General features: G+C 40.4%; 1 long non-coding RNA gene across 1 annotated transcript; it reads right to left on the reverse strand.

The window, feature by feature from the left end:
* Positions 1–679: 679 nt before the first annotated feature.
* Positions 680–19,667, reverse strand: LOC142200481 (uncharacterized). The gene is made up of 3 exons (XR_012715458.1): positions 19,642–19,667; positions 19,510–19,570; positions 680–746 (listed from the first exon to the last, which is right to left on the reverse strand). It is a non-coding gene; the product is annotated as an uncharacterized LOC142200481 (long non-coding RNA).
* Between the last annotated feature and the right edge of the window lie 52,422 nt (positions 19,668–72,089).

Here is a 72,089-nt window from a genome sequence, read left to right on the forward strand (position 1 = left end):
GTACATGAAAACAGGTCACAACTGGTGAATCTGAAATGTAAGTAGAAGCAGCCAAACATAAATTTAGAAAAAGAACCTAGAACCGTCTATCAAATTATAATTCCGAAATAAATACAAATATACAATTAAAAAAATAAATAATAAGAAAAAAAAATCATTGTGTAATTAAAGAACATATAACAACCAGGATAACTCTATATTTTCGTAAATTGTTGAAATGCTTAACTCTTTCGTCTCCGTCATGTTCTAAATAAATGGAAAATTGGTGGTAACTAAGGTCATTGATTTTCCACATTCTTTCCGTTTGTTATCAGAACAGGTTGAGGTTATATGTATAGCCTCTAAACTGTAACAGCAGAGCCAAATCAGCAAAGAAAATAATTATCCAATTACCACTTCAAAGCCTGTCAGAAAGGTATGGACTTTGATTAATTTAGCTGAAGTGTTCAGCAGCTACAGAAAAGGCGTGTTCCGAGCAATAAAAGGTTTAGCAGTATTGCTGATCTCACAAAATGTCAGTTGCTTTGACTTGTCAAGCACATCAAAACTACCTTTGAAGCCCAAAATACCAACTGCCAGGAAATGCATGTTAGAAATTTTTGTTGTAGTGTATGAAAGAGATTGTTGTGCACAGTGTGATGCGTAAAGTGTTATTGTTACCTTTTTGTCTAAATCAAAGTCTTCTTTCGATGTGAGGACGCTGGATTGCTTATCCACGTATGGAACAATTTTATTACGAGGAACTCCTGTCAAAGCATAAAAATAATAAAAATAGCATCATAAGCTGGCCTAGAAAGAAGCACATGAAAGCTAACAGTTATTATATTAAAATCTGATAGCAAGAGCGCACAAAGTGCTAAGCGGCATAAAGAACGGATGGTTTGTGTCTATTTTTGCAGCATTTACATATATTATTGTATTTTTTGGTTGACTATTCAAATTCTACATCAAATTTAACATCAACTTATTACTTTACAATTAAAAACATAGTTATAAATAATTCTGTACGTACATGATATACATAGTTTCAAAATAGGTTACAGCTGAAAGTGCATAATGATAATGTCATACACAAAAGTTTAGTAAGAACAAAGCAATCCCATATCTAGCTACAAGTAAAAATGTGCAACGTCCAGAGACATCAAGACTTCCTTATAGTTAAGAGCTATGAATCTGTAGCAAATACAGTAGATGGCCGTAAGGAAGCAATTTTTTGAGAAACAAAATATCATATAAACTGATGAAAGTCCAAAAAGTAAATCCTGTATACTTTGTCTTTTAGTAGGATCAACAAATAAAGCTGCCAAAACTACACTCAGATTTCTCAATTTTCATGATCACAAAATCACAGGACTCCCAATGGTTGTACTGTACCAAACTTGGATTGCCAGTAGGACTCTTTGGTCAGCCACCACTAACATCAGCCCAGTAATTAGGAGTAAAACACAGGAGGGCTAAGGCTCGATTTACACTAGCATTGGAGTCTCCGTAGAAAAGTCCTACAAGGAGGAATTTTCTCTCTGCCAGTTTCAGTATAAATGACTCGGAAACCCAACAAACCCTCATGGTCCACAGGTTTCCACATGTAACCGCTTTTTAAGTGGACAGGGTCTAAGTTTTTTGGGTTCCAATGTGGACCCGAAGTATGGAAACACGAATGCTAGTGTGAATCTAGAGTAACATGAACATTTAATAATACCCTTCGGCTGACTTCACACATCTGCACGTTGTTGTCTGTATTATGACCACAATAACTGGATCTCCAAGACTTTACTAAAAATGAATTAAAACCCCTTAATGACCTTAAGGATGGGATAGTGAGTAAAGTAGCAGTTTTTGCTGAAGATACAAAACTCTTTTTTTGTAGATTGTGAGCCCCACATAGAGCTCACAATGTACATTTTTCCCTATTAGTATGGATTTGGAATATGGGATGGAAATCCATGCAAACACAGGGAGAACATACAAACTCCTTGCAGATGGATTTGAAGACAAGGACTCCAGCGCTGCAAGGCTGCAGTGCTAAACACTGAGCCACCATGTGGCCCCAGAAGATACAAAACTTTGTAGAATTCTTTTTTTTTTTTTTCAATTTTTGAAAATCTCATCATGCCAATTATACCTGTGAAAACGCAATGCAAAATGCTGCAGAAAAAAAAAAAATCCCAATGCAATTATGTAATTCCAATGCTTGTTGGCGTTGTCTGGACGGGGTTGGCTCCCTCTCACATATATGGTGGTCCTGCCCTAAATTGACTCCCTTCTGGTCCGAGGTCAAATCAGTGCTACGAGTGTTCAATGGCTCACCCTTCACACTCACTGCTGCTCATATTACGCTTGGACTATCAAGCCTCTATGAGGCCCTCTAGGAAGAATCTGATAAATCATTTGCTTTCTGCTGCTAAACTTCTAATACCACTTAAGGTGGATGGAATGGCTACAGACTGAACCCCCCTCATGTGCAGAATGGTTTATGAAGGTAAATGAGATACTCAGATTTGAGGAACTCACAAGTTGGTGTTCCCTTACCAGAGATAAATTTCTAAAGACCTGGTCCCCTTGGTTAGACTTACAAAAACACTCACCTCACTAGTAGAGTCACCCCTTTGCCTTATTCAGCAAATACAATGTCCTTGAGCCTACATTGATACTGTATACATGCACACACACCCTCCTCCCCTCCCCCCCGTATTACCGCCACCCCCCCTACCCCCTATTCTGTTTTTGTTCATATGTATAAAAATTGAAAAATATCCAAGATGGGATGTGTTACACGCCCTCATCCCTGCAGTTATTTTCTGACTTCCTTTATTCCTATATTGTCACTGTATTCTGTAACTGCCTTGTTATAAAAAAAAATGAACTGATAAAAAATAAAGAAAAAAACAATGCATTTCAGGTACGTTTTTTTCTGCAGTTTTTTTTTTTTTTTTTTTTACACGCTTCACTACGTGTTGGCTTAGCCTAAGGTTGGAACCCCACATTGTCTATGAATTTCATTTAACATAGTGATTGAATCATGGATCCTTGGATGACACCGCGACCTCCATCTTCATTTTCTTGGGGTATATATAATAGGGACAGAAAGTCCACAGGGGAGAACTTTGCAAAACTGCAATGAAAAACGCTGCAGAAAAAGACTTGCTGCTTTTCTGTCACGTTTTTTTCCATAGAGTTTTTCTGCTGTGCTTTGCTATGTGGAGCCTTAGCCTAAATCTGTTTTTGTCAATTAAGTATTATTTGAGGAATAATTAGTCTAAATGAGTCTGTACATGAAAACAGGTCACAAGTGATGAATCAGGAATGACTGGCAATGACATACCGTATGGTTTGTACTTTATAAAAGTACATTCTAAAGTATTTCTATGGAATCACTTTCTGAATAATGCAATCACTTAACAAGTGTACAAAGTAAGGAAAGTATCCATAATCCTTGATAAATAACTCCAGACTTGGAGGAAATCTTTATGAGCTTGTATTCCTGATTACAATTTTATTCCCCTTATTACATTAAGCAGATTTATGTAGGATTCTTAAATATAATAACTGATTAAACATGCCCTAGAACACTCTGTAGGTATGTCAGAAAAATAAACTCAATATTAACAGCTTTAATAATGCATGCAGAACACTAGAAAAAGGCTTGTCAAAACATCTTACTGTCACAAGAAAACATATATTTAGGGACTCCTTTCTTTTGCATGTGGTGTAGGATTTCATTTGTTATGTGAGGAAATGTGATTTGCATGAGGTCTACAAAGAAGAGCTGATAGCTTTCCATATTCTAGAGTTGTTCCTTTTATGCCATGGGGACCCTAGGTCGATAGAGGGTCACTTTCCACAGCCCAATGAAGCCTAGAATAAGAAACATGGAATTCATGATATAATCTAAGTAGACTGTCCGGATTGTGGATCTATGACGCTCAGCACCAACGTTCTTTCCACTATGCACACTCACATTGGCCAAACCATACTTATGTCCAGACAGTGGTGCAACTTTTGACATTGGCACCACCCTCCTAAGACCCCATCCGACCAACTCCCACCCACAGTACACACAGAGTTATGCCCTATAGTGGCTCCTGTACACAGTATCATGCCCCATAGTGGTCCCTGCACACAGTATGATGCACCATAGTGGCCCCTGAACACAGTATAATGCCCCATAGTGGTCCCTGCACACAGTATTATTTCTTATAGTGGCCCCTGCACATAGTATGATGCCCCATAGTGGCCCCTGCACACAGTATTATACCCCATAGTGGACCACCCATGAACAATTATTTTAATCTTTTCAGACACTAGAGGATAATGATTGGAGACCCAGGGAGGATACAAACATAAAAAACACTGTTACTTACCTCTCCTTGGCTCCAGAGCACTCCCCGCTATTGTCATCCGTCTTCAATGATGGACCAGACATCACGTAAGCCAGGCTTGCATCACGACGCATAAGGATGCAAAGCCCACCCACGTTACGTCAAGGATGTCACACAAGTAGGCTTAAAGCCTCCTGGAGTGTAGTTAGAGTGAGTAAGAGTAAGTAAGAGTCTTTTTTATGTTCCCTCACCTGTCCTAGCCCTCCGATCATTATAGTCGGGGGACTGAAAAGACCTTCCTAGTATAATGATAGAGTCTGTGGGATCACGGTCCTGCGGCCTCACTTACCGATCCCAGCTCCTGCTCACAGCCGCCTCTGCAGAAGGAAAAGCATGAGCAGCCATGAGCAGGAGCTAGGATTGGTAAGTAGATTCACCCACAGCGGTAGTGGCTGCCGCCAGGCCCCCTAGTGTCCCGGGTTCTGTGGCAGCTGCTGCTGCTGCTACCCTGGTAGTTTTGCCCCTGTGTCCAGACTGGGGAGTACATAATAGCATCAAGCCTCACTCCTTGTGAAGTGTCTTAGAAGCATTGCACAAGTATCTAGTAAATGGAACTGTTTAGTCAATTACAAGTAAAAAAATTTTGAAATGGTGGTGAAATTGGCCTAAAATATCCAGAGCTGGCCATACACATGAGATAGTTTAAGAGCATATGTTTATTTCACTGGAAAGAGGCAACTAAGATGTCAGTCAGTCACTTATTTCCCACAGAAACAAAATATCAGGCATGCAAAATTCTTCCCATACAGTCTCATATTGGAACGGTCCAGTAGAATCCCATCCGCCTTGCAGGTACTGTAAAACACTTAGGGCCCACACTGCAGAAATGCAGCATTTATTTTGTTACCGATTTTTTTTTTTTTTTTTTTTTTTTTGAGCCAAAGCCAGAGAATGGGAAACATATAGGAAGTACTGTACGTATACTTTTCCCTTCTGCTCAATCCACTCCTGGCTTTGGCTAAAAAAAAAAAAAAAAAAAAGCAACATTTTCAATGAAAAAAGCTTCTTTTCTGCAATATGGGGTCTCAGCCTTAGAAGAATGTTCCACATTATTAAGCAGGCCACAGGTTTCAGCTAATATGGGAAAGAAAAAGGATTTCTCTGCTGCCAAAAAACGTCAAATAGTTCAATGCCTTAGACAAGGTATGAAGACATTAGATATTTCGCAAAAACTTAAATGTGGTCATCATACTGTGAAGAGATGTGTGGCTGATTCAGAGCACAGATGGTTCCGTACAGATAAAGCCATAATGAGGAAGGATTCTTCCAGACAAATTCATCAGATTTAGAGACCAGTTACTAAGATACCATTCTAAAGCAGCAAGCAGGTACTTCAAGCTGACGGTGCCTCTGGAGTCCCATAAACTTCAAAGTGTAGGATCCCCCAGAGGCTTGCAGTTGTGTATTGACCTACTATTTGGCCACCCCTAAACACAAGCATAAATGGTTGCAGTGGGCCCAGCCATACTTGAAGACTAATTTTGAATCAATCTTGTTTACTGATGTGTACCGCCCAACTATCGATGATCCAGATGGATGGAGTAGTGAATGGTTAGAGGATGGCCATCATGTCCCAATAAGGTGGTGAAGGAGACATGTTTTGAGCTGGAATCATGGGGAGAGAGCTAGTCGGCCCTTTTAGGGTTCCTGGAGGTTTTAAATTGACTCCTGCAAAATATATAGAGCTTCTGACTGACCACTTTCTTCCAGGGTACAAAAACAAGAACTTTGCCTTCTGTAGCAAAATCATCTTCATGTATGACATTGCACCATCTGCATTATTTCTAGAGATATCACTGATTGAAAACACAGTTAGGATTGGGACATTGATATAATATATTATGCAGCGCATATTAATATCTCTATCACCAAAAACATATATGTCACCAAAAAAGTTTCTATGTTTTATATTGCCATAGAAATAACTGTTTGAAGTGACCCTCCCCTTATTTTCTCTGCATTTTATACAGTTACTCAATGAGAGACAGGAAACAGCTCATAATACAGAGGATAGAGAAAAAATAAAGAGATACAGGATTTCACAGAAAGGAGCCAAAATGTGTTTATAAAGTATATAACGAAATGTATTGATGATACAAATCCTAAATTTCTAAATATAAATATTACTACTTTATTAACATTAAGAACAGGGAGAAACATTTCCTGAAAGACAGACAAACTTAGATGTAAGCTAATTTTTAAAAATAAAACATATATAATAGAAACTAACAGCAAAAATACATATTTGATGGCTGCATTATTTCTAATTAACTATTCTTGCAAATACCCTGTGCAGGCAAGAAACAGAAGGGTAGGAGTCAGGATTTAGTACAAGCTGTACATTCAGTAAAGTGCTAACATCTGGTCTACATCTCATACCTGTACATGCTTGTTTTGTATTTTATCATGGGAGTTTCCAATTTGTGTCATGTTGATTTAATGCTGTCTTTGACACACCTTGTACTGTTAGGACACTGCTAGTCTCAATCACTATTCAATAGCAACTTTTTTCACGATAGTTGAATTGTAGGTTTATAATATCCGGTATTTCTAATACTACAGTTTCTGTATTTTTGAGCACGGCAACATTTATTGTACAGAGCTTAGTCGTTACTTGTTTAGTTTTCATGCAATTTTAAGACAACAATCTGAATTAAGGGATCCTTTAGTAATGTTCATAATTCAATATATTGCTATATCTTTTATAAAAATGAATCAATATTTTCTTTAAGTAAATATTAGTGTTAAAGTATTATTGTATTTTGTGAAATTTATCTTTGCACTAGTGAAGTAAGTCCAACAAGCCCACAGTAATACATTGTGTAAAAATAGTTAACATAACAGACTACTGGACATTGTAGCATAGTAACATAGCTGATAAGGTTGGAAAGAAAACAGAGTACAAGTGCAAACTATAAACTAGAGATTTAAGACCCTTGCAAGATTTGTTTTGTGAATATTCTTAATGTTTCACAATGGTTTCAGTTATTAGAAATACTATGTCTAAACTGTGTGGTCTCTTTTGATCCCAGAGTATAATAAGGGAGGTGTGAAAAAATAATAAACAGTCATACCGACCTTCCCTCACTTATACTGGCTCTCCCAGTGCTCTTCCCCCAGCGTATTGGGTATAGTCAAAATCCCTGGAGCAGCACTGAGGCCTGTGATTGGGCTCCAGCAGTCACGTGGGTCGCGTCTAGTGATGGGCTAACTGTATCGACCCAAACATTCCAAATTGTTCAATTTTTAAAAATCATACAAATGGCAATTAATCTTGAATAACATGACCGCCTCCACATGATTTGTCAGGAAATACAGAACAAACACATGTGTGTTACTCAGACTCTGACATTCTAGCACTGCCTGAAATGAACTAACAGAAAGCTCCCCATCGAAAATTGTAACTTTGGCCACCTGGAGACTGCTGATACTGCTGATCTATGTTGGACCCAAATGTCAGACCACCACAGCTTACATGTTGATACAAACAATCCATTGGGGTTTTGGCTCCCATACTTTTGTATCATACTGCCATTCATTACCAGTATCCAAAGTGCAAAGCATGAGCAGTAAAGCAGTGGGTATTGACCTCAGCTTCACTATGCACAATGCACATGCATCAAAGTACCTCAGCGGACATCAGGTGTCTTTAAATTTGGATTTGTAACAAGGAGCAGATGTGTGGATCTACTGGAAGGGTACAGGGATTGTTGGCAGATGACCAAGGACCATACAGACAATGGTATGTGGTATCAGAAGGTACAGGCAGAGGGATAGTCTGTAATAGGCCAAATTTCAGTGACAAGCAGCAGACAAACAAGATCGCAGACAAGCAGCCTGGTTCAGGGTGGGCAGGTCAGGTTCAGAAATTCAGGACAGGTGGAGGTCATACAGTAGGCAGTAGAATAGAATCAGCATCAGAACTGTGGTCAATAAATTATATTATAAAGTTAGTAAAGTACAGAATCAGGAGCAGCAGATTCAAGATTCAGATTGCTTGGGTATGGTTCAGATAGCTGAGTAGACTAATTTAGGCAGAAGTAGTCAGGAGTGCTCACAAGTGAACTTGTTTCCTTATGGGATGAACCAGTTGCCATACAGAAGGGAATACACAGGAGAAGGGAGCAGAGTCGGACTGGGATGTCTAGGGCCTGCCAGTGGAATTGTTTCTAGGAGCCCACCACCAGGACCCTTGCAGATAAGCTGTACCGACATAGTGCAGCTACAGGTAATAACAATGCCATACTGCTCACCTGCCATAGGATGTGCGCCACTGCACTACTTAAACCCACTTCTACACTATGTATGGCAAGCAAGCAACATGGCTTCTGGAATTTTCAACATTAACATGTTCCATACATCAATAGTACCCTCATTGCACCTTTTTATAGTGTCCCACACACAGTATAATATGCTCCATGGTGTCCCTAAACACAGTATAATATGCTGTATGTTGGCTCCCATACAGTATATACTCCATGTCATAGCATATGCTCCATGGTGTCTCACACAGTATAATATGCTCCATGGTGTTCCCCCCCACACACAGTATAATATGCTCCACTGTGGCCACACATCTTATAATATGCTCCACATAGGTCACACACAGTATAGTATGCTCCACAGTGGCCCCCCACACAGTATAATATGCTCCACAATGGCCACAACACAATATAATATGCTCCATAGTGGCCCCCACACAGTATAATATGCTTCTCGTGGACCCAACTCAGTATAATATGCTCCACAGATGCCCCACACAATATAATATGCTCCACAGTGGCCCCCCACTAACTGTAATGTGCTTCACAGTGGCTCCCACATAGTATAATCTGCCTCTGCACATAATATGCTCCACAGTGTCCCCATACAGTACCATATGTTTCACAGTGGTTCACGCCTATTATAATGTGCCCCACAGTGGCAACACACAATATAATATACTCTACAGTGGCCCCACATGGTATAATATGCTCTCCACAGTAGCCTCAAACAGTATAAAATGATCCCAATGGAAATTTGATGAATATTGCTGAGTTTCTAATTAGTTTTAGTGGGATCGTCTCAGACTCCAAAGTATAATGATTGGAGGCCCAGTGGAGATGATGGAAAAGCCATTATACACACCTTAACTCACCTCTCCTGGGCATCCTTACACCACCTTGCTGTTTTCAGCATTCTCTTCGGTCCTCTTCTACCTGCGACTGAGGTCATCACTGCGGTTCTTATTTCATCACACGAGCATGCCCCAATTGCAGTTCCCAGCACTGACGTCTGGGGCGTGTGACTTCAGTCACAGGCTCTAGGAGCCCCAAAGAAGATGCTGGGAGTCGTCAAAGTTCCTGGAGAGGTGAGTATAAGTACTTTTTATATTTAATCACCTCCCCTGGGCCAGCTACTATTAGAAAGGAGCTCCTTTAATTAACAATTTGTGTATCGGTCAGGAAACCAGGCTTTTCTCAATCGCTATCACGGTTCTGTGGGGTCACCTCCAGCGGGCCCTTTACTAACCAGGGGTGTGACCGCAATCGTTACGCAGCCTGTTACCAGACCTCCACTGCCTATTTAAAAAATCAGTGTGGGTCCAGTAGAGGTTTCTAAAGGCAAGGGGCCTACCAGGGAAATCACGTGTTCCCTAGTGAGCCAGTCCGACCCTGGCATAGAGTTTCTGAAACTACATGGTGTGAACTGAAGGTAAGTCAGTGGCTGCATTAGTTAGGACAGTGAGCATAATAATGTGAAGGAGCATGAAAGGAGCAAAGGTAATTTGTTTGTAATTCCTTCTGGAATGTGTTGTAAGCTGGCGGGTGCAGGCCATGGGTGTTGCAGGATTTTTAACTGTATAGGTGGTGAGGGGGGTATGCTACAGAGGTTTGGTACCATAAACTGGCCATGTCTTTCTCTTTTTGCATATGTTTGGTACCATAAACCCCGTCTGCTTACAGGCAGGCTGGCAGTCCCAACGGTCCCAAACAGCCTGATAGGTTCCCTTTATCACTTGTGTTTCCTACCCCAGTCCTAGTCAATTTTTCTGTTTGACCTTTTAATATTTCTGGTGCATCTTAGGAGGCTCTGTAAACCAAAACTGAAATGTGTGCCAGCCAGGGGCTAGTGTAGATTTCAGCTATAACTTACACTTATTTTTCACAAATTATAGTAAATCTAATGAGACTAGGGCTCAAAAAGGAACAGTATGTATGCAAAAATACGGAAATCGCTCTACCTTAGACGTTATTCAGATGGTACCATATGACGCAGGGTGCACGGAACATCCGACCATTAGGATGGAATCCAATTGAAAAAAACGATGATAAAAATCCAGCACGCCCATAGCATGCTATGACTAAGAGACCTGGATGTGAGTCTCGAAACGCGTAGGCTGTTATTTTATTCTGGATCCATGCTCTAAGGAGCTTTTGCTGTTTTTAACCACTATGAAGTAAAAGTTATATTTTATTTTCAACTATTGGGCGTGCTGGATTTTTATCATCGTTTTTCTCAAAAAGGAACATCTATGGAAGAAAATGCAGCAGAGCCATTTCGACACCACTTTCCTCACTTTTCTGCCATACATGTAAGGCATAGTAAATCCCTCCAGTATCTCCTGACAGACCCCCCCCCCCTACCTTCCCGCTTTGGGGCGTGCTGAAAGAGACCATGCATATGATTTGTGATTCAAATCTACATGTCAACAGTTCCGTTGAGAAGAACAGGGCTTTAAAGGAAAATTGGGACTGTTGGCAAGAATGCAATAGTTATCTATGGGGACGTGTTCTGCATAAATAGGCTGAATATTTGCATTCTGTACACATCACCTTTTTTATCAGTGTAGAAGCTGCCAGTGACATATTCATCTTAGTGTAATTTGAGGGGGTGCAGTCGCAATGGGGCCCAGGAGCCTTAAAGGGCCCATGAGTGCTGGCTCAGTATTGAGATTGCAGCTTCCATCTGGCCCATAAGAAAGGAGACCCACAGATTACCTGAACCACTATAGGACTGATTAAACACCTTAGCACCTGTAACCATCACTATCAAGAATTCGCTGTAGGGATGAGGTAGAGGGCACCACACAAAAGATTGCACCAGGGCCCACAAGACTTTAGTTACGCCACTGGCTGTATCCTAACAAAGTTTGACCGAGCCACATAGAAAGGGATTATTAACAGAAATATACCTATAGGGGTGCAGAGGTAGAAGTTCTTCAGGCCCTGGTGCTTGGGAAAATCCAGAGGACCCTCTGTCACATAAGAAGTTATCAGTATTATAAATGACACTTGTTTGGCCCTGTTACTGGTGGTAAACTGGGCTCTAAAAGATTTACATTATGCATTGTGTTGGCAAGAAAGACATCCCCTTTAAAAGTACTCATGCACTCGTCTTGAAAGCCTTTTCTATATAAGGCAGTATTCTACTAGGGTACAACCTCTATAAGCAGGGGAACAGGCAAGCAAAGTACTACTAGAAAGTTGTTCAGTAACAGGATGTGAAGCTCCTCATACTTACTATATTAACTTCATATTTTACAGTATAAAGTTGAGTAATCTGCTGTACTATTCTGCACCAAAATTTGTACTTTTTTTTTAATTTTATATAATTTGATTCTTTAATTCACTCACATGCCATATGTAACATATACCATAGGTACAAAATCAAACTAATGCTCATACAATGAATATAAAATAATACTCACACGTTAACTTTATATCCTAAACATTTGGACATGAGTCCAAAAATAGGATCTGTAGCTAATAGACCACTATAATTGATTTATCAAAGCCCATATAGTGGAAAGTATTGACAACAAAAATTATATATATATATATATATATATATATATATATATATATATATATATATATATATATAATTTTTTTTTTTTTGGCATATCAGCATGTCCATGAGGATTTAAATAAGCTCTGGCAAATTTATTTACTGTATGTACATAACTAGAGGCTGTGTGTAGCTGTATGTCTGCCTAAAGTAAAGCCTGGATTGTCAAGTGTTCCAATAATGGTTAAAAACCTACTTAACATTAGAAATTATTTATTGCTTTTTTACACTACTTGCACAGAATATAGTATCAAGCAAATAATATTTTACATTGAAATTTATTAAACCTGTAAAATTTAAAAAGAAAATTCCAAAAAAGGAAGAACCTTACAAGATCTAAAAATAAAAAAAAAATCCTAAATTATTTTTTTTGGGAAATGAAAATGCATACATACAAATAAAGTTAATTTTGTTTAAAATTCATATTCTATTTTTTGTATGAGAAGGAACACTGGTGTTTTTTATTCTGTAATTTAAATGTTAAGCTGCCAGATGTGTGTCTCATGCTTCAAGAGTTGAAGCTTTGCATTATTTAGCATATTAAGATTCACAGAATTTAAAAAAGGGTTCCTTTATTGCCTGGAGGTTCTAATTAAGTAAACCTCAGCCTGATCCATGTAAAGCTTGCAATATGAAAGTATTCTCTTTTTCTCCTTCAGTCAGGCAGAGTGATATAATAAAGTGATACAATAAATATGAAAAATCCATAGATGATATAATTTTTCTTTTGCTTCAGGAATTAAACCTATCAGTTATTCTTAGAATATTTTAATAGCGAACAGCAATCAGAAAAGCAGAAAAGTCTATGGATTTCTTTTTTTAATTGTCGCAATCTTCATCAAATGATTCATGTTATGCATTTTTCCCATGAACAAAAGAATAGAAAACATGATCTGTGAAACCGACATTGGCGCGGTTGCAATACTTGGTTAAAATGATTTGAAAAGCACCAAATTGCCTTTCCATCAAAAAACGAGTCTTTGAAAAAGTTTGTATGGCAAGAGTCATATGAAAAACAAGTGACTTTCCGTATACTGCAATAATAAATCATACCAAGAATACAGGGCAGTACTTTAGCCTTTTCTGAAAATGTCAAAGGTGTCAAGTTTGGCCAGTCACACTTTAATAAGCAAAGACTCAGCTCAAGCATTCAAGCCAGTGTATATATATATTCATTTACAGTACAACCAGATGGTAAAACATACTGTTACTTTATATAATGAACGTGCTTATATATATATATATATATATATATATATATATATATATATATAGCAGTCAACTAGCTTAGCTCCATTTATTGGTGTTTGATACATTAATTAATATTACCTGAGTTTCAGGGAATTAATATATATTATTATATATATTATATTATATATTAACTAATGACATATTTATGGCTTACCTTCTTAAAGTCCAGGCCTCCAAGGAGATACCCTACTTACAAATGACCTATGTAAGCAGGGTCGGTTTAAGACAAACTGTGGCCTTGGGCAAAATTAAAAGTGAGGCCCCAAATGCTGATTTACCATCAATGCCATCATATTTCCAGTGGAGACAAAAAAAGAAAAGAACAGCACCGAGCTGTATATTGCGACGTAAGGTAAGGTAAGTATCTGATTATTCAGAATGAAAGCTTCTCACATAATGAGGTTGTGATAAACACAACTACCAAAAGAGCCTATAAACCACTTTTTAGGGGGGGGGGGGTCCTCCCTAGGTGTTGGAGCTGCAGGACCTGTACCACCTGAGGTGTCGATATAATGCCAATATGACCAGAGCAAATGATCACCGCGCTTCACCTTATATTGATAAACTTTCTTTATTGAAGTCCAAAAATAAACCACTAGTGGTGATTATTTCCTCTGGTCCTATTGGCATCAGATTTCCAGTGGAATCCCCTTTAATAACGCCCCCATTCTGCCTTCAAAAAAGTAACAACCACCCCCTCTTATGCCCACGCACAATTCAAATAACCACCCAGGTACTGCCTAAAAGATTTTCACACCCCATATCAGTTATTATAGCACCTACTTATAAATAATAGTCCCTGCTTATAAACAGTGCCCCATATCAGTAATAGTTCCCCTTATCAGTAATAGCCCCCCTCATAAATAATAGTTCACCTTATAAAATAATAGTTCACATTATCAATATTAGCCCTCTTAACAATAATACCTACTTATAAATAATAGTAGCCCCTTTAACATTATCCTCCTCATAAAGTTTCCCTCTTATTTAAATAAAAGAGACCACATTACAATAGTCACCCATAAAATGTCCCCCTTTTTATAGGCCTACTATAAATACTACTTCCCTTATAAATAATAGCCCACCTTATATATAATAATTTCCTCTTATAGTGGCCCCCTTATAAATAGTTTCTCTCTTATACATAATAGCCCTCTTATAACAATCCATCTTATAAAAATAGTTCCTCTCCTATAATAGCCCATATATATATATATATATATATATATATATATATATATATATATATATATATATATATATATACACTCACCGGCCACTTTATTAGGTACACCATGCTAGTAACGGGTTGGACCCCCTTTTGCCTTCAGAACTGCCTCAATTCTTCGTGGCATAGATTCAACAAGGTGCTGGAAGCATTCCTCAGAGATTTTGGTCCATATTGACATGATGGCATCACACAGTTGCCGCAGATTTGTCGGCTGCACATCCATGATGCGAATCTCCCGTTCCACCACATCCCAAAGATGCTCTATTGGATTGAGATCTGGTGACTGTGGAGGCCATTGGAGTACAGTGAACTCATTGTCATGTTCAAGAAACCAGTCTGAGATGATTCCAGCTTTATGACATGGCGCATTATCCTGCTGAAAGTAGCCATCAGATGTTGGGTACATTGTGGTCATAAAGGGATGGACATGGTCAGCAACAATACTCAGGTAGGCTTTGGCGTTGCAACGATGCTCAATTGGTACCAAGGGGCCCAAAGAGTGCCAAGAAAATATTCCCCACACCATGACACCACCACCAGCCTGAACCGTTGATACAAGGCAGGATGGATCCATGCTTTCATGTTGTTGACGCCAAATTCTGACCCTACCATCCGAATGTCGCAGCAGAAATCCAGACTCATCAGACCAGGCAACGTTTTTCCAATCTTCAATTGTCCAATTTCGATGAGCTTGTGCAAATTGTAGCCTCAGTTTCCTGTTCTTAGCTGAAAGGAGTGGCACCCGGTGTGGTCTTCTGCTGCTGTAGCCCATCTGCCTCAAAGTTCGACGTACTGTGCGTTCAGAGATGCTCTTCTGGCTACCTTGGTTGTAACGGGTGGCTATTTGAGTCACTGTTGCCTTTCTATCAGCTCGAACCAGTCTGGCCATTCTCCTCTGACCTCTGGCATCAACAACGCATTTCCGCCCACAGAACTGCCGCTCACTGGATGTTTTTTCTTTTTCGGACCATTCTCTGTAAACCCTAGATATGGTTGTGTGTGAAAATCCCAGTAGATCAGCAGTTTCTGAAATACTCAGACCAGCCCTTCTGGCACCAACAACCATGCCACGTTCAAAGGCACTCAAATCACCTTTCTTCCCCATACTGATGCTCGGTTTGAACTGCAGGAGATTGTCTTGACCATGTCTACATGCCTAAATGCACTGAGTTGCCGCCATGTGATTGGCTGATTAGAAATTAAGTGTTAACGAGCAGTTGGACAGGTGTACCTAATAAAGTGGCCGGTGAGTGTATATCATAGTCTCCCCCTTATGTATAACAGTTCCCCATTTATGTATAACAGACACCTCCTTATATATAACAGTTCCTCCCTTATACATAATAGCCCCTTATATATAACAGTCTTCCTCTTATAACAGCCAGCCTTATATATAATAGTTCCTCTATTATAGAGAGTCCCTTTGGAATGGGGACCCTGGGTCGATTGCCCAGTTTCCACACCCCTAACGCTGGCCCTGTATGTAAGTCAATTCTCCACACTTGAAGAACATTGAGGAACATGAAATCATCGATCCCCAAGACAAATGGTGTCAAAAGTGTTTGGCATCTGTATATCTCATGGCAGTGAAACAATGACAAGTATCTTCAAGCCATCCAAACAAGCCTATTAATAACAGACTCGAGGGAAACATCTATTGGTTTGCTGATCTTTTATTTGGTAACTTACGCCTATGGCTAGCTTTATCCATTTTAATTGTTCATGTGTTTCATTTATCATTTTTATATAAAACGCTTCTTCATGAAAAAAGCTTGGAGTACTTATTCCACAATTTTGTATTGTTTCAACCCTTCTCTTCTTTCTATGAATGAATTATGAACAGAGATGGACAAATTGGCTCATAACAAGCCGGGTTGGTCACGAAAATTCCAAATTGTTCAATTTTTAATGAAACTAAACACATTATTTGCTTCAGATGAACAAAAATGGCCATGATACAAGAATATTGCCACATTAGACCTATAAATACAGAGCAGACAATGTCATGTGTGCAGTGACTCACACATAATGTGATAGCAACATCTGACAACCTCTCAGCCAATAGACAGTTGTAGGTGGGCCTTAAAGTGCTGATGGCATATCTCTCTATATTATAAAAATGAGTTTCTGACTGTCTGTCTATCTATCTGTCTGTCTGTTCTTTATGCGTGACTAGAGATGAGCGAACAGTGAAATATTCGAGATTCGATATTCGTTTCGAGTAGAGCCTCAATATTCAACTACTCAATTGAATGTCAAATCCCATTACAGTCTATGGGAAAAAAATGCTCGTTTCACAGGAAACCACTATTCAACTAAAGGAGAGTCACCAAGTCCACGAATAGCAGGAGGAGAGTGTTTAGGAGGAGCGCTGTGCTCCCCATTATAGTCTATGGCAGACCTGGGCAAAGTCCGGCCCCCGGGCCATATCTGGCCCTCTGACTGATTCAGTCCGGCCCGCACAGCTTTGTCTAGGGAGGCGTGTCTAGGGGGCGTGTCTTAGTGCCGGCCGAAGATGGAGATGTGGAGCATGTCATAAAGTACTGAGAGATGTAAGGTGAGCTGCAGGGTGGAGAGAGAGTGAGAGAGTGTGTGTGTGTGTGTGTGTGTGTGTGTGTGTGTGTGTGTGTGTGTGTGTGTCTATATGTGTGTCTGTCTATGTCTGTCTATATGTGTGTGTGTGTCTATGTGTGTGTGTGTCTATATGTGTGTGTCTGTGTGTGTGTGTCTATATGTGTGTCTATATGTGTGTGTGTCTATATGTGTGTGTGTCTATGTGTGTGTGTCTATATGTGTGTGTGTGTCTATATGTGTGTGTGTCTATGTCTGTCTGTCTGTCTATGTGTCTGTCTATATGTGTGTGTGTGTGTCTATATGTGTCTGTCTCAGTAACCTAGGGGCAGAGATGGAAGGGGAATGTTATACTAGGGCAGAGATGGCAGATGGAGGGGGGACATGAAACTGGGGGGACATGAAACTGGGGGAGAGATGGAGGGGGGAGAACATGAAATGGGGAAAATAATGGGGGATATGAAACTGAGGGAGAAATGGAGGGGGAGGGACATGAAACTGTGGGTAGATGAAGAGGGCACTTAGACTGGGGGGACATTAAATCGTGGAGGAAGCTATAGGGGGACCTGTCTGCCTCTAGTTGCCCCCAATTTAATGTCACCCTCCAGCTACCCCTACGGTTTAATGTCTGCTTCCCGATTTTAATGTCCCCCTCTAGTTGCCCCCAGTTTCATGTCCCGCTCCAGCTGTCAATTTATTGCCCCCCTCCAACTACCCCCACTGTTTAATGTCCCCCTCCAGCTGCTCCAGTTCCATGTCCCCTCTAGTTTCCACCAGTTTATACTGGGGCACCAGGTGAGGAACTTAATACTGTGGGGCAGTTGGAAGGGAACATTATAATGTGGGGGCACATGGAAAGATGATTGGGAATGGGCGGAGTCAACGTAGAAGTGGGTGGAGCTAAATTTGCCATGGCACGGCCCTCTAGCATAGTTTCAATTTCTTATGCGGCCCCATGGGAAAATTAATTGCCCACCCCTGGTCTATGGGGTCCATGCGCTTTAACTGCACAGCGCTTGCAGTTGCGCTGATAAAAAGTCAGCTCCCTCGTAACAGCAAGCTGCCAGCTCTCCTGACTAGCAAGGACGAGCCTGCTGCAGAACCAGTGTTGATCTGGTTCAATGCTGGTTCTGCCAGAGGCTCGTCTGTGAGGAGGCAGAGTCTAAGATTGGACCACAGCAGTCTCCATTGTGGTCCAATTTTAGACTCCGCCTCCTCACATACAAGCCTCCAGCAGGACCAGCATTGATTGACCGAATGCTGTACACTGGCCAATCAACGCTGGTCAATTAATTCCTATGAGAAAAAGTCCGCTCCCTCATAACAGCAAGCTGCCAGCTCTCCCAGCTAGCAAAGACGAGCAAATCAAGGCTGGTTCTGCAGCAGGCTCGTCTTTTCTAGTCAGGAGAGCTGGCAGCTTGCTAATACGAGGAAGCTGACTCTCTTTCTCAAAGGAATGAATTGACCAGCGTTGATTTGCCAGTGTACAGCATTCGGCCAATCAACGCTGGTCCTGCCAGAGGCTTGTCTATGAGGAGGCGAAGTCTAAAATCGGACCACAATGGAGACTGCTGTGGTCCGATCTTAGACTCCGCCTCCTCACATACGAGCCTCCGGCAGAGCCAGCGTTGATTGGCCAAATGCTGTACACTGGCCAATCAATGCTGGTCAATTCATTCCAATGAAAAAAAGAAAGCTCGCTTGTAACAGCAAGCTGCCAGCTCTCCAATCAATTTGAAACCAGTTGTGCTTTGTGTTCTGTTTATTGATACTATTAAAAATTAGCATAATGTTAGGAAAGCTTTATAAATATTTTGCCCCCACAGACTAAACAGTAAGGGAGTGTTTTCAGTTGACCTTTTGGTACTTGAATCATATATTGATAAATAACCCATTGATCCTTTGTTAATCTAGTTGCTCTTGCCACTTACATAGGCTCCTCATATGCAGTGTGCCACCTGTTACGCCCCCCCCCCTCCTTTCCCTTTCCCTTTCCCCTCTTCCTTTGGTTACTAGAACGTTTGTTGTTCCCCCCTCCCCCCCTTCTTTTTTTCACTTGTTTTTCTAATCTGCCTCTTTTAGAATTCTAGAGGTAAAATATTTGCTATTATTACATGCTCTGACCTCGATTTCTTATTATAGGGTGGTGCATCACCTATTGTGTCATTAATTGGATGATGTTTTTATGTTATTGTATCAAAAAAAAAAAATAAAATAAAATTAGCATAAATAAATTAGAGCTTTTACCTTTCTTGCATATTTTTCTTCTTATATGTTTCACTGTATTTTCTTCAGATGTTTCCTCCACCTAAACAAAAAATATGCAATTATTTTCAGAAGACCATACACATCGGATTAGATATAAGGTAATAGCCAGACCTGAAGAATTTGAGTCAAACTTGTCTGCTGGAGTTTAGTTTTAGGTTCCTTTAGAGTATTCCTTTCTTTCCCTTTCATTGCATTAAGCTGTGTTCCCAGTGTACAGCTCATAGTACTGGGAATAAATTCTTTGTGAACATTAGGTTCTTTTTGAGAGGCCAAGGGTTGTCCTGTGAAGGAAATGACAAGCTGTGAAATGTAAAAAGAACAATTCCTTCCACATGTTTCAGTACTTAAAGAGCACTAAGAAACCTGTCAAGCAGAATCACTGTGAATACACCACGTTCAGGTACTTCAGCCTTGTCATACCTAATTTAGAACTGAGTGTAACACATAAGTATACAAGAAACTGTGCAAACAATCATTGGCAAATTTCAGTACTGAACCATGTTTGAATATTAAAGAGCAACCCCATCTGGAATAGGTTTTCAGACTGCACAAACTCCAGTTGAAGTATCTTAAGGTCAGAGGGACACAGGACGTAATTGCAGCAGGTTATCTGTGTCAGGATAGCCAGAGAATAACCCAATGCAATATACAGTAGCAGTGTAGTGGATAAGACTTAAATAAATGTAATCCATACCCTGAAGAACAAACCTGCAGAGAAAAGTAATTTGCAGATGGTAAATTATTGCCATAGCTTCAGTCATGGTTTACATCCTTAAGATTTGTAAAGGTTGAAAGCTAAGCTGGCCTTGTAGGAATGGCAGGCTTCAGCAAAAAACAGAAGATTTGGGCTGCACTGCTAGCTTCCTTAGATTCAAATAAGCCAACTTGCAGACTCCTCCTTTAAATCAGGAAGCCCTCAAATTTATTGTAATGCCCATTGAGAATTATCTCCATATAACATTGCATTCATAATTTCTAGACAAAACAGAACGCCTGTCCTACAAAGCTCTTGATAAAGCTAGTTGGTTAGTGAAACATCCAAAGGTGCATTTCCTATCCTGTCTCATTTTGCTCACTACTAGAGATGGGCGAACCTCTTATAATTCAACTCATGTTCAGGAGCATTTGTTTCGGGTTTGAACAAGTTTGTTGCAAACAACAGTTTAAATTGGAGTAAAATATAGTGTATAACACTGTCAGGGCTCCTAAGAACCTATCTATCTGATTTCTAGCTCTCTAAAGCAAACAGTTAAAGTTATGAAAAAAATTTAAATGAAATGTTTGTCTATGGGAAAATGGATGGTAAGCAGTGGAAACAAATTGCTAGTATAACTATACACTGCAGCTACTCACTATTATGTATTTTATCATGTAAAACAGTCTAAAAATTACCATTTTTGTAACTGTTTGGGGAAGAAATTTGAGGCTGTGTGAAAAGTGAAGAAGAATTGGTTTTAAAAATTAAACCACCAAAAAATATCCCTGAGAGCAGAGGTGAAATCAATTTTTTTTTCTTTTTGTTTTGCCAACACTGTGGAATTAACAGTGTGGTATAGTGGAATGTAAGGAAGGCGGCAAGATTTTTAATTCGGTTAAGCCAAAAAAAAAACCATAATAAATGGAGATTTTTTTAAGGCTAGCAGGCTGCATCACAGTGTTTAATTGGTGAGCAAAAAAAAAAACTTAAGAAATGGAGATTTTTTTTAGACTAGCACAGGCTACAAGACTTTTTAATGGGTGAGCCAAAAAAACCTTAACAAATGGAGATATTTTAAGATAAGCAGGTGAGCAAAAAAAAAAAACAACAACCTTGAAATGGAGATTTTCCAGATTAGTAGACTACATGACACTGTTTTATGGTTAAGCAGAAAAAAATCTCTTCCAAAATTGAGATTTTTCAGATTAATACAGTCAGAAAAGCAGTGTGTATGCATGTAGCAAAAAAATAAATAAATAAACTCATTCCCAAAAAAACTCATAAAAGATTTATCATAATTTAAGAAAGCTAAAACACTTTGCTCAGTCACAGACTGTTAGTGATATGTCTCTGGAGCAAATATCTGAAATTGCAGGAATTGGCTGACAATAGAGGGCATGGATAGCTAGCTATTTAACTCTTATACAGCATTGAGAGATAGATACAGACACCCAAACACCCAAAACAAAAAAGTCTACTGTCTAAGCCAAAGTTAAGTTTAGGATGTAATGGCAGAGCCAAAATCAGGTGACAAGCAGATTTCCAGATACAAGCTAAAGGTCAATATAGAGCAGTCCATTACAAACAATGAGGCCACACTAGGTACAACCAAATAGCAGGCATCTGGATGAGCAGGAAGTGGCTTTAAATATGCTTCTTCAGGTGCTAATTGTATAAGCCTAGGAGAAACCTAAATACTGCAGAAGGTTCACAGATTGGGACAGTAGCCTTTAAGCAACAGCAGCTAACCTGTGATTCCTAACACAGTCAGACTGCTCTACTGCAGACAAAAGATCTTTCACTAACCGTACTGACTTTGTTGGTAAAACTTATGTTAAGCACTCTACACACTGTGCACAGTCACAGATCAAAGTGTTCTATTGCAAACACAGGCAAAATTAGGTTATTGGCAGTGAAAGGGTATTACTGCAGTCTGGATCACATAGCATAAATATTCTCCCTCAGGCCTATCTATGATTTCTATCACTAATCTGCCTGTAATTAATTAAATCTAACTAAACTTTTTTTCTCATTCTCCTACTCCTGAGATTCTACAGTTGTATTGAAAACTTTGCTGCACTAAATGCTGTATATTTATTAAGTGAATGGAGTAATTATTTGGTATCATGCAGTGATAAATAACGCATCCATCCCCTGTTTCCATCATCACTGAAATGCCTCATTTTCCAGCCCATACTATCTTACATACTGTAACTGAAATCAGCACTGTAAAAGTGTCCACCTACCAATAACTATTGGCTCAGATGCTGTGAAGTTATATAAGTTGATGCCTGAATGTCAAGGGACTCACAGTGATTTGTGTCTTCTGTATTTCTACTGTGCAATGCATGTGATGAAGGCCATTTTAGTTTTAGGTTGTAGTGATGAATCACCATTTGTTTGGTTTGGACAAACAATTTGGAATATTTGCATCAAACCTAGCTTGGAACGAATAGGTTCGGCTATCTCTGTTCCCTACTAGTAATGTGTTTCTAGGTAAGTGACTTCATTACATCATTGTCCCAGGTGATTGACTGCATTTATTTACAATGCCAATTGGCCAGTATTGTTGCTTATTGTGAGGAAGGGGAGAATGGGAGTAGTAGGTTCTCCCCTTAGACTAAGGCTCCACGTAGTGAGCTGCAGCAAAAAAGTGCTGCGGGAAAAATCGTGGCAGAAACTCATCAGTGCTTTTCACAGTAAATCCACAGAGGTTTTCTCTGCTTTTCCATTATATCTATAGGGAAAAAGTCGGCATTTCTGTAGGTATAATTGACATGCTGTGATTTCCAAAACCACAAAGGTTTTGGAAATCACAGCATATCGGCTGCGCATATTTTTCCACAATGTGTGGATGGGATTTGCTAGAACCTCTTTCACTTTGCAGGGATTGTAAAATGCCACGTTTTTTTTCCACACCATTTAGGTCAAATGGTGCCCCCAGACCTTAAGGTCTCCCTACAGATCATAAATGATTGCCGGGGTCTCATTTTGTGATCAGCTTATTGTCAAAGGATTGTCCAAATTAAAGGACCACTTCAGTTGGTAAAAAATGGGTTGCATGGCAACTTTTCCTTGACAGCATAAGGGTGAATTCACACTGAGTAAACGCTAGCTTATTCTGAACGTAAAACACGTTCAGAATAAGCGGCGTCTAAAGCAGCTCCATTCATTTCTATGGGAGCCGGCATACGAGCGCTCCCCATAGAAATGAATGGGCTGCTTCTTTCACTCCGTGCAGTCCCATTGAAGTGAATGGGGAGTGCCGGCGTATACGGCAAGCTCTGCTCATGCCGGAGCGTACACGCCGGCACTCCCCATTCACTTCAATGGGACTGCACGGAGTGAAAGAAGCAGCCCATTCATTTCTATGGGGAGCGCTCGTATGCCGGCTCCCATAGAAATGAATGGAGCTGCTTTAGACGCCGCTTATTCTGAACGTGTTTTACGTTCAGAATAAGCTAGCGTTTACTCAGTGTGAATGCACCCTAACAAGTAGTTTTGGGGAAAATTTATAGAAATTAAAAACTTGTATAGCAATATAATTAAACTCTCAAAGAATACATGTCTTCTGAGTTCAGCATCTACTCTTCTGTCAGTTTATTTGATAAGTTAATACAGCTAGTACCAGAGGAAGTTGACTCTTTTTATGGCCTCATAAGATACTATACTGTATATGTAATTTTGAAAGCAACAGAAACATTTTTTTTCATTGAACTGCTGAAGCAATGATTTCAACTGTGTTTTCAGCTCCCTCAGGGTTCCCTCCTCTAATTGTAAATAGCCGGAAAGTCATCAAGCAAGCATTTAATAAACTTTTAATTTGAAATGGATTACCACATGTTGTGTTTGTTTACCCATTATTAAATCTCTCGGCTACATATCATTGGTAAAATCGGCATAGCTTTTGCTTATATATTACAAAACAAACACATGGGGGATATTAAGATGCTGTCAAAATATGTTTAGAAAGACCTAATGAAACTAATACATGGAGAGATTGAATCATTTTACATAAGATATATACTGTATATGAGATTATATATATATATATATATATATATATATATATATACACTATTCTATATGTTATTCTTGAAATTGTTCAATAAGAAAACCGCATATGCTTTATATTAATTGACCTTGCACAGTTAATCTCAAGCAATTTGCCTGACAATCATGACATGCATAAAGCATCCTCAAAGTAAATGCCCACATCCAGCCAGGATATCATTATAGAGGGCAGCCATCCAAATGTTTTATTAAGAACACTGCAGTAAATTACTGCAGTAGTTGCTTGACTATATGTTGGTAAAAATTTACGTGAAACACATTACATAGTATTAAAAACCTGGGAATTTGGCTGCTTAGAAACCATTTTGCCAGCACCTCATCATCTAACTTAAAAGGTGATAATAACAATAACACCGATCAAATATAGAGAAAGCAAATGTTAACCTAAGGTAAGAGGCAAAGTAAAAAGCCAAGAGTTAGTAGGGAGCTGCTGTTAGTACCTATTGTAACTGTAGTTATGTATACAGTGGCTTGCAAAGCTACTCATACCTCTTGAATTTTTTCACAATTTGTCACCTTACAACCACAAACTTAAATGTATTTTTTTGAGATTTTAAGTAATAGACCAAGACAAAGTAGCAAATAATTGTGAGGTGGAATAAAAATGATACAAGGTTTTCAAAATTTTAATGAAATAAAAATCTGAAAAGTGTGATGTGCAAAATTATTTTGCCCTCCGTACTCTGATACCTCATAATAAAATTCAGTGCGCACAATTGCCTTCAGAAATCACTTATGAGTTTATAGAGTCCCGCTGTCTGTAATTTAGTCTCAGTATAAATACACCTGTTCTGTGACGGCCTCAGTGGTTTGTTAGAAAACACTAGTGAACAAACAGCAACATGAAGACCAAGGAACTCACCAGACAGATCAGAGATAAAGTTGTAGAGAAATTTAAAGCAGGGTTAGGTTTTAAAAACATATCACAAGCTTTGAGCATCCCAAGGAGCCCTGTACAATCCATCATCCAAAAATGGAAAAAGTATTCTACCACTGCAAACCTATCAAGACATGGCTGTCCACCTAAACTGACAGATTGAGGAAGGAGAGCACTAGTTATAAAAGCAGCCAAGAAGCTCATGGTATGGGGGTGGGGGGCTGAATACTTTTGCATGTCACACGATTCAGATTTTTATTTGATTAAAATTTAGAAACCATGTATCATTTTCGCTCCACTTCACAATTATCTGCTACTTTGTGTTGGTCTATCACTTCCCCGATGCCTGGCAGAGTGAATGAAGAGCCGGAAGACACCGCGGGGACGCTGCACGGAGAAGACTTCTAAAGGTAGGAGAAGAATCAGCATTGATTGGCCGACTGTATAGCATTTGGCCAATCAATGCTGGTTCTGCATCGAACTTTTACATTCGAACAGCGAGTGGTACTCGATCGAATACGAGTATTTCGAATACCGTATTCGATCGAATACCTACTCGATCGAGTACTACTCGCTCATCTCTAGTTATAATGTTTCCATCTTATAACTGTATAAAACTATCTGAACATGTACAAAATGAATTGTGTATAGATATATCCCTGATAACAAACACATAGATACCATACATTTCCAGGAGGAATAACTGAGAAATTTAGAATGCCAACTTCTAAGAAAAAATGCTCAAAGCTTCTTAGATCACAGACAATACAAGTTTACCTAAACAGGTATGTCAGGAGGGATGACAGATCTTCTTTGAAGTACATATGGAAAAACATAAAAAAGCATGACAGATCTGTCAATGACTGCGTGTTGATATGTTCTGGATAGTATCAGATGTTTTTATTTATTTATTTTTATTTTTTTTTTAAACTGCACAGTATAAAAGGACCTTGCAAAAAGACACTGCAAAAATGTAAAGGAGTTGCCCAGGATTTGGAGGAACCTGTGTGGCATCCAGGGTGGATGTAAAAGAAAAAAAAAAGGCATACTCCCCTCTCCCCTGCACTTTGTTGACCACTCCTGGTCCCCTTCCTGTCGGAAGCTATGAGGCTCATGTATCCACTGAGACAAATCAATGACCTCAGCAGTCGCTGGAGAGGGACCAGTGACATCACTTATATACGTCACCAGTTTCTTAACAGTTGACATATTTTTTTCTTTCACACTCATGCCGGCCGCCCTAGGGGGACCCAAATCTTGGACAAATCCTTTGATAAACACCAATTAAAAGTAACAGATTTGCCAGTTCATGTTTATAAAATCTTTTTTTCCTCTTAACATAGAATTTCACTTTAAATACACAAATGGTCTTTTCTATAAAACCATTAATATAGAGATTACAGTACCGTGGGAGTAGAAAAAGAGACTTGAATGTGCATTCTGACTTTGGATTGTTTTTTTGCAATTGTTTCGTCTTGTTAAATTTTGTACATCCTGTTCAGAGTCAATTTTCTTATCGTCTTGGTTGGAATATGTAAGGAATTCTTGAGGTAGCTGGACAAATGCGTCATATTCTTGCTGTTCATTTGTATACAATGGAAGTTTTACAACCTAAGGTAAATACAAATTTAATAAAGTATACAAAAATTGTTCAGCAGCAGTTAACTAACCTAGAAATGCAATATTTTATGAAAACAATGATTATAAATATAATAGTATTGAAAAATAAAGATATCATGTAGACCCCTACCACGCAAAGATGTTACTCTTTTTGAAACCTTTCTTATTGGACTATAAAATGAAGAGCAGGTTCACTGCTATGCCTGGAAAATCTAGTTGAGTCAGTCTCACAATGTACTAGATATACTGTATATAGTCCTATATACATAGCCTTGGCAGCTGATAAAAGACATAGACCATAGTCTATGATAAAAGACATAGACCATTTACTCAATGAGAAGTGGCCAGCATTTTTGCGTGCTAATATTCATATTTGGAAACCTTGCAGCAAATATTTCAAGCTTGCTATGCTGTTCCATAATAAAATTGAACACTGATCTACTGTACAGAAAAACAAAGAAAACCGCTGCACCTGGTATGGCAGTAAATGACAGAGACGGGGTGTGGATACTACATCACCCATTCAGGACACACAATCATGATGGACGCGTTTCAGGACACATACACGTCCCTTAATCATAGCCTGAGTGAGGTGAATACAAAGACACACATATATAGGTCTAAAAACCACGCCCAACATTTACATATTGACCCTTTCTACACCAGAACCAAATGAACCAATTACAATATGTGCAACATAATATAAACACAAGAACAATGAAAATACATAGTGATAATTGTCTGGTATACATAATAGTAATAAATGACAAATTCAGTTTATAATATATCATTCTAAACAGTATCAATGCAAACACCAGGAAGATTATGTCAAAAGATCATAGAGATCACAGTGTGAATAGTCACATATAATGAACCGCATGAATCCAGTTTATATACGAGCTTAGGAGCAACTTACCCCATGAATTATTATCACTATGTATTTTCAATGTTCTTGTATTTATATTATGTAGCATGTATTGTAATTGGTTAATTTTGTTCCGGTGCAGAAAGGGTCAATATGTAAATGTTGGGCGTGGTTTTTAGACCTATATATGTGTATCTTTGTATTCACCTCTCTCAGGCTATGACTAAGGGACTTGTATGTGCCCTGAAACGCTTAAGCTCCATTATGATTGTGTGTCCTGAGTGGGTGATGTAATATCCCTTTTTACATTTTTTTATATTAACTAAAGGTTACGTTTTATTTTATTGTGGCATGCTGGAACATTTTTTCTATACTGATCTACTGTATATAATTACAATACTGTAGACACTACAAACTGTATATAATTACAATACTGTAGACACTACATACTGTATATAATTACAATACTGTAGACACTACAAACTGTATATAATTACAATACTGTAGACACTACATACTGTATATAATTACAATACTGTAGACACTACAAACTGTATATAATTACAATACTGTAGACACTACAAACTGTATATAATTACAATACTGTAGACACTACATACTGTATAGAATTACAATACTGTAGACACTACATACTGTATATAATTACAATACTGTAGACACTACATACTGTATATAATTATAATAGTGTAGACACTACATACTGTATATAATTATAATAGTGTAGACACTTCATACTGTATAGAATTACAATACTTTAGACACTACAAACTGTATATAATTACAATACTGTAGACACTACAAACTGTATATAATTACAATACTGTAGACACTACATACTGTATAGAATTACAATACTGTAGACACTACATACTGTATAGAATTACAATACTGTAGACACTACATACTGTATAGAATTACAATACTGTAGACACTACATACTGTATAGAATTATAATAGTGTAGACACTACATACTGTATAGAATTACAATACTGTAGACACTACATACTGTATAGAATTATAATAGTGTAGACACTACATACTGTATAGAATTATAATAGTGTAGACACTACATACTGTATAGAATTACAATACTGTAGACACTACATACTGTATAGAATTACAATACTGTAGACACTACATACTGTATAGAATTACAATACTGTAGACACTACATACTGTATATAATTACAATACTGTAGACACTACATACTGTATATAATTATAATACTGTAGACACTACATACTGTATATAATTATAATAGTGTAGACACTACATACTGTATATAATTATAATAGTGTAGACACTTCATACTGTATAGAATTACAATACTTTAGACACTACAAACTGTATATAATTACAATACTGTAGACACTACAAACTGTATATAATTACAATACTGTAGACACTACATACTGTATAGAATTACAATACTGTAGACACTACATACTGTATAGAATTACAATACTGTAGACACTACATACTGTATATAATTACAATAGTGTAGACACTACATACTGTATATAATTATAATAGTGTAGACACTACATACTGTATAGAATTACAATACTGTAGACACTACAAACTGTATATAATTACAATACCGTAGACACTACATACTGTATAGAATTATAATAGTGTAGACACTACATACTGTATAGAATTATAATAGTGTAGACACTACATACTGTATAGAATTACAATACTGTAGACACTACATACTGTATAGAATTACAATACTGTAGACACTACATACTGTATAGAATTATAATAGTGTAGACACTACATACTGTATAGAATTACAATACTGTAGACACTACATACTGTATAGAATTATAATAGTGTAGACACTACATACTGTATAGAATTATAATAGTGTAGACACTACATACTGTATAGAATTACAATACTGTAGACACTACATACTGTATAGAATTATAATAGTGTAGACACTACATACAGTATAGAATTACAATACTGTAGACACTACATACTGTATAAAATTACAATACTGCAGACACTACATACTGTATAAAATTACAATACTGTAGACACTACATACTGTATATAATTATAATACTGTAGACACTACATACTGTATAGAATTACAATGCTGTAGACACTACATACTGTATATGTCGGGACACAATTTAAAGGACTCATCTAGCTCTTAAATTGCAAACACAACACAACATGAGCAGTTTCAAGCAAAATAGTGCCCTATGTTGGTATCTTTACTAGAGATGAGCGAACAGTGTTCTATCGAACTCATGTTCGATCGGATATTAGGCTGTTCGGCATGTTCGAATCGAATCGAACACCGCGTGGTAAAGTGCGCCATTACTCGATTCCCCTCCCACCTTCCCTGGCGCCTTTTTTGCTCCAATAACAGCGCAGGGTAGGTGGGACAGGAACTACGACACCGGTGACGTTGAAAAAAGTAGGCAAAACCCATTGGCTGCCGAAAACATGTGACCTCTAATTTAAAAGAACAGCGCCGCCCAGGTTCGCGTCATTCTGAGCTTGCAATTCACCGAGGACGGAGGTTTCCGTCCAGCTAGCTAGGGCTTAGATTCTGGGTAGGCAGGGACAGGCTAGGATAGGAAGGAGAAGACAACCAACAGCTCTTGTAAGAGCTAAATTCCAGGGAGAAGCTTGTCAGTGTAACGTGGCACTGACGGGCTCAATCGCCGCAACCCAGCTTTCCCAGGATCCTGAATGGAATACACTGTCAGTGTATTCCCGTATACCCGATATATACCCCGATACCCGTTCCAACGGTGTGCCCCCCCACCTTCACCCCAGAAATACCCTGCAAGTCCCCTAGCAATAGAATTGGGGCTATATACACCCACAATTTTTACTACTGGTATACAGTGCCATTGTCTGACTGGGAATTCAAAGAATATATTGGGAATACAAATACCCTCATTTCTTGCTACTGCCATATAGTGCCAGTTTCTGACTGGTAATTCAAAGAATATATTGGGGTTACGTGCACCCACAATTTTTACTACTGGTATACAGTGCCATTGTCTGACTGGGAATTCAAAGAATATATTGGGAATACAAATACCCTCATTTCTTGCTACTGCCATATAGTGCCAGTGTCTGACTGGGAATTCAAAGAATATATTGGGGTTACGTGCACCCACAATTTTTACTACTGGTATACAGTGCCATTGTCTGACTGGGAATTCAAAGAATATATTGGGAATACAAATACCCTCATTTCTTGCTACTGCCATATAGTGCCAGTGTCTGACTGGGAATTCAAAGAATATATTGGGGTTACGTGCACCCACAATTTTTACTACTGGTATACAGTGCCATTGTCTGACTGGGAATTCAAAGAATATATTGGGAATACAAATACCCTCATTTCTTGCTACTGCCATATAGTGCCAGTGTCTGACTGGTAATTCAAAGAATATATTGGGGTTACGTGCACCCACAATTTTTACTACTGGTATACAGTGCCATTGTCTGACTGGGAATTCAAAGAATATATTGGGAATACAAATACCCTCATTTCTTGCTACTGCCATATAGTGCCAGTGTCTGACTGGGAATTCAAAGAATATATTGGGGTTACGTGCACCCACAATTTTTACTACTGGTATACAGTGCCATTGTCTGACTGGGAATTCAAAGAATATATTGGGGTTATAAATACCCTCATTTCTTGCTACTGCCATATAGTGCCAGTTTCTGACTGGTAATTCAAAGAATATATTGGGGTTACGTGCACCCACAATTTTTACTACTGGTATACAGTGCCATTGTCTGACTGGGAATTCAAAGAATATATTGGGGTTATAAATACCCTCATTTCTTGCTACTGCCATATAGTGCCAGTTTCTGACTGGTAATTCAAAGAATATATTGGGGTTACGTGCACCCACAATTTTTACTACTGGTATACAGTGCCATTGTTTGACTGGGAATTCAAAGAGTATATTGGGAATACAAATACCCTCATTTCTTGCTACTGCCATATAGTGCCAGTTTCTGACTGGGAATTCAAAGAATATATTGGGGTTACGTGCACCCACAATTTTTACTACTGGTATACAGTGCCATTGTCTGACTGGGAATTCAAAGAATATATTGGGGTTATAAATACCCTCATTTCTTGCTACTGCCATATAGTGCCAGTTTCTGACTGGTAATTCAAAGAATATATTGGGGTTACGTGCACCCACAATTTTTACTACTGGTATACAGTGCCATTGTCTGACTGGGAATTCAAAGAATATATTGGGGTTATAAATACCCTCATTTCTTGCTACTGCCATATAGTGCCAGTTTCTGACTGGGAATTCAAAGAATATATTGGGGTTACGTGCACCCACAATTTTTACTACTGGTATACAGTGCCATTGTCTGACTGGGAATTCAAAGAATATATTGGGGTTATAAATACCCTCATTTCTTGCTACTGCCATATAGTGCCAGTTTCTGACTGGTAATTCAAAGAATATATTGGGGTTACGTGCACCCACAATTTTTACTACTGGTATACAGTGCCATTGTCTGACTGGGAATTCAAAGAGTATATTGGGAATACAAATACCCTCATTTCTTGCTACTGCCATATAGTGCCAGTTTCTGACTGGGAATTCAAAGAATATATTGGGGTTACGTGCACCCACAATTTTTACTACTGGTATACAGTGCCATTGTCTGACTGGGAATTCAAAGAATATATTGGGGTTATAAATACCCTCATTTCTTGCTACTGCCATATAGTGCCAGTTTCTGACTGGTAATTCAAAGAATATATTGGGGTTACGTGCACCCACAATTTTTACTACTGGTATACAGTGCCATTGTCTGACTGGGAATTCAAAGAATATATTGGGGTTACGTGCACCCACAATTTTTACTACTGGTATACAGTGCCATTGTCTGACTGGGAATTCAAAGAATATATTGGGGTTATAAATACCCTCATTTCTTGCTACTGCCATATAGTGCCAGTTTCTGACTGGTAATTCAAAGAATATATTGGGGTTACGTGCACCCACAATTTTTACTACTGGTATACAGTGCCATTGTCTGACTGGGAATTCAAAGAGTATATTGGGAATACAAATACCCTCATTTCTTGCTACTGCCATATAGTGCCAGTGTCTGACTGGGAATTCAAAGAATATATTGGGGTTACGTGCACCCACAATTTTTACTACTGGTATACAGTGCCAATTTCTAACTAGGAATTCAAAATGCGCAAGGCTCCCGGAAAGGGACGTGGACGAGGCCGTGGGCGAGGTCGGGGGAATGGTTCTGGGGAGCAAGGTAGCAGTGAAGCCACAGGGCGTCCCGTGCCTACTCCTGTGGGGCAGCAAGCATTGCGCCACTCCACAGTGCCAGGGTTGCTTGCCACATTAACTAAACTGCAGGGTACAAACCTTAGTAGGCCCGAGAACCAGGAACAGGTCTTGCAATGGCTGTCAGAGAACGCTTACAGCACATTGTCCAGCAGCCAGTCAGACTCTGCCTCCTCTCCTCCTATTACCCAACAGTCTTGTCTTCCTTCCTCCCAAAATTCCGAAGCTTTACAGAACAATAACCCAAACTGTCCCTGCTCCCCAGAGCTGTTCTCCGCTCCTTTCATTGTCCCTCAACCTGCCTCTCCACGTCACGATTCCACGAACCTAACAGAGAAGCATCTGTGTCCAGATGCTGAAACACTAGAGTCTCCTCCATCTCCGTTCGATTTGGTGGTGGATGACCAGCAACCCACCCTCATCGACGATGATGTGACGCAGTTGCCGTCAGGGCATCCAGTTGACCGGCGCATTGTGCGGGAGGAGGAGATGAGACAGGAGTTGGAAGAGGAAGTGGTGGATGATGAGGACACTGACCCGACCTGGACAGGGGGGATGTCAAGCGGGGAAAGTAGTGTGGATGTTGAGGCAGGTGCAGCACCAAAAAGGGTAGCTAGAGGCAGAGGCAGAGGTCAGCAGCTTAGGCGAAGCCAGGCCACACCCGGAATCTCCCAAGATGTTCCAGTTCGTACCCAGCCCCAAAAAACTCCCACCTCGAGGGCACGTTTCTCGAAGGTGTGGAGTTTTTTCAAGGAATGCGCCGAGGACAGATATAGTGTTGTCTGCACAATTTGCCTCTCGAAATTGATTAGGGGCTCTGAGAAGAGCAACCTGTCCACCACTTCAATGCGCCGTCATTTGGAATCCAAGCACTGGAATCAGTGGCAGGCAGCAACGGCAGGACAAAGGCCGCCTGCCGTTCACGCCACTGCCACTGCCTCTGCCACTGCCTCTGCCTCTGCCACTGCCACTGCTGACTGTGCTGGCGATGCACTCCAGAGGACGAGCCAGGACACCACTTCATCTGCCTCCGCCACTTTGTTGACTTCTACCTCATCCTCCCCTGGTCCTGTCTTATCTCCTTCTCCTGCACCATCAAAGGCACCATCAGGCGTTTCTTTACAACAACCCACCATCTCTCAGACATTGGAGCGGCGGCAGAAATACACTGCTAACCACCCACACGCGCAAGCCTTGAACGCCAACATCGCTAAACTGCTGGCCCAGGAGATGTTGGCGTTCCGGCTTGTTGAAACTCCCGCCTTCCTGGACCTGATGGCAACTGCGGCACCTCGCTATGCCGTCCCTAGCCGTCACTACTTCTCCCGGTGTGCCGTCCCCGCCTTGCACCAGCACGTGTCACTCAACATCAGGCGGGCCCTTAGTTCCGCGCTTTGCACAAAGGTCCACTTGACCACCGACGCGTGGACAAGTGCATGCGGACAGGGACGCTACATTTCACTGACGGCACACTGGGTGAATGTAGTTGAGGCTGGGACTGCTTCCCAAACTGGCCCGGTGTACCTCGTCTCCCCGCCTAACATTCCTGGCAGGGACACGAGAAGAACACCCCCCTCCTCCTCCTCCTCTACCGCCTCCTCCTCCGCCACCGCCTCCTCCTCCGCCACCGCCTCCTCCTCCGCTGTTAGATTGACCCCAGCTACGAGTTGGAAACGTTGCAGCACTGGCGTTGGTAGACGTCAGCAGGCTGTGCTGAAGCTGATCAGCTTGGGGGACAGACAGCACACTGCCTCCGAGGTGAGGGATGCCCTCCTCGATGAGACGGCAATATGGTTTGAGCCGCTGCACCTGGGCCCAGGCATGGTCGTTTGTGATAACGGCCGGAACCTGGTAGCAGCTCTGGAGCTTGCCGGACTCCAACATGTTCCATGCCTGGCCCACGTCTTCAACCTAGTGGTGCAACGTTTCCTAAAGAGCTACCCCAATGTTCCAGAGCTACTGGTGAAAGTGCGGCGCATGTGCGCCCACTTTCGCAAGTCGACAGTAGCCGCTGCTAGCTTAAAATCTCTCCAGCAACGCCTGCATGTGCCACAACACCGGCTTTTGTGCGACGTCCCCACACGCTGGAACTCAACGTTTCAGATGTTGAATAGAGTGGTTGAGCAGCAGAGACCTTTGATGGAATACCAGCTACAAAACCCTAGGGTGCCACAAAGTCAGCTGCCTCAGTTTCACATCCATGAGTGGCCATGGATGAGAGACCTTTGTGACATCCTACGGGTCTTTGAGGAGTCCACAAGGAGGGTGAGCTCTGAGGATGCGATGGTGAGCCTTACAATCCCGCTCTTGTGTGTTCTGAGAGAATCCCTGATTGACATCAGGGATAACTCAGATCACACAGAGGAGTTAGGGATAGCATCCGATCCGTCACAGCTGGAGAGTAGGTCCACACATCTGTCCGCTTCACTGCGTTTAATGGAGGAGGAGGAGGAGGAGGAGGAGGAAGAAGAGTTGTCCGATGATGTGATGGTGATACAGGAGGCTTCCGGGCAACTTCGAATCGTCCCATTGTTGCAGCGCGGATGGGTAGACATGGAGGATGAGGAGGAAATGGAGATTGAACTTTCCGGTGGGGCCAGAGGAGTCATGCCAACTAACACTGTGGCAGACATGGCTGAGTTCATGTTGGGGTGCTTTACAACCGACAAGCGTATTGTCAAAATCATGGAGGACAACCAGTACTGGATCTTTGCTATCCTTGACCCCCGGTATAAAAACAACATCTCGTCTTTTATTCCGGTAGAGGGGAGGGCCAATCGCATCAATGCTTGCCACAGGCAATTGGTGCAGAATATGATGGAGATGTTTCCAGCATGTGACGTTGGCGGCAGGGAGGGCAGTTCCTCCAGTAGGCAACCAAGTTCTCACCGGTCCACACAAACGAGGGGCACACTGTCTAAGGTCTGGGACACCTTGATGGCACCCCCTCGCCAAAGTGCCGCCACGGAGGGTCCTAGTGTCACCAGGCGTGAGAAGTATAGGCGCATGTTGCGGGAATACCTTTCCGACCACAGCCCTGTCCTCTCCGACCCCTCTGCGCCCTACACGTATTGGGTGTCGAAGTTGGACCTGTGGCTTGAACTTGCCCTATATGCCTTGGAGGTGCTGTCCTGTCCTGCCGCCAGCGTCCTATCTGAGAGGGTGTTCAGTGCAGCCGGTGGCATCATCACTGACAAGCGCACCCGTCTGTCAGCTGAGAGTGCCGACCGGCTCACTTTGATAAAAATGAACCACCACTGGATAGAGCCTTCATTTTTGTGCCCACCTGTGTAAAGCACCCCAACATGAAACTCCATGTCTGTACTCAACCTCTCCAATTCCTCCGCATCCTCATACTCATCCACCATAAGCGTTGCACAATTCTGCTAATACTAGGCTCCCTCCAACATGATTTCCCCCAACTCTGCTGGTTAGAGGCTCCCTCCACCCTGATTTCCACCAACTCTGCTGGTTAGAGGCTCCCTCCACCCTGCTTTCCCACAACTCTGCTGGTTAGAGGCTCCTTCCACCATGAATTTGCCCAAACTGGGCTGTTTAGAGGCTCCCTCCACCATGAATTGGTCCAAACTGGGCTGGTTAGAGGCTCCCTCCACCATTAATTGGTCCAAACTGGGCTGGTTAGAGGCTCCCTCCACCATGAATTTGCCCAAACTGGGCTGTTTAGAGGCTCCCTCCACCATGAATTTGCCCAAACTGGGCTGTTTAGAGGCTCCCTCCACCATGAATTGGTCCAAACTGGGTTTTTTAGAGGCTCCCTCCACCATGAATTGGTCCAAACTGGGCTGGTTAGAGGCTCCCTCCACCATGAATTGGTCCAAACTGGGGTGGTTAGAGGCTCCCTCCACCATTAATTGGTCCAAACTGGGCTGGTTAGAGGCTCCCTCCACCATTAATTGGTCCAAACTGGGCTGTTTAGAGGCTCCCTCCACCATGAATTTGCCCAAACTGGGCTGTTTAGAGGCTCCCTCCACCATGAATTGGTCCAAACTGGGTTTTTTAGAGGCTCCCTCCACCATGAATTGGTCCAAACTGGGCTGGTTAGAGGCTCCCTCCACCATGAATTGGTCCAAACTGGGGTGGTTAGAGGCTCCCTCCACCATGAATTGGTCCAAAATGGGGTTTTTAGAGGCTCCCTCCACCATGAATTGGTCCAAACTTGGCTGTTTAGAGGCTCCCTCCACCATGAATTGGTCCAAACTGGGGTGGTTAGAGGCTCCCTCCACCATTAATTGGTCCAAACTGGGCTGGTTAGAGGCTCCCTCCACCATTAATTGGTCCAAACTGGGCTGGTTAGAGGCTCCCTCCACCATGAATTGGTCCAAACTGGGTTTTTTAGAGGCTCCCTCCACCATGAATTTGCCCAAACTGGGCTGTTTAGAGGCTCCCTCCACCATGAATTGGTCCAAACTGGGCTGGTTAGAGGCTCCCTCCACCATGAATTTCCCAAAACTTGGCTGTTTAGAGGCTCCCTCCACCATTAATTGGTCCAAACTGGGCTGGTTAGAGGCTCCCTCCACCATGAATTGGTCCAAACTGGGGTTTTTAGAGGCTCCCTCCACCATGAATTGGTCCAAACTTGGCTGTTTAGAGGCTCCCTCCACCATGAATTGGTCCAAACTGGGGTGGTTAGAGGCTCCCTCCACCATTAATTGGTCCAAACTGGGCTGGTTAGAGGCTCCCTCCACCATTAATTGGTCCAAACTGGGCTGGTTAGAGGCTCCCTCCACCATGAATTTGCCCAAACTGGGCTGTTTAGAGGCTCCCTCCACCATGAATTTGCCCAAACTGGGCTGGTTAGAGGCTCCCTCCACCATGAATTGGTCCAAACGGGTTTTTAGAGGCTCCCTTCACCATGAATTGGTCCAAACTTGGCTGTTTAGAGGCTCCCTCCACCATGAATTGGTCCAAACTGGGGTGGTTAGAGGCTCCCTCCACCATTAATTGGTCCAAACTGGGCTGGTTAGAGGCTCCCTCCACCATTAATTGGTCCAAACTGGGCTGGTTAGAGGCTCCCTCCACCATGAATTGGTCCAAACTGGGGTTTTTAGAGGCTCCCTCCACCATGAATTGGTCCAAACTTGGCTGTTTAGAGGCTCCCTCCACCATTAATTGGTCCAAACTGGGCTGGTTAGAGGCTCCCTCCACCATGAATTGGTCCAAACTGGGTTTTTTAGAGGCTCCCTCCACCATGAATTTGCCCAAACTGGGCTGTTTAGAGGCTCCCTCCACCATGAATTGGTCCAAACTGGGTTTTTTAGAGGCTCCCTCCACCATGAATTGGTCCAAACTGGGCTGGTTAGAGGCTCCCTCCACCATGAATTGGTCCAAACTGGGGTGGTTAGAGGCTCCCTCCACCATTAATTGGTCCAAACTGGGCTGGTTAGAGGCTCCCTCCACCATTAATTGGTCCGAACTGGGCTGGTTAGAGGCTCCCTCCACCATTAATTGGTCCAAACTGGGCTGGTTAGAGGCTCCCTCCACCATGAATTTGCCCAAACTGGGCTGTTTAGAGGCTCCCTCCACCATGAATTTGCCCAAACTGGGCTGGTTAGAGGCTCCCTCCACCATGAATTGGTCCAAACGGGTTTTTAGAGGCTCCCTCCACCATGAATTGGTCCAAACTGGGCTGGTTAGAGGCTCCCTCCACCATGAATTTCCCAAAACTTGGCTGTTTAGAGGCTCCCTCCACCATTAATTGGTCCAAACTGGGCTGGTTAGAGGCTCCCTCCACCATGAATTGGTCCAAACTGGGGTTTTTAGAGGCTCCCTCCACCATGAATTGGTCCAAACTTGGCTGTTTAGAGGCTCCCTCCACCATGAATTGGTCCAAACTGGGGTGGTTAGAGGCTCCCTCCACCATTAATTGGTCCAAACTGGGCTGGTTAGAGGCTCCCTCCACCATTAATTGGTCCAAACTGGGCTGGTTAGAGGCTCCCTCCACCATGAATTGGTCCAAACTGGGGTTTTTAGAGGCTCCCTCCACCATGAATTGGTCCAAACTTGGCTGTTTAGAGGCTCCCTCCACCATTAATTGGTCCAAACTGGGCTGGTTAGAGGCTCCCTCCACCATGAATTGGTCCAAACTGGGTTTTTTAGAGGCTCCCTCCACCATGAATTTGCCCAAACTGGGCTGTTTAGAGGCTCCCTCCACCATGAATTGGTCCAAACTGGGTTTTTTAGAGGCTCCCTCCACCATGAATTGGTCCAAACTGGGGTGGTTAGAGGCTCCCTCCACCATTAATTGGTCCAAACTGGGCTGGTTAGAGGCTCCCTCCACCATTAATTGGTCCGAACTGGGCTGGTTAGAGGCTCCCTCCACCATTAATTGGTCCAAACTGGGCTGGTTAGAGGCTCCCTCCACCATGAATTTGCCCAAACTGGGCTGTTTAGAGGCTCCCTCCACCATGAATTTGCCCAAACTGGGCTGGTTAGAGGCTCCCTCCACCATGAATTGGTCCAAACGGGTTTTTAGAGGCTCCCTCCACCATGAATTGGTCCAAACTGGGCTGGTTAGAGGCTCCCTCCACCATGAATTTCCCAAAACTTGGCTGTTTAGAGGCTCCCTCCACCATTAATTGGTCCAAACTGGGCTGGTTAGAGGCTCCCTCCACCATGAATTGGTCCAAACTGGGGTTTTTAGAGGCTCCCTCCACCATGAATTGGTCCAAACTTGGCTGTTTAGAGGCTCCCTCCACCATGAATTGGTCCAAACTGGGGTGGTTAGAGGCTCCCTCCACCATTAATTGGTCCAAACTGGGCTGGTTAGAGGCTCCCTCCACCATTAATTGGTCCAAACTGGGCTGGTTAGAGGCTCCCTCCACCATGAATTGGTCCAAACTGGGGTTTTTAGAGGCTCCCTCCACCATGAATTGGTCCAAACTTGGCTGTTTAGAGGCTCCCTCCACCATTAATTGGTCCAAACTGGGCTGGTTAGAGGCTCCCTCCACCATGAATTGGTCCAAACTGGGTTTTTTAGAGGCTCCCTCCACCATGAATTTGCCCAAACTGGGCTGTTTAGAGGCTCCCTCCACCATGAATTGGTCCAAACTGGGTTTTTTAGAGGCTCCCTCCACCATGAATTGGTCCAAACTGGGGTGGTTAGAGGCTCCCTCCACCATTAATTGGTCCAAACTGGGCTGGTTAGAGGCTCCCTCCACCATGAATTTGCCCAAACTGGGCTGTTTAGAGGCTCCCTCCACCATGAATTTGCCCAAACTGGGCTGGTTAGAGGCTCCCTCCACCATGAATTGGTCCAAACGGGTTTTTAGAGGCTCCCTCCACCATGAATTGGTCCAAACTGGGCTGGTTAGAGGCTCCCTCCACCATGAATTTCCCAAAACTTGGCTGTTTAGAGGCTCCCTCCACCATTAATTGGTCCAAACTGGGCTGGTTAGAGGCTCCCTCCACCATGAATTGGTCCAAACTGGGGTTTTTAGAGGCTCCCTCCACCATGAATTGGTCCAAACTTGGCTGTTTAGAGGCTCCCTCCACCATGAATTGGTCCAAACTGGGGTGGTTAGAGGCTCCCTCCACCATTAATTGGTCCAAACTGGGCTGGTTAGAGGCTCCCTCCACCATTAATTGGTCCAAACTGGGCTGGTTAGAGGCTCCCTCCACCATGAATTTGCCCAAACTGGGCTGTTTAGAGGCTCCCTCCACCATGAATTTGCCCAAACTGGGCTGGTTAGAGGCTCCCTCCACCATGAATTGGTCCAAACGGGTTTTTAGAGGCTCCCTTCACCATGAATTGGTCCAAACTTGGCTGTTTAGAGGCTCCCTCCACCATGAATTGGTCCAAACTGGGGTGGTTAGAGGCTCCCTCCACCATTAATTGGTCCAAACTGGGCTGGTTAGAGGCTCCCTCCACCATTAATTGGTCCAAACTGGGCTGGTTAGAGGCTCCCTCCACCATTAATTGGTCCAAACTGGGCTGGTTAGAGGCTCCCTCCACCATGAATTGGTCCAAACTGGGGTTTTTAGAGGCTCCCTCCACCATGAATTGGTCCAAACTTGGCTGTTTAGAGGCTCCCTCCACCATTAATTGGTCCAAACTGGGCTGGTTAGAGGCTCCCTCCACCATGAATTGGTCCAAACTGGGTTTTTTAGAGGCTCCCTCCACCATGAATTTGCCCAAACTGGGCTGTTTAGAGGCTCCCTCCACCATGAATTGGTCCAAACTGGGTTTTTTAGAGGCTCCCTCCACCATGAATTGGTCCAAACTGGGCTGGTTAGAGGCTCCCTCCACCATGAATTGGTCCAAACTGGGGTGGTTAGAGGCTCCCTCCACCATTAATTGGTCCAAACTGGGCTGGTTAGAGGCTCCCTCCACCATTAATTGGTCCAAACTGGGCTGGTTAGAGGCTCCCTCCACCATTAATTGGTCCAAACTGGGCTGGTTAGAGGCTCCCTCCACCATGAATTTGCCCAAACTGGGCTGTTTAGAGGCTCCCTCCACCATGAATTTGCCCAAACTGGGCTGGTTAGAGGCTCCCTCCACCATGAATTGGTCCAAACTGGGGTTTTTAGAGGCTCCCTCCACCATGAATTGGTCCAAACTGGGCTGGTTAGAGGCTCCCTCCACCATGAATTGGTCCAAACTGGGGTGGTTAGAGGCTCCCTCCACCATTAATTGGTCCAAACTGGGCTGGTTAGAGGCTCCCTCCACCATTAATTGGTCCAAACTGGGCTGGTTAGAGGCTCCCTCCACCATTAATTGGTCCAAACTGGGCTGGTTAGAGGCTCCCTCCACCATGAATTTGCCCAAACTGGGCTGTTTAGAGGCTCCCTCCACCATGAATTTGCCCAAACTGGGCTGGTTAGAGGCTCCCTCCACCATGAATTGGTCCAAACTGGGGTTTTTAGAGGCTCCCTCCACCATGAATTGGTCCAAACTTGGCTGTTTAGAGGCTCCCTCCACCATTAATTGGTCCAAACTGGGCTGGTTAGAGGCTCCCTCCACCATGAATTGGTCCAAACTGGGTTTTTTAGAGGCTCCCTCCACCATGAATTTGCCCAAACTGGGCTGTTTAGAGGCTCCCTCCACCATGAATTGGTCCAAACTGGGGTGGTTAGAGGCTCCCTCCACCATTAATTGGTCCAAACTGGGCTGGTTAGAGGCTCCCTCCACCATTAATTGGTCCAAACTGGGCTGGTTAGAGGCTCCCTCCACCATGAATTTGCCCAAACTGGGCTGGTTAGAGGCTCCCTCCACCATGAATTGGTCCAAACTGGGTTTTTTAGAGGCTCCCTCCACCATGAATTTGCCCAAACTGGGCTGGTTAGAGGCTCCCTCCACCATGAATTGGTCCAAACTGGGGTTTTTAGAGGCTCCCTCCACCATGAATTTGCCCAAACTCTGCTGGTTAGAGGCTCAATCCACCCTGATTTTCAAAACAAATGTTGGTGCCAACCTCAACTTACTACAAGGGCCAAATTCACTGCTGGTGACAAGCTCTCCTCACTGCAAGTGCCAAATACACATGTTTCAAGGTGTTTTCCTACTGTCAGAGAGGTGGTATTGAGTGTGTAAAGTGTGTAGTTGTTAGGCTGTGATGTTGGGGTAATAGAGGGTCTTTGGTGTGTTAGATGCCCCCAGACATGCTTCCCCTGCTGTCCCAGTGTCATTCCAGAGGTGTTGGCATCATTTCCTGGGGTGTCATAGTGGACTTGGTGACCCTCCATACACGGATTTGGGTTTCCCCCTTAACGAGTATCTGTTCCCCATAGACTATAATGGGGTTCGAAACCCGTTCGAACACACGAACATTGAGCGGCTGTTCGAATCGAATTTCGAACCTCGAACATTTTAGTGTTCGCTCATCTCTAATCTTTACATTTAGGCTTTTCCAGGTAAAGTTCAATACTATAAATATTAGGGTTTAACTTTAAGTCTCATGCACGTGGGAAAGAGCGGTTCAAAAAGTCTCAGTATGGTGCCATATGACTTTTGTATGCTTTTGTACAAGCTTTGTTGAGTGCCATATACAGTATACAGAAATACTCTCCTCTTGAAACAATCCAAAAGAAAAACTTTTAGTGTCCTTCTGTATAAAACCATTATGCAGTCATACAGCAGAGGCTTTAGGGACACCGATGGCAAACCTATAACAACTCTGTACAAAACTAAAATGTCATACAACCAGGTGCATAAGCTATTTGGTATAAAGGGACAAGAATAAGCATTCATTATATAAATTAGTTCATATATACGGGAGGACATAAAGTATGCTTACCTGAAAATAAAAATTACATAGCCAGTTATCCAAATCGGCCATGATGAGATCTTCGATTTTGTTGAAGCGATTGATTCGAGTGTCATAATGTCCCCTTAAGAATGGGCATTTAAATTTGCCTTCTATGACATCTAAATTGTGGTCACAGAGAGGGAATATGCCCCATCCCACTGCCCGATCAATGTAAGTGTCTTTTCCGTGAAGTAGGTACAGTTCAAGGAGCAAAGTCATTCCAGACTTTATTTTCTTTTCAGTGGGTAAAAGCTAAAAATGTAAACAGGAAAGTGTCATTGGGTAATTAATGCAATCTGAGCGCGCCGTCATATCCATCAGCTGTAAAATTATTAGACTACAGAGCCACACACATCAAAGGGACCTCAAAATGCGTTTCTGTCGTAGGTTTCTATATTACTTGTGACAATCACTCTAATTTTATCATGCTTTATATCTCAGACTTCTAAAATGGCTTCATGAGACCCTTCATTTAGTAACAGATTTAGAAGAACAACTTGTCTTTTTATTTTCATGATCAAGGCATCATAAATGAATTAATTCATGTATAAGATCAAAATCCATACTATATATACAGTACATAAATCTTATTGGACGATTAAAATAGATGTGTTTTTCTATATGATTGTACTAGGGTTTAGGATATAAAGGTTTATTTTAAGACTGAAGTGCTTTTATGCAAAATTCCTGTACAACTGTGACTGAGATGAAAGTTTTAAAGAGATCCTATTATTAAAATGCAATTATTTTGCGATTAACACGTAAGAATAGCCTTAAGAGGCTATTCTTCTCCTACCTTTAGGTGTCTTCTCCACACCACCGTACAGTAGAAATCCCGGTTTACTTCGGTATGCAAATGAGTTCTCTCGCAGCACTGAGGGCGTCCCCAATGCTGCTAGAGAACTCTCCAGCGACGCCTCTATCTTCTTCTGGAACGGCCTCTTCATGCTGGGGTGAAACTTCTACACATGCGCAAGTCGGGCCTCGGACAGAGCCGACTGCGCATGCCCGCCTGGGGTAAGCGGCCATTTTCTTATGGCCGCTTACACAGTAAGCAGGGTAAGCAGCTCTGAGGGTTCATAGTAACCTATATATCCAATTTCTAATTCTCTAAGGCAAATAGAGCTGAAGTTATGTCAAAGTGAAAGTGTTAGGTATATCCATGAAAAACGAATGGTAAGCAGCGGTTACAAACTCCGAGTTCAACAATACATTGCGCTGCCACTCGCTTTTACATATTTTACCATTTTAAAATGCTCGAAAGTGTACCCTTTTATTAGGGAAAAAGGTCCTTGCCCGTGGGTTATTAGACATACATGGCAGTTATATGGTTTTCTACAAAACAATGGTTTTGTAGAAAAGTTAACCCTTTTTGATGACATGTAAGTGCTACAAGCTTGATTTAGAGAGAAATTTATGGCTATGAGCCTAGATGAACTGTGCTGAAGAATTGGCTTTTCAAACAAAAAGCCACCCAAATTATTCCTTGATGGGCAAAAATGTGAAATTACATATGAAAATAGTTGTTTTGTTTTTTTTTTATGACAAAACTATACCAACAATGTGGTATAGTGAAATGTGATAGTCTAGGCTGCAGGAACTGTCTGGCTGGGTGGTGGCAGCAGTAGTAACTATGGCAACATGATATGATGGACCTGGCTGGCTGGGTGGTGGCAGTGTTGGTGGCTGTGGTAATACAGTATGTGTTGCAGTGCAGCAAGACATTATGTAATGCATTGAGCTGGAAAACATGTCTGACTAAGTGTTGACATCGGTGGAAGGAAGCTCTGGCAATAAGGGTGGCAGTGAAGCAGGGCATAATATGATGGATGGGTCTGCGGGACACACCTGGCTGAGTGGTGGCATAGGTTGCAGCTGTTTAGGAGTAGCAAACATCAGCAGCAGCAGTACAGTAAATGGAGCATGATGATAAAGAGAGGCAGTGACACCACTATTTGGTAGCATCAACTGGAGGTGTTTGAAAATTCTCATGGATCCATGCCTGATTCATTTTGATAAAAGCTATTTTTTTTATCAAGCTAACAGTGGACAATTTTGTACTTTTAGGTGTTACAAAGCCACTGGCAGCATTGAACACCCTATCCACCATTTCACTTGAGGCCGGATAAGATAAACCTACATGGCAAACTGGGGGAGCTCCATCCACTGCTCTAACCTGTTGGCCCAGAATTCCATGAGGTTTGTATTATATGCTGGAATATGTGTTAATGGCAGGCAATTTTTCCCAGACAGACATATCCTAGAAAAGAACCACATTCTCCAATATAAGTCTTTATAAGGTAGGGATAGCTTTCCTGGAGAAATAATGGTATCTTGCGTCAAGATTGAGCTCATAATGAGTTGGTGATATGCACTAAGTAGAACGGTAGCAGCTGCACTGCCAGTATTTTGGCAGAATGTGAGCTAAGTTGCTGGACTGGGCACATATTCCTATTTCCTGGACACACATTCACTTAGGGAAGACTAACGTTGACGTGAAAGGGGAAGAGGGGGAGAAAAATTTGCTGATGATATTACCAAAGACTAGGTGTAGATGTGGCCTGCTTACAAGGAACATAGCATGGAGGAGTAGAACACTTTGGTCACTTCCCCTGCCAGCACCAGGGCCACTGCCACTGCCAAATCTATTGTGCAAAATAAGATAGCAATACCTTTTCATGTGAGTACATACAGATGTTTTTTCTACATCCTGCACATCCACTGCTAAGTTTGTGATTGCAGATCTTACACATCACAATAGATTTATCGTAATCAAGGCAATGTACAAAAAAAAAAAAATCCACACAGGAGATCACCGAATGTAATTTCTGTCACCAGCATCAGTGGAAACATGTCTGCCATTATCACCAGCACTACTAGTGCCAACACTCACTCCTCAAGCTTGGGCCTGCACAATAACTGGAATTGTTACTTTCACCACTACCACCATCCTCTATATCTGATGTCACCTTCACACTTTGGTTGCCAGATCTTATCCACAAAAGAATCTTCATCCCTACTTTTTTATGAGACATCGTTGCTAAGGACACCCTCAGAATTTCCACCTTCAAATTTCCAAATACCTCTCCTACCAGAACGAAAGCCAGTAGTATTACCAAACACCCTGCCATTTATACCTACTATACCTACTATGCCAAACAACCTGAAATATTCTGGTCGAATGCAGTTTGTGACAAAGCGGTTCACCCATCTTTAATTATGACGTGATAACAGAAACTTTGAAAGTCTGCAATTTATCTTCTCTCATTAGATGCTCAAACAGACAAAAATAGGACAGTGTTAGGATGGGGTCCCGCAGGTTTCCCGTCCAGCGCACACCGCCACCTGCGAGCCAATCCAACCCTCGCCCTCGGCGTCGTGCAGTGAGCTGTATGAACTCTTAGTCCCATTCTTCTCCTACAGACCTTTTGGAAGCGCTCAGAGGCTAAGTCCCATTCGGCCCATACTGAGCATATCCAATGAAGTTATGCCACTGCCCCTGTGGGCGGGGACTAGCCTTTATATAGTGTGAGCCGACACCTGCCTGGAGCTCACACTTGACTATAATATTTTGAGACAGGAGGTCAGGGCTAGGTTCCAGTGAAAGGCAGGAGCAGTCTAGGGATCTAGTTAGGATTCCTTGGTTCTGCCAGTGGGAATCTACAAAGCCTATTGAACTGTCTACTTACATTGTAGCTCCTAGCGTTTAGGGAGCCCTTTATGTTATTGACCAGCAGTGGCGTTTAACCCCTGGCAGCCTTTCCTGTGTAGCAGGCTGAAGCTTTTACTAGTGCCTATTCCTCTGCTGTGATTTAGCAGGGGTCTGTTGCAAGGCTTCTTCAGCTTCAGCCAGCAGCCTTACACAGGTGTACTCTCCCAGTGAGGTTAACTGGTGAGAGTTTGTTTGCAGTCTGTTCACATTGTAACCGCACTAACACCACTGCCAGTGCAGTTAACTGGTGGTTAGCCTTTCAGGCACACGGCTGCCCCTCAGGGGGCCTGTGGACCTCACTGCAGTGTCTTACAGTCTAGCGGTTCTGTCATGTCAAAAATTATTATTTTCAAATATATATACACAGAACCATAACAGGCAGCAAATCAGTATTTCATAACTTGCCATGAAACCATGTTGCGTTGAGAAAATACAGGAAAATATCTCTTGAAAAAGTCAGTAGGTCAAACAGGTTAAGAAATATGAACTTTGGTGTTGTTTTATATGCATGAATAGTACTGGGCATTTTATATGTGACTAGGTCTATTGCATTATGTTGAGACGTTTAATCAGAAGGTGCAGCACAGTTTCTAGTTCCCTCTCTACTGTATAATACAAGCTCAGATGAAACTTCTAATTTGGACATTGGTTGAAAGTAGGTTTGCAGATGGATAAGGAATTTGTTGGTGTTTCTGTAAACCACTAGGCACTCATTATTCCAGCTGGGGTAACAACTGTGGATGAGCAATCACCTGGCAACAAAACCTAGCACAATACCAATATCTATCACATTGTAATCTGAACTTGTCTTGTTTTTATATAACTGACTGCCAAATGATCAAGCTCTGTTTTCTAATGTGTGTGCTCCTGGCCAATTGTTCTTATGTTGTCTAGTTTATTGTTTTCACCTGGAATACAGGGGACCAGGAATTCTGTATTTACAATTATTTATTCATTTATTTTGCTTCATTTGGGTGTTGTGCTAATTGTTTACAGTATTGATAAATGTATTAAAGAATGTTTTATTTCAACAATGGTGTTTCCATTCCGCAAAAATTCCCAGCTCCGTACCATTGCCCTCCAATTACCCCTTAGTTGTCTGCTTGTTATAAACACAGTCTTGTGGTGAACGAAGCAGCTTCCTAAACCACATCTAACCCCAGATAGACTCCCCATCTGCTACCTAGTTATAGAGCATTGCTGTCACTGTTATCCATCCATTCTGTTATTGTTATATTACTTTGTTCGCTGGCCCCTTCCTTCATTCATATGCTTAGTGCTGACACTAATGCAGGGGAAAGTCAGTGCAAGGGAAAATCATAGCTCAACAAGAGGATCATAGCAGACTAGGAGTATCATAGCAGGTTACAATGATATCAGTTTGTTCTCATAACCATGGCATGTGATCAAAACCATGAATGGAAATGTGTATGAGAAAATGTACATAGGATCTAACTTTGAATATAGTGAAGTCTCTATCAATTGTTTCTTTTATTCTTATTGCTAAATGCTTTAATCCATAGCGCATAACCACAGTTTCTTTGTTCTAGAGCAGAGGTAGGGAACGTACGGCTCTCCAGCTGTTGCAAAACTACAACTCCCAGCATGCACACTTGCTCTGCTGTTCTTGGAACTCCCATGAAAGTGAATGGAGCATGATGGGAGTTGTAGTTTCACAGCAGCTGGAGAGCCGAAGGTTCCCTATCCCTGTTCTAGAGTATGTACACTTATACGTGGTAGTTCAGTGATGCTATGCGTACTCATGTCAGTTTCTCATGTGACTTCTTCAGGTGAACTTGCGGTGAACTTTAGTATGAGTCCAGGTACAGTACATTGCTGTGGGCCACAGTGGGTCCCAAGAACAGTGTTCCTACTGGTTTGGAAAGTGAAAAAAACAAACACAGAAAAATGATGAACTTGAAAGATAAGGTAGGACTGTTAGATATGCTTCTTAAAAGAAAAACAGTTACAGCAGTTGATCCCCATTATGGTGTTAAAGAAAAAGGAAGATGAAGGGCCTACCCTTTTGGATTTTTACACCAGCAAAAAAAAAAATACCACAGAGGACATATATTAGGAGAAGCGAGTCCCAGGTTTGAAGGCTTTGAAAGATAGGATAACCCTGCAGTTTTGTGCTTATATGATGGGTTAAACTATAAAGATAGCCCTGATATATAAAGTTGCTAGACCTGTAATTTTGAAAGGAAACAAGCAGCTGCCTATCTTCTGGATGTTCAATAAAAAAACAGTATTGTGCTATTCAACGGAGAAGATCATAAAGATTAATGAAGAAAACTAAGAGACAACGTCTGTTTAATATTGCCAATGCCATTAGCATCATTGACATGACTACAAAAGCTATCAATTTAAAGAAATTAAGTGGCAAAAAAAGCCAAACTTTAATCGACACGTATTTTCTAATGTTGATGCCCAGTACGGGTTTGTCTTCAATACCCACCCCTACATTCAGCTCATGAATGACAATGGGGCTGAAGAACTTCGTGATGATTCACTTCTCCTGATATGAAGTTAAACTTCAGTACAGTTCAGTAGTAAAGGCTAGTGATGCTTAAAGGGATTGTCCGGGATAAAAACTAATCCCTACACTAATACACTAAACACCCCCTTCCCCCAGTCTACTTTATTATTATTAATAATAATAATAATAATAATAAATTTTATTTATATAGCACCAACATATTCCGCAGCGCTGTACAATTTGTAGGGTTCAAATACAGACAGAAAGATACATTACAAAGAAAGTCATTTCACACAATGGGACTGAGGGCCCTGCTTGAAAGAGCTTACAAACTATGAGGTAGAGGGGGTGACACAAAAGGTAGCAGGGGCAGTGTTGCTTATACAGAGGTCAGACAATGTTGTAATAGAGGTTACTGTCATTACCCAAACATAAAACTTTTTGAGCCATCAACAGACGTGTCCTTTAACATGTGGATGGAGCTTGGACATATAAAGTTAGCCTGAAATGGCATCATATCATGTGGGGTAATGTGGGAGCAGGGACAGAGGAGGGTTAAATGTTGGGGATTCTAATTATAGTATGGAAGGGTTTAGGTTAGAAATTGTGATAGGCCAGTCTGAAAAGATGTGTCTTTAGTTTGCGTTTGAAACTGTAGAAATTGGGAGTTAATCTGATTGTCCGGGATAGAGCATTCCAGAGGAGTGGTGCAACTCAGGAGAAGTCTTGTATACGAGCATGGGAGGTTCTGATAATAGAGGATGTAAGTCTTAGGTCATTGAGTGAGCGGAGAGCACGGGTTGGGCGGTAGACAGAGATGAGGGAGGAAATGTAGGGAGGTGCGGCATTATGGAGAGCCTTGTGGATGAGAGTGATAACTTTATATTTTATTCTATAATGAATAGGCGGCCAATGTAGCGACTGGAACAGACCAGAGGCATTGCTGTAGCATCTAAACTGATAGATGAGCCTGGCCGCTGCATTCAGAATAGATTGTAGAGGGGAGAGTTTAGTAAGGGGAAGGCCGATTAGTAAGGAGTTACAGTAGTCAAGGCGAGAATGAATCAGAGAGACAATAAGTGTCTTTAGTATATCTCTGGTAAGGAAAGGGCGTATTCTGGAGATCTTTTTGAGGTGGAGGTGACATGAGCGTGTGAGTGATTCAATATGAGGGGTGAAGGAAAGGTCTGAGTCAAACATAATCCCGAGGCAGCAGGCATGCTGCCTAGGAGTTATAGTAAGGCCTGAGACTACAATGGATATATCAGGGACAGATCTATTAGATGGTGGAAACAGTAGTAGTTCAGTCTTAGAGAGATTTAGTTTCAGATAGAGCAATGACATGATATTAGAGACAGCAGAAAGACAGTCGCTGGTGTTCTGTATTAGTGCAGGGGTGATGTCACGGGAAGATGTGTATAATTGGGTGTCATTGGCATAAAGATGGTACCTGAAGCCAAATCTGGTGATGGTTTGTCCAATGGGGGCTGTTTATAGAGAACAGAGAAGGGGGCCTAGGACCGAGCCCTGAGGAACCCCAACAGCAAGGGAAAGAGGGGAAGAAACAGAAATAACATAATTTATCAAAAATGTATATTTACCCATTGGGACATTTGCTGGTTATCTAGTGATGATCCGTTTTCCTGTTTCCAGTAACAGAATGTCACTATTACTCCCCTCCACCCGCCAAATTTTAAGACCATCTAAGGACCATATCAATTTTTTTTTTTTTTAATGTAGATTGTGAGCCCCATATAGAGCTCACAATGTACATTTTCCCTATCAGTATGTCTTATTTTGGAATATGGGATGGAAATTCATGCAAACACGGGGAGAACATACAAACTCCTTGCAGATGGTTTTTTGCCCATGGCGGGATTTGAACACCAGGACTCCAGCGCTGCAAGGCTGCAGTGCTAACCACTGAGCCACCGTGTGGCCCCATCAATTTTTTTCTTACCATGTTCTGATATAAAACCATAGAATTCAAAGAGTATATTATTTACAGACTCTTTTTACTAACTTTACATCACCTATTGTTTAGTTTTCTTTAATTTTCTGCCTATAGTAATAAGTTGGTAAAACTGCCCCCTGGTTACCTTCGCCCTCTTTTTCACCTGTATTTTAAGATGGCAAGAGGAGTAAAACACTGCAATTTTTTGTGCAAATGTGGCATGTCAAAAAGTGTGACTTTTTTTTATAACATAAAATCCTAGCATAGACCTTATATTTAATTCCACCTATTGTGTACAGTACATTTTATGTTTCACAACTGACTGTATATTAACACCTTGCTGCAATGTCTTCCAACAAAAAAAATATGTTTCTTCATTACAAAAATACTGTGTGTAAATTCAGCCTAAGAGTTTTTGCAATGTGTATTTTTTTATTAAATTCACAATTATATTCCGACTATTACTATTATATTTCTAGATTGGCAGGAAACATTTGTTTTGTTAATTCTGCTTTTGTTTTGTTACTACCATGTTACCACTGACTTTTTATAGAAAATGTTTCCATTCTTTCCCCTGAGCTACATTCGCTACAAAGTTTCTGCTCTAGTTTTGTAAAAACACAGTGTATTTGGCACTTATTAAAATCATTTCCATTCTCAGACGGATGCTGACATACAGAAAATAACCTCTTAGGAAGTGGCGGTCTCATCATCTTTCAAAAATGAATACCTCGGGTCATGTTAATCAATTTCTGATATATGTAGTTTGCAGAAAGCACTTCTGGGAAAGGAAATGTGGGCATGACTAATAGTGACAAGCATATGAATCCCATTCTCCATACATTTTAGAACTGGTCCATTCTAGAAGACTTTACCTTCTGAAGTATTAAAGAAGCCTTAAATAAAAAAATAAAATCAAGCACCTTTATTCTTCTTCCTTCAAGCATAAAAATTGAATCACATTAATTTTGAAAGAATATTATATTTTAAACTCAAAGATGAAATAGATGTACACCTAGTGACTACATGATAAGTGTTCTAAAAACTGCAAGAAAGGCCAATACATTTTTCACAGCGTGCGCACATCATTTATAATATTATAAATGTGCGGAGCCCTTTATATAATGAATAATAGAGCACTGACATGATTTACATAGTCGGCCTTCATTAATTATAACATCCGAATTCTGCTTAGGTTTTTCTCATTAAAATTCTATCAAAAGCTATAATAGTGTATGGGGCCTATTACGAGAGTGTCAATATCATTGAACATGATGACATACATATACTACAGCCAGGTATGGTAATAATCAGAACCTAGATTATGTAGTCAAGGTTTATTTGTGCAAGTCGATAGCAAACTAGACTCTTACATTTGAGACCTTATTTCTAAAAATCTCTATAAAAATAGCCAGTAGACAGATATAAATTTATTACACACATTTCTACCAGAGCAGAATGCATTAGGATCAGTGTGGTCTATGGCAAATGCTTGTGTATGTAAAGTCATTCCTGCCATATAAGGGTATATTCACACAGAAACCAAATTCTGCGTGTGAACTTTCCACGCGGCTAGCTGCAGCGGGATGCTAATGGAGTGCACCGGCATCCCGCTCCTAATTAGGCCCGAATGAATGAGCCTAATCAAAAGGGAGTCTCGCACCGTGAACGCCACGGCTGTCTCAGCTGTGGAATTCATGGGAAGAAGGGGCATCTCGCTTCTTTTTCCCACTAGTGGAAAAAAACACTAGCGGAAAAAAAATTGAGCGTCTCCCACTGAAGTTAGTGGGAGCCTTTATTTGCAGGCGGATTTTGAGTGGTATTCCGCCTAAATGTGATGTGTGATTTGAGCTCAAAGCCACATTCACAGTACAGTATTGTGGTCAGAATTTTGCATCAATATTTGTAAACCAAAACCAGCATTGGAACTCAAACCTTGAAAAGGTATGATCAAAAGATTTGTACCTTATCTGTGGTACTTTTGGCGCTACCTTACTGAAATATTATATTTTTATACCATATTAGTCAGAGTTACCATAAAAATTTAGAGTTTTAGCTAGTTGATACCTTTTAGTTTCAAGGGTATTCATTGAAAGATATCAGAAATACAGATCATAAGGTACACATAAAATAATCTCATAATCAGTGCAAGGTTATGAGCGGAGATGGACAAAATGCAAAAATATTGTGGCAAAACTAAACATGATACATCTATAAAGTAAGAAATAACATTAAAAAAAGACATAAATCTGTTGATACCTGTTAAAGATCAGCTATAAAGCTGATGACAGGATGACTAATAGATGACGACCACTTAGAGCAATTCATCGGCCATGGTATATCCATACTGATACAAACTATTGCTATGTGAAAGTGGCCAAATTAAAATATCTAAAAAAATTATATTTTATGTCAATGAGCTTCCATTTTGTAGACGGTTGATGAGAATTCCTGCCAGGTGCATTGCTAGCATAAGGTATCCAAGGCATAGACCCCAGGTATTTTTTCTGGTGCCCCCAAAAGATTGCTGACCTCACAATTAAATGTATTATCATCCTCATAATATTGAGGGATTATTGTTAGTACTTAGGGCACTTTGGAGGAACTATTACTCCCGTTACTATTAAAGGGACATGCATGTTAGGTGAGCAATATTTCAATAGGAACTGCTATAGGGGGCACTAATACTACTGAATACAAACTGAGGGTTTTACTATTGGCAACACTATTGGGGAATTATCAAGAATAAAGCATATTGGGAGAGCAGTATTACTGTTAGGGGTAGTATTACTATTTGGGGCACTATAGACCCTATTACTAAGGGTTGCCGTATGAAGGACACTATTACTAATGGGCACTATGAGGAAGCATTATTTCTATAAGAGCAATTTGGGTGGAGTATTACTAATGAAGCACACTGCTGAAACATTATTTCTATAAGGAACACTATTATTGAGGTGGTTATTGTATGTATAGCACTAATTACTGTAAAGGGAAATGAATTTTATGTTATGAACTATCTGAATGGCAATATTAGATCTGCATTGGGCAGCATAGCAGGCACAGTATTATGGGGAGCAGCAAGAGCACCAGGATGAAGAGACTGATGGAGAAGCAAGGAAACTAAGATGTCTGTATGTCAAACTCTATAAAGACAAGTTGTGGCTGTGAGAAAAAGTCATGGCATTCTTTAGTACCTTTAAACCTGTATCTAATGTATAAAACACATATAGAAACACTAGAAATTGCTTTCTTTATAATTGTGGCCAAAGTTTTCTTACATTTACATCAGTCCCTTGCCATGCACTTAAATTGTTTGTCAGTAACATCTCACACTACTGTGTGTTATAACACTGGTGGAAATAGGATAAAGGTATCAAGTATCAAATGGCTTCAGTAGGATTCTTTAGGTTAAGGCCCCACATAGCCAAAAAGCGCTGCGAGAAAAACCACAAGGGAAACATATTGCTGTTTTTCCTGCAGTGCTCTTCACAGAAAGTCACTGAATTTCTTTCTACAGACTTTCTGCTTCAATTATAACTATACAGAAACCACCAGTGTTTCATACGTATAACTGATATGTTGTGATTTCCAAAAATGCAGCGGTTTTGGAAATCACAGCGTTTCTGCTGCAGGTATATTTCTGCAATGTGTGGATGGGATTTAATATAATCTCATCCAATTTGTAGGAACTGCATATTTGCAATATGTCTGCTGCCAGTTTCCATGTAGGTATAATTGAAGCAGAAAATCCACAGAGGAAAACTCTAGGGACTTTGTCTGAAAACACTGTGGGAAAAAACGCAATGCATTTCCGCCGCAGTTTATCCCACAGCATTTTTTGCTTCAGGCCCACTATGTTAGGCCTTAGCCTTACAAACATTTTTATCATTATAGTCTACCCATTCATAGATTACTGAACCAGTTCTCAGAAAATAGTGATGTAAAAAAATAAAATAAAATAAAAAAAATAATAAATATATATAACAGTGTTTAATGTGCACAGTTAGTAAAACATAAGAAAGATCTATATAAAATATGCATTGCTGTAATTATGGTGACCTGCAAAATAAAGTGACCTATTAGTTATGGTGTATGGTGAATAGCACAGAATTTAAAATGAAAGAATACCAGAACTGGTGGTTTTATTCATCTCCCCTAGAATGAGCTAATAAATGGAGAAGAGCGAATACTATTCGAAACGGCTGTTTCGAATACCTCACTCCATAGAAATGAATGGACACATTCATTCCTATGGGAGCGTGCTATTCAAAACTGCTGTTTCGAATAGTATTCGCTCATCTCTACTAATAAACGTTAATGAATTATTATAAGCGATCCTAAATGGGACCATTGAAAAATGTCATGATCCACACAAGTCAAACCCTCATACGGCTATGTCAACAGAAGCAAAAAACATTTACAGCTTATAAAATACTCTGATGAAAAAACAGAAATAACAACTGCATCCTTAAGGCCAAAACAGGGGAGGGGTGAGTGTGTGTGTAAGGGCTCGTTCACATCTGCGCCCGGTTTCCGTTCTGCAGGTTTCCATTTCCTGCACAAAACAGAGGCAGGAGATGGAAACCTGCGGGAGTCTCTCTCACCCATTCATTTGAATGGGATTGAAAGATGTCCGACCGTGAGCGGCGGTGAGCGTTTTATGCTCTCCACTGTGAAACCGTTTTTTTTAAATCCGGACACAGAGTCAGACATGCAGTACTCTGTGTCCGGTTTAAAAAAAAAACGATTTTGCGACGGAGAGCATAAAACGCTCACCGCCGCTTATGGCCGGACCCGGTCTGTGGTTTCCGTCTTCTTGCATGCAGAAGACGGAAACCACAGACCAGAGACCCGAACGAAGGTGTGAACCTAGCGTTAAGAGTTTTAGTAATTTTCTCATATAGTATTAGAAATAGTTTATTAATTTTATCCAAAAAATATAAGTACATTTTTCCTTTGAGATTTATAGTAGTCTAGCCAATATATAGCATCTAAATAGTGTGGAACTTGAGCTACAGTTAAATAAAATTATATATGCATAAAGCTATAGGACAATATATACTTATACTGTATAAAGTTTATGTGAGCAAAGGATAAGATCCCTATACGCAACAAATATCATTTTAGAAGGTAGTTTATTTGGTGATGGTCAAACTTACTGTGTGCACAGTGTGATTTACAGCCATCTCCACATCGTAGAAACGTCCCTTGTGATAAACAGGCAAAGTTGTTTCAGCCCAAAGGTGATCCTTGACTTTAGACCAATGAAGAGCATGTCCTCCCGGGCGACTAAGCAGAGAAGTTTTCAGAACATAGTGGCCCTTGGGGATCTTGTCTTTAACTCCACGCAAACATTTCAGGGCAATCTGAATAGGCTGAGGTCTATCTGACCATCCGATCTAAAAGAGGTAAATATGTTGTTTCAAAATTTAAAAAAGTAAATATGTTTAAAAAATGTCCTTAAGTGTAATTCAATTGATATCACCATTCTGTAAAGGCACCAGGCATTGTGTAGCATTGGTTAAAACTGGCCTAACCTAAAAGCAACTCCTTATTTTCAATTATATTTTTAATTTTCATCTGCCGCCCTTTCCTATTTAGCTTAATTATTGCAATAACCAAATGAGTGTGCTATACTAGTACTGTGTATGATGAAAATGTCCATCTTATGTTATTAATAATTTTGATGGAGCAACATGGTGGCTCAGTGGTTAGCACTGTAGCCTTGCAGCGCTAGAGTCCTGTTTTTGAATCCCACAGGAACAACATCTGCAAGGAGTTTGTATGTTCTCCCCATTTTTGTGTGGATTTCCTCCCATTCTACAAAAGACATACTGATAGGGAAAAAAATGTACATTGTGATCCCTATATGCGGCTCACAATCTATTTAAAACATTTTTACAAAATAATAATTTTGTGTCAGGGATTTTTAAGAAAATGGCGCTTAATATATTATTTTATATTATTAAAAATAGTAATTTTTAATTTTTGGACAATAAATCATCCTGGCAATATTTATTCAGTATGGTTAGGAAAAAATAGACAGATAGATGAAAATATGACTATAGGAATAAACTTGGTTAGTTTGTAGTCTGTGGCCGTGGACACAAGTAGATTTTCATATGATCTGTATACACAAAACTGTTGTTTCATTTATTTTAGATACATGGATGCAATGCAAAAATGGTTGCAAATGTGTTTATACACTCAAAAGGCCAGTAACATGATGTCAACCTCTCAACCTGCAATTTTAATGTAATCCAATAAAGTGTTTGCTTATGTAGAGCATGAGAGCTAAAATTTGCTAGTTGACAATTGTCTGGCTTGCCTTTGCATTATCAGAAGTTCACAACTATACTCGCATATTGGATGGAAAAAAGGAGAAAATAAATGAATGAGTAAAGACCAAATATGCCCTAAAAAGTAAGACAAGAAAAGTTATACATACCATTGTAATAGCTTATGATTCCAGTTAAGCTAAGTGCAGCAGATCATAGATTGAGTCAGACCAAAGCTATGGCATAACTAAATATCACACAACTTCTTCTACCTCCTATTTGGACTACTGTGGCACAACAGTCGAAATATAATATATGTTTAAAAAAAACTATTTGTGCTCTATATGTTAATCTCGAATGACTAGGCGCCTTAAATCTTGTTAAATTTTCAAGGTAAGATTATTGATGCAAACAAGCTTGGTTACTGAGAATATTCCAAATTAGAAAGCCTTTATAAATTTTATATTGAATATATATTTTCCAAGCTCAGCATGCCAAATGTGACATTTTAAATTTTAGATTCTCCAGCTATAGTAATTTTGGAAATGTCATGCAAACAAAGAATTTGTAATTTCCTAGTGAAATTACTGTGTATGCCCAGTTAGTTATCCTTTTCCTGGTTTCCTTGGTTGCTTCAAGTGAGCAAGCCATAAAAACTCTTTATCTCTCCGAAACACAGCAATTTAGAAGATAATCGAATAGTGACTGGGGGGCAGAAACGCCAGTCTGAGGAATTAAACCACAATCTCTCTTACATTTACAACCTTCCTCAAAGCAAGTGTCAGATGAGTAAAAGAAGGGAGATAGAGAATTCATCACATACCAACCCTGTCTCATTTGCATGGTGGCACAGCTGCCTCTTGTCCCGCTGAAAGAAATTCTTTGGCCAGCTCTGAAAAACTGTTTTTAAGGAGTGCACGCATGCCCAAATGATTCCCATTTAATAACATCAGACAGCCTACTTAAGTATTACTATAATGCTTGCAGAAAGTAAGCCCAATAGACTTAAATCACTAACTTCATAAAATAATGAACCAAAAAAATATATCTACACTGGGGGGAAATCAATAGAATTGATCAGGTCGTTTAGAGTCAGCAACAGAACATTCATGTAGTATCTCACCTTCCAGCAAAGTCCTGCTGCTCCATTTGATTCATTATTCACTTCAGAGATGTTGCCAAGCTTGGCTAGAATTTTTTCTTTGTGGGCATTTGCTGCATTCAACAACTGGCTTTCTGTTCTGCATCAGTCACAGGAAGCAAAATAATCAGAGAGAGCACAAATGAAATGCATTTGCTTTTGGATTACAGTGCAATTTGGTTAGTGTTCAATAGAACAGCTATCAGTAAAGGGAGAGACTGGTACTCAGCTGCAAAACAATGAGAAACGCGTTGGAAAAAGAAATTCGAATCTGGAAAGGTTTATAGGTTTTTAAGCAAAAATAAATCTGCGTATATATACAGTCCTATGAAAAAGTTTGGGCACCCCTATTAATCTTAATCATTTTTAGTTCTAAATATTTTGGTGTTTATAACAGCCATTTCAGTTTGATATATCTAATAACTGATGGACACAGTAATATTTCAGGATTGAAATGAGGTTTATTGTACTAACAGAAAATGTGCAATATGCATTAAACCAAAATTTGACCGGTGCAAAAGTATGGGCACCTCAACAGAAAAGTGACATTAATATTTAGTAGATCCTCCTTTTGCAAAGATAACAGCCTCTAGTCGCTTCCTGTAGCTTTTAATCAGTTCCTGGATCCTGGATAAAGGTATTTTGGACAAACAATTCAAGTTCAGTTAAGTTAGATGGTCGCCGAGCATGGACAGCCCGCTTCAAATCATCCCACAGATGTTCAATGATATTCAGGTCTGGGGACTGGGATGGCCATTCCAGAACATTGTAATTGTTCCTCTGCATGAATGCCTGAGGATTTGGAGCGGTGTTTTGGATCATTGTCTTGCTGAAATATCCATCCCCGGCGTAACTTCAACTTCGTCACTGATTCTTGAACATTATTCTCAAGAATCTGCTGATACTGAGTGGAATCCATGCGACCCTCAACTTTAACAAGATTCCCGATGCCGGCATTGGCCACACAGCCCCAAAGCATGATGGAACCTCCACCAAATTTTACAGTGGGTAGCATGTGTTTTTCTTGGAATGCTGTTTCTTTTTGGACGCCATGCATAACGCCTTTTTTTATAACCAAACAACTCAATTTTTGTTTCCAAAATGAAGCTGCCTTGTCCAAATGTGCTTTTTCATACCTCAGGCAACTCTATTTGTGGCGTACGTACTTCTTTCTCATCACTCTCCCATACAGCTTCTATTTGTGCAAAGTGCGCTGTATAGTTGACCGATGCACAGTGACACCATCTGCAGCAAGATGATGCTGCAGCTCTTTGGAGGTGGTCTGTGGATTGTCCTTGACTGTTCTCACCATTCTTCTTCTCTGCCTTTCTGATATTTTTCTTGGCCTGCCACTTCTGGGCTTAACAAGAACTGTCCCTGTGGTCTTCCATTTCCTTACTATGTTCCTCACAGTGGAAGCTGACAGGTTAAATCTCTGAGACAACTTTTTGTATCCTTCCCCTGAACAACTATGTTGAACAATCTTTGTTTTCAGATCATTTGAGAGTTGTTTTGAGTAGCCCATGATGCCACTCTTCAGAGGAGATTCAAATAGGAGATCAACTTGCAATTGGCCACCTTAAATACCTTTTCTTATGATTGGATACATCTGGCTATGAAGTTCAAAGCTCACTGAGGTTACAAAACCAATTTTGTGCTTCAGTAAGTCAGTAAAAAGTAGTTAGGGGAATTCAAATCAATAAAATGATAAGGGTGCCCATACTTTTGCACCGGTCAAATTTTGGTTTAATGCATATTGCACATTTTCTGTTAGTACAATAAACCTCATTTCAATCCTGAAATATTACTGTGTCCATCAGTTATTAGATATATCAAACTGAAATGGCTGTTGCAAACACCAAAATATTTAGAACAAAAAATGATTAAGATTAATAGGGGTGCCCAAACTTTTTCATAGGACTGTATATATATATATATATATATATATATTATATATATATATATATATATATATATATATATATATATATATATATAAAGAATTTGAAGGGACAACCCATTATTTTCCATTTTTACTATGAAATCTGTAATGCTTTGATGGCAGTGCAGGACTGAATAGTGGGATAACTTGTTGTTAGTTTAGGGTTAACCTTCTACCGAGAGAGGGATTGTTTTAGGAGGACAACCACTTTAAATATGGTCTATTTGACTGCTTTTCTTCTAAACATTAAAGGGGTTGGCCACTTTCAAGAACAATATTGAAAAACAAATGTTATTGTTTGTACAATAAAAGGATATACAATTTTCCAATATACCTTTCTATACAGTTTTCTAGATCTCTGCTTGCTGTCATTCATTCTCTTACTACTAGTGGATAAGTCTGACCATGGTCATGTGATTTACGGTCCATGGTCATGTGATGAGCACACAGGTGCACAGCTGATTACCAGGCAGATGTCTGATTATTGTGCTGTGACTATAATGAGCCGCACATGTGTCCTCATCACATGACCATGGACCGTAAATCACATGACCATGGTCAGAGTTTTATCCACTGGGAGTAAGCAGAATGAATGACAGCAGGCAAAGATCTAGAAATCTATGAGGATCATAGATTGATCATAGATTGATACAGAAAGTATTTTGGAAAATTGTACAACTTTTTATTATGCAAACCATAACATTTGTCTCTCAATATTGGTCTGAAAGTGGACAACCCCTTTAAGTTAGATGTTTTTGAGTTGTTTTATTAGTTTTATCTTATTTTTGGCTCAAATTTAACCTAATGGCAAAGCCCAAAAAACAACTGCAAACTAATTCTAGGTGTTCAAACTGATATTACAGGTGTAAATCCAGCATTGGGCTTGTGTGCTAAGTAAAATGTATTTTTTTGGGCCCAACTGCTACATGCAAATATTAACTGACGCCCAATCACAAATTACTAAAATGTCACCTAACATACATTTTTTTCTTTAGTCCCTTCCTGGCTGGCCTTTTCCTGTAATTGGCTCTGTCCTGAGGCCCTGTCAGTCTTGTTTTGTCTGACTCGTGAACCTGGTACTCATTGAGCCCTCTTAGCTCTTTGAGCCAAGCATATGTACTCATGCATCAGCAAGACGTTGTAAGATGATTGGTGATTGGGCCCCCTGCCATGTGATTGAGAAAATGAAGCCCAGGAAGGAAGAGTACTGGTTGGCATGACTACATCTAGATGTCACCTAACTCTCCCAGGGTATCTACAATATATAAAAAGAAACTAGGCATTTTCTCAACCCTTTAAGGAAATGGCCTGAAAAACCAGGCCCATTTTAGAAAATCTACATTTGTAACTTTATGTGATAATAAATTTGAAACACTTTAACTTACCCAAGTGTTTTTGAGATTATTGACACATTGTACTTCATGTGAGTGGTAAACTTTGGTCAATATTTTTTACATTTATTTAGGAAATATTTGGAAATTAACAATTTTCAAAATCAGAAATGCTCAGCTTTTCAGACAGTCTTCCAAAATGAGTTAATAAATATTATCTACCATATATCATCTTTATTTTGGAACCATTTCCCAAAATTTCCCGAACCCGGTTTTTTTTTAGGGATCATTGCAGCTCTGAAGGGGATTTTAAAGGTCTATATATTAGATACCCACATAAATCACTCCATTTTCAAAACTGCCCTTCCCCCCATATATTTCAATACTGCATTTGGGAAGTTTGTTAACTGTTTAACCATTTCACAGGAATTAAAACAATATGGAGGTGGAGGACATTTAATTTTTTTTAAATAATTTATTCATTTAGCCCTAAAATTTACACATTCACAAGGGATTAAAGAGGAAAATGCAACTCAAAATTTGTTGTTGAAGTTCTGGCGAGCATGGAAATAGCCCTTATGTGAATGCAAATTGCTATTTGGGCACATGGCAGCATGCCAAAAGTAAGGAGAAACACTGGGCTTTGAAAGAACAGATTTTGCTGGATTAGTTTTCAGGTGCCATCAACTGCAAAGCCCCTAAACTTGCAATGGAAACCCCCCAAAGTGACCCCATTTTGTAAACTTCATCCTTCAAAGAATTTATCAAGGTGTGTAGTAAGCATTTTGACCCCACAGCTCATTCATAGATTTTATTAAGACTGGAACATAAAAATGAAAAACTCCTTTTTTTTTTTTTTCCAAAAAGACATCACTTTAGCCCAAAACCATTAATTTTCACATGGGGTTACAGGAGAACAAGTACTTATTTTGTTACACAATTCCTCCCAAGATTTAATTAACATGCTACAATTTACAAAACACAATCATTGTAATTGTGGGTGTAAACTGCTGCTTGGAAGGGAAGGATTGCCATGCTTTTTGGGTTTTGGAGTATAGATTTAGAAGGTCTAGTTTTCAGACAACATATAGCTTTTGCAAAGACCTACAGAACTGTCAATAAAGTGAAATTTCCCAAAAAATTACCTCGGTTTGTAAACTATGCCCCACAAAGAATTTATCAAGGAGCATAGTGGGCAATTCGAATCTTTGAGTGTTGCATTAATTTAGTTTCCATAAAAGTGAAAAGTTACATCATTTCAGTGCCCAATATGTAGCACCCAGCTTATGTCAGCAGAGACACACACTCCAATAATAGGTAAATTGGTTATCCCAGGTAAAATAGCATTTGAAGTGTTTGCCTGTGACACATGATGTACATAACATATTGAAAAATGAAATTATATATTTCTGCATTTTTTTTAACTTTTCGCCATCAGCTGTGCATTCATTTCTGGAAAATAAATAATGCAACACCTGAGCGGTAAAAAATCTTAATATACCCATAGATAAATTTTTTAAAGGGTGTAGTTTACAAGATGGAGTCATATATCAAATCATTCCATTTTACTGGCATTTCAGGGGCCCTCAAAGTGGTCACAAACCAAATATAAATATATGCTCCAAAAAAAACAAATAGCATGGTCAATAAATAATGGTAGCATGAACCCACCCTAAAACATTATAGAGCCTTTTAAGGTTAGTTTCTAGTGTGAGGCTTACCCTTGTGGGCTGATTATTTTGCTGTCTCTAGGGGTTAATTACAGAGTACAGTTAGGTCAGGGATACAGGTTTATTTGTGCACGGCAGGCCTGTGTAAGTTGTTTATAGCTGTATATACTGAGTTAGATGTATGATCATTTTTAAAGGTAATTTTTAATACTTTCTTTTAATTCTTAGCAATAAGCTGTGTCATATAGGCAGATTGTTTTATTGGTCAGTGATCAGATAAGATATAAGACTGGTAATATAGAAACTCTACCTTGTGCAACACTCTTTAATTCCTAAGCGGAAGCCACCGCTTAGGAATTAAAGAGTGTTGTGAATGGTTATTAAAGAGAACCTTTCATCAGATCGGGCACATGCAGTTTTATATACTGCTGGAAAGCTGACAGTGTGCTAAATTCAGCGCACTATCGGCTTTCCAGATCTGTGCCCGGTGTAAAGCGCTATCGGTCCCGGTACCGTAGCGCTTTACAGTCAGAAGGGCGTTTCTGACAGTTAGCCAGGGACGCCCTTCTGCCCAGCAGCACCTATCGCGCTGTACTATGGAGGGGGGAGGAACGCCCCCCTCCCGCTCCTGATAATACTCATCTATAGACGAGTTGTGTGAGCAGAGGGAGGGGGCATTCCTCCCCGCTCCACAGTACAGCGTGATAGGCGCTGCTGGGCAGAAGGGCGTCCCTGGCTAACTGTCAGAAACGCCCTTTGACACTAAAGCGCTACGGTAACGGGACTGATAGCGCTTTACCTGGGGCACATATCAGGAAAGCCGACAGTGCGCTGAATTCAGCGCACTGTCAGCTTTCCAGCAGTATATAGAACTGCCTGTGCTCAATCTGATGAAAGGTCCTCTTTAATGAAAATTTTGTAACTTATTTACATACTTCTTAAATGTGTGATTTGATCTTCTGTAAAATAATTTTCTTCCAGTTTGAAAAAAATCCTCTTGACACTTGAAATCCTAAATGAAAAATTATGAAATAATATTGTTATAACATGTGGAACTTTTGATGCTCTAATATTTACATATTTAGAAATACCATTATTAGTTAGATAATAAATAACAGAAATAATAATAATAATAATAATAATAATAACAACAACAACAACAACAACAACAATTAATAATAATCATATTTGTTCATTAATTTTTATTTAAGTAGTTTCTCTAAGTTGGGAGTCACAATTTGCGTCATGGTTCATGTTATAAGTTTGACCAATGTGGGACATCCATTTTGCATGCACGTCTCATTACCACACTTGAATAGATAAAAGGTCTGGAATGACTAGCCCTGATCATTTCCACAATAGATCATTAAAGCTTGAGGATCAGATTTAGAAGCAGTAGTTATACTCTTAAAAGTACACATTTTCCCCATAAAGTTATTTTAGAGAGGATGTAGTTCAGAAATGCTTCCAATATGGCTAACATGTTGAGCCTCACATGTTGTTATGTCTACAAGGGACAAGTGATCTGGAACAAATTGCAAACATAAATGTTTCATTCTTTTGAGGAATACTAGTGGTCAGTGAGCTATAATGTATGTATTCAAGTCTGGCAAGCAGACCTAAAAAGTCATGGAAAGTAATGCTAACAATGAGATTATTGAAATATTTGCTTAACTCTGACCTGTTTCTGTGAAAAGCTGCCAAGCACAATTATGTCATCCTGAGCATCTTTCTCAAACTCTTCAATATATGAGGGAATAGTCTCATCTTTTGGAAGGAAGGTGCAAGCATCTGCAAATGTATCCGTTTGTACTGAAGTAGAAGTAAATGCAGAATCCAGCCCAACTTTGGCTAAGAAGACAAAAAAGAAATAGCACAAAATGGAAAGTAAATCTTATACATAAAAAATATAGTCTTATTATATGTATAAAGTAAATCGCAAATAAAAGTGCTTAAAGCTGAGTCCACATTGCAGAAAAACTGATTTTTTATGTCTCAGATTTTGTTATTTTTATTTTTTTTTCAGTTAAAGCTAAAAGTGGATTTAGCAGAAGGGAGAAGTTTACTTGTTTCCCTTATATTTCCCATTCCTTTTCAAACCACTCTTTGCTTTGGGGTAAAATAGATGCTGCAAAATTTTCAACAAAAAATAGCTTTTCCACAAAGTGTGGCTTCTGCCTAAAAAAGCAAAATGGTTAATGTCAAGGAGTAACAAAAACATGATACATGATTACATGATTTCAATGTTTTAAAGACAGTTGTTTGTAAATATAATGTTATCTATAATAATGATAATAATGGTAACATATCTATAATAATGAATGTTTAGTTGCCTATAACTTTAGCAGATACCACTTTCAGAGCAATAGTGAGAGACAAATGTTATTTTTCATATAATAAAAAGATGTACAATTTTCCAATATACTTTCTGTATCAATTCCTTCTCTAGATTTCTGCTTGTTGTGATTAGTTCTTTTACGTCCAGTGGATAAAATTGTGACCCTGGTCATGTGATTTACAGTCCATGGTCATGTGATAGATACACAAATGCAAAGCTCATTACCAGGCAGATACTGTACTGTGTTGTGACTGTAACAAAACCATCACATGACTATCAGATGACCATGGACTGTATTTGACATGACTATGGACTGTATATCACATGACAATGTTTACAATTTCATCCACTAGGGGTAAGCAGAATGAATGACAGCAAGCAGAGATCTAGAAAACTGTGAGAGATTGATACAGAAAGTATATTGGAAAATTGTACAACTTTTTATTATACAAACAATAAAATTTGTCTCTCAATATTGGTCTGAAAGACTCTAACCCCTTTAAAGAACCCAATATAACTAACACAAGCTAATGTCCCCATAATATGGTGAAATAGCCATAGTATCACTCCAGTAAAAAATAAGGTGATTTTTGCTCTATTATGAAACTGAAAAGGAATTTCTTGAATGATCTGAATGTTGAATTATATTACTCTGAAATGTAGACATTATGATACAAAAGCTGCCATTAGGGTTGAGCGATTGGGATCGGAAAAGTTCAGATTCCGATTGGCGATCGAGTAAATTTCACGATCGCGATCAGAATTCCGATCCCAATCTTTTCCAGCGGGATCGAGGTCTGAGGTTATTTCCCACAATGCTTGTCTACTGGCTACTACTACTACTACAATGTACAGTAATGAAGATGTAGCAGAGTCCAGTATACGGCATAGCAGGGAGGAAACAGAAGAGTAGATAGTATCTACTCTTCTGTTTCCTCCTACTGTGCCATATACTGGACAATGCTACATCTGAATTACTGTACATTGACTTGTCTATCTACTCTTCTGCTTCGTCCCTGCTTTACCGTATACTCGGCTCTGCTACATCTCAGATGTAGCAGAGCCGAGTATACGGTAAAGCAGGGATGAAGCAGAAGAGTTGCAGGCTGAGGTAAATCACTCTGTGCTGCTGCTATAGCTGCCTTATCTGCAGTTACTGACATTCACTGGCTGCGGCTATTTTAGGTGAGTGCCCTTCTCCCTGCTCTGTACTGCCAGCCGGAGCGGTGCCCTCTCTGCCCAGTACCTTTATATCTCTCTAGCACGTCCTCGTAGCCCTGCAGGTATTCCTGTTCTTCAGTGCGCTGCTGTGAGGACGACGAGGCACTCGCCATACACAGCTTGAGGACTGGGGTTTTTCCCCCCACGTGGAATTCAGCCTGGCTGAATATGGGGTATCTGCAGTGCTCCTATTAACCCCTTCCTGACAGAAGAGGAGCTCTGCAGATACCCTATATTCCATAGACCGGGCACTTTCAGACACAGGGATACCTAATGTGTTTGTGTTTTACAGTGATTTAGAACTTTTTTTTTTTTTTTTTTTTTTAAAGCTTCTTTTTTCCCCCCACTATTTTATGGGAGATTCTATACATTGGTATTATGGCTGGTCATAGACCCCCTCTCCCCCCCATCTAAAAAAAAAAAAAAGATTATTTTTTTGCTGACTCAAGTATAAGCTGAGGGGGGCTTTTTCAGCACAAAAACTGTGCTGAAAAATTCTGTTTATACTCGAGTATATACGGTATATGGCGAGTGCCTCGTCGTCCTCATAAAGTGATTAAAAAACAATGTTTCATGGCCATTTAAGTGTCCCCTTCTCTTTCTATACATTCTAAGGACTTGTACATATTTTTTGGTAACTTTTTATAGCTTTTGAAAACGATCTTAGAAAAAAAAAAATCCCATTGACTTTCACTAGGATCGGAATTGGGATCGAGATCGGGTTTGAATGGAAAATGATAAGATACCGGATTTTAAAATCGATCCTGAAATTTCAAGATCGGCTCAACCCTAGCTGCCATAAGTTCCTTACCATATCATAATATAAAAAATAAGTAAAATTAGGAAGGGTTTAAAGGTAGTAGAAGAGAGGATGGTAAAATTTAACTTGGTTTTGTTTTATTTGGAATAATAAAAAAGAATCTGTCAGCAGGTAAATCAGTAACAAACTAATGACAGTACATTATGGAATGGCTTCTACACTTTCCAAAGATGGCTTTAGATGTGTTTCTTCTCCTGCTGATGCTTCACTGTCTCAGCTCTAGATAATTGCCAGCCAGCTCTGCCCCCATTGCTTGAGTAATATCTTCCACTTTATCATAATGTATCTGCAGTTGGAGGCAGTTTTCTAGAGTGGAGAATAAAGATCTTACAGGGTAAGAAATGGCCCTAAAGCCCTTGGCAGCTAATGTGTATAAGAATAAAACACTGATTTTCATGGAAAATGCTGCAATGCAAAATAAGAAAGACATCTTTAGGAAGTGTAGAAGCTGCCATTAGCTGTCATTAGTTTGATATTGATTTTCCTGCTGATAGACTCCCTGTAACAGGTATGAGTGTTTGTGGGGTCAATACAAAGAAATAGAACATGATTTATTTAATCTGACAATGACTACAGGAAGGGAAATGAACTAGCAATATAGGAAAGGATTCTTTTCAATTATATTGAACCACAAGAGGAAGTAAAGGCAGACACAATTACATCATCTTAAAAAGGACAAGACGTTTCCACTATAAACTAATTATATTAAAATTAAATTAACTTAGCCATAAATTATGTAAATTTGATTCACACCAATTATTCAACTATCAGGTGAGGATATTACTGGTTATTGGTTATCAATTCTAGATTTTAACGGCACGTTGATCCAGGGTTTTATATTGACTGCCATATTGGAGTCGGGAAGAAATCGTTTTCTCCCGAAATGGGGCAATTGGCATAAGCCTTATGGTTTTTTTTTCCTTCTTCTGGATCAACACTGTAGGGGACTGTAGGGTTATAGGTTGGACTTGATGGACTGGTGTCTTCATCCAACCTCATCTACTATGTAACTATGAAGCCATTTAATACCATGCAATTGTCACATTTGATTTTTTCTAGATGAAACAACTAGTCCTTCTCCAATCTACTGACTATTATATGTGAACTAAGATGTAACCAAGAAACAAAAGAATAGATTCCAACTTGTTCTGTTCTCTTAACTATATTTCTTATTTCTTTCTGGCCCATGTATATATGAAAATGAATGCAGTAGAACATGTTATGGTACCTTGTAGGTCACTGCTATCACTTTCATCTTCATCTAAAAGTTGTATCAGTTCATCATGAAGAGCATTTTCTTTTTGCTTCATAGGCACTATATATAAAATTTACAGAACAATGTAAGATATCACTTTAAGAATAGAAGCATACAGGGTCTTAATCTTTTTAATCACAATAAGAGAGGAGATAAAAGAATTCTAGATTTGTCTTTCTAACAAGAGCCTTTCAGATAGAAGGCTATGCTTATTGTAGAAATGTTGCAGAACTAAGATACTCTGTCCTTGAAGTTAAGAAAGCTGATTATAAAGCCAATCAAGTAAAAATGCCAAAGAACACAATATACAGGATCACTTATTATAGTTAGGACAAGATATAAGAATTAGACTATTAATATACAGTATGTATAACTATATTTGGCGACCATACTGGCTATTCACATAATGGACACAATACCCATGGTTAATTCTAATTGCAGATGAGAGTATCTCCTGTGAAAAATCCTGATCAGCTTATGACAGCATTGTTCTATTATTATATAGTCATTAATGTTTTCTTTCTTGACTCCCAAATTATTCATAACAGCGTTGCTCCTTTGCTATGACAGCTCAGGTTTCAGCTGTGGGCTACTAGAAATCAGCAGGTCATCTCAGGAATAGCCTTGTCTAAGTAAATGAGCTTTGAATACCATAAATTGGACCAAAATTTTAATTTTCAGTCACCGGAGACCACCACAGATCAGCTGTTTGAAGTAGAAGCAGCACTCTATGAGCACTGCTTATGCTTCACAGGATATGTGACCGATGGCCTTTAGTACTACTTCTAGTTTTGTTTTTTTTTTCTTGGTTTATCAATTGATAACCTATACTTTAGATTGTTAATTTAAAATCAGTGGAGGTCTATTACTTGGGACCACCACAGATCAGCTGTTTGAAGCAGCAATAGCACTCTATGAATACTGCTTATGCTTCACAGGAGATATAACATCATGTTCATTGGTAGAGATGAGCGAACACTAAAGTGTCCGAGGTTCAAAATCCGATTCAAACAGCCGCACACTGTTCGACTGTTCGAACGGATTTCGAACCCCATTATAGTCTATGGAGGGAAATGCTCGTTTCAGGGGTAGGCAACATTCGATAAAATCATACTTACCAAGTCCACGAGTGACGGTCGGGCTGGATTCTGCTTGAAGTCTTCTCCCGGCGCAGGGTCCCCGCGTCCTCTTCCGGGTGGAATTCACTCTGCCTAGGCATCCGGCCTAGGCAGAGCCGACTGCGCATGCGCGTGCGGCTCTGCCCAGGCCCGACGCTTGAGCAGAGCCGACTGCGCATGCGTGTGTATGCGCGTGCATGCCCGCGCATGCGCAGTCGGCTCTGCCTAGGCCGGATGCCTAGGCAGAGTGAATTCCACCCAGAAGAAGACGCGGGGACGCAGCGCAGAGAAGACTTCGGAAAGGTAAGAGAAGAACCAGCGTTGATTGGCAGAATGTATAGCATTCTGCCAATCAACGCTGGTTCTGCATCGAACCTTAAACTTCGAACAGCTAGTAGTGTTCGATCGAGTACGAGTATTTTGAATACCGTAGTATTTGATCGAACACCTACTCGATCGAACACTACTCGCTCATCTCTATTCATCGGTGACCTATTCACAGCTCAGTCCCATTCAAGTGAATGGGGCTTTAGTCCAATATGAATAACAGCCTCTATAAAACGAAGAGGCCGCAGTCTCGTAAAACTGCTGATTGGTATGGGCTTAATTGTCTCACCCCTGCTAATCTTTTGATGAGCTATATTAAGGTCTTGTATAAAATTAAGGGGTCTGTTTTTCCAGGCTTATGACTGATATTACAGCTCAGCCCTGTTTACTTTAATGGAGCAGAGTTACAATACCAGTATAACAGTGTATCAATCTTCAAGAGTTTATTTAGCAAGATTGTTTTCAATGCCAGTAAGCCTCGAACCATTCATTGACCATTACAAGTCAGTCAGCTCAGTACATAGGGCCTTCAGAATTTAATTTAAGAACATACCTGGGTAGACACTATTTTAGGAATAAGCTGCCAGAAGATCCTCCTATGGACTATGGCTCTTACACCCAACAAGACACACTCATGAGTAATTCATATATAGTAGTCAGGTTTTACACATTCTTGAACTTTTTTTTTACTTAACTTGAAATACTTTATTTTTGGCACAGCTTGTTTGAAATCATTATACTAATATAATAAGATTTAAAACTCATTTGAAAGAGTGCATTTATTGGTTTTGCATATTAGGTCCTCTAAATAATTTATAGCCAGCTACTCAAGTCTGCTATACATTGGCAGAAATTACTCAGACTAAAGATCAATAACCTGTTAACTTTCAATAATTACTAAACACACTGGAGCACATTCATCAATATCATCAATGTTAAAGGGGTTATTCAGTTCTTTATAATAGATGGTCTATCCTTGAGCTAGCTATACACATAGATGTAGTCAGAGGCATCGGCCGACCAGCTAATATATGGGGACCTGCTTAATCTTTCTCAAAGGCAGATGTCAAGGAAGATCAAGATCCGGCCCTTGTTTCTTCTGTGCATTTTGTTCTCAGAAACATGAGCCATCACTAGAGTTCTCTGGAAGTTCTTTTCTTGAGCCGGTCTTTTACGGACATGCGCATAGTCAGACTGGTGAGTGTTGAAATCTCTAGGC

Source organism: Leptodactylus fuscus, chromosome 4 (assembly GCF_031893055.1).
Source record: "Leptodactylus fuscus isolate aLepFus1 chromosome 4, aLepFus1.hap2, whole genome shotgun sequence".
NCBI lineage: Eukaryota > Metazoa > Chordata > Amphibia > Anura > Leptodactylidae > Leptodactylus > Leptodactylus fuscus.